The sequence below is a fragment of the Pelodiscus sinensis genome, chromosome 3, assembly GCF_052426305.1.
Source record: "Pelodiscus sinensis isolate ZL-2025 chromosome 3, ASM5242630v1, whole genome shotgun sequence".
NCBI classification, from domain to species: domain Eukaryota; kingdom Metazoa; phylum Chordata; order Testudines; family Trionychidae; genus Pelodiscus; species Pelodiscus sinensis.
In genome coordinates, this window is record NC_143054.1 from 9,066,333 (window position 1) to 9,137,470 (window position 71,138).

Below are 71,138 nucleotides of genomic sequence, written 5' to 3' on the forward strand. Positions count from 1 at the left end.
GCTTTTTTACAAACTGCTTTTTCGCAGTTCCAAACACAGAATTCTCGAAGGTTGTTGACTCGGGCAGATGTTGTTATTGTTGGCTCAGGACTCTTGATTGGTTTCGTCCTTGGGATGCCCTGTCACGTGGCCAAAGCACTATATTTGTTGATTCTCTACAGATCTCCCCACGCCGAACTGGTTCCCGATGGATCAGTAGCAGTCCAGCGTGGAGAGCTTCCAGAGGGCGATGGACACACGTTTCTGGAGGGGGATGGCGGGCCTCATGCGAGTGTCCCATCGCCGCAGAGCAGGAGCAAGCCACTTGCAGAGCTCCAGGAAGGTGTCCATCTTCATCCTGAAGTTCTGGGTCCACTCCTGTCTCCCAAGCGCTCCAGGACGATGCGGTCCCACCAGTCACTGCTGCTGTCCAGACGCCAGATGCGGTGGGGCACGCCGGCATCCGGGCGCCGCTGCGGCTCCTCCACGGCCCCCAGGGAGGCCAGGCGGAGAGGCAGGAGGCTGACGTGCACCAGGTGGTGCCAGGCAGCCTCCAGCCATTGCTGGCAGGCTTGCAGCAGCAAGTCCACAAACTGCACCAGAAAGCCTAGGGCGAGCTCTGGCTCCATGTTGCCACCTGCAGCGGCGTCCCCGAAGGGAACCACCGACACAGACGGGCGCAGAGAAAAATGCTTTGCAGTCCCTCGGCGAGGTAGACAAGCAAGCGGAAAAGCTGAGAACAAGCTGTCCAGGGGGGTCCCTTTAAGCACGAGCCTCAGATAGCCTCAGACAGCAGCCACACAAAGCAACTACTGACCTGATGCCCTGCCAGAACCGGTTTCAGCTGCCCTTAAGTGCGCCCCTGCGTCCAATCAGTGTGGACGCGCTAGTTCGAATTAGCAAAACGCTAATTCGAACTAGTTTTTAAGTCTAGATGCGCTAATTCGAATGAGCTAGTTCGAATTAGCGCTGTAGTGTAGACATACCCTATGAGATAAGGTTTTGGGGTGTTTTTGTGGGCCTCCACTTTTGTATTTGTTGTGCCAGAGCGCGGAACATTCTTGACACTTCTATGGTCACGCCTAGGAAATGATTCTGAGCAAAGAAGAAGGAAGAGAACATTACTCTGTCCCGTCATACGCTCCCCCCGCCCCACACACCACCCCAAGAAGACTCCAGTCATTTAAAAATGCAGTGTGAAATATTTTATTCAGAGAAGGGGGACAAAACTCTCTCTCCATGCTGTGAGGTGTCCCCTTGTGCATTACTTCGGCACAGAATATTTATCAAATTCGGCAGCACCCAAATCCTCCTCTGCATCCAACGGTCACATGTACTATACATAAAAGGTCGACTATGGGCAGACAAGGACCCCATCCGCCGCTACCACACCTAGGAGGTGGTACACCATGACCTGCACAAGAGAAAAAGCAATCATTTGTGGATAGCCAGCACTGCAAATGGAGTATCATCAGTGGACTAGGGACTCTTGCTTGCCTCCATGGTCAATGTTGTTAAATGTGTGGTGCCTGAACTTCAGTGGTGCAGTGAGGTGGGGTGGAGGGGCAGTTGCTCCTGGGCTCCAGACTAGGGGGGCACCCAGTTAGTCCCCCTCCACTTCCCTTGTCATCCCCAACTTGCCTGTTCCTCCTCTGCCTGCCATCACCTGGACAACTCTCCTCCATCTCTACCGGCAGGTTAGTGCTTACGGGAGCCCAGCCCCAAACTGGAGGGGGGTGTCTGAGAGAAGCCACGTTCTGTCTCTTTAAGGCAAATCTATCCTGCTCTGTTGTCTCCCCGCACTCCTGTTCTGTGCTCCTCTGAGTCACATGCTCCAGAGTGGAGCAGCTGTAAGTATGCACCTCTGGTAATCAGTTGGGCACACTGGAGAGAATCCGCTTACCACTGCCCTTGGTGCTACTGCAACAGGAAACATAAGCAATAATAATCCCTACAGGCTACTTTATCTCTCACCTGGAGCAGCATGGAAGAGAAGGAGGGTCATAATAAGGAACAGGTAGAGGCCCTTCATATCGGGAGCTCAGCTGCGATCTCAGTGTCACTGCAGAGAAGAGGTGCCACTGCAGAGGAGTGAGATGGAGGAGGAGACAGGGAGCCCCAGTATTTATAGAGCTCTGTGGACTGAGAAGCATCGACCCATGGGATTGTAGGTGCCCCAGATGCATTCTGTAGCCAGAAGGCCTTGTAAATAGCTCCATGCATCACTTGCCCTGAACAATCACCCAGAGTTTCATACGTAAGCACAGGAGCTAACAATTCTCCTCCATACAGACGGCGCGGCTACAGGAGGAGTGCTGGCCGTAGTCCAGTGGTCTTGTGATGGAACAGTTGGCTCCACTAGACAACTAGTGTGAAAGGGGTGTGAAAGTTGATAAAACAAGTGAAGGACAGAACACAATAGAAATAAAATCTTTTATAAATACCAGACCTTTCAAACACTGCCCTCTGGTTAGAATGTCTTCCCTGTGCAGTGTTAAAACTCATTTCTATTCCTAATTCCCCTCAGACCACACCGATGCCCCACCTGGTTCCTTTCTCTCCTGGATTTTCCCCTTCCTCCTATCCCTACCTCAGACCTAGCACCCTGATTGTCTGCTTCTTCCTCTCAGGCCTGATCTATACTAGACCAGGCAGGTCGGTTTAAGGTACAGGGCATCCCCACTATAAGTCGTCCCGGTATACATCCGTTCCACACTAAAGTCACTGACACTTGAAGGAACTGATGCGTTATAAGTCCTCCCATTCCCCGCTCTTAAGTCATGCCAAAAAAAAAGCTTGTGCAAATGGAAGCCAACTGCAGGAAAATATCCCCTGCTTTAAGTTTTTCTCTGTAAGTCCAAGTTTTTTTGAATGTATCTTGGACTTATAGTGAGGACAGCTTGTATACAACTCCAGCAATGCAAAATGCAAAATGCAAAATGCAAAATGCATAGCTGAAGTCAGTTTACCTCAAGCCAGGCTGTGGCAGCGTCCACCCAGAGGGAGGCCGACAGGAGGACACTACTGTCAGCTTCCCTTATTCCTTGCAGCATCAGGGGTACCAGATGCTGGCAGGGGCTGCCCTCAGTGTTCGATTTATGGGTCTACATTACACCCACTAAATCAAATGCTAAAAGATTCACCTCCAATCTTCTCACTAGTGCAGAGAGGAACTGCCCTTTTCTGAATTCTTGTTACTAGGCCTTACTTCCATCTCCTGGCCCACTAACTTCATCACCCATCCACCATGACCATCACACCAACCGGCACTGAACCCAAATGTACACATGGTACGTGTGCAAATTAGAAGTTGTTTCCTCTTAGGTACACCTCTCTGACAGGCAGAAAAAACTGGATGAATGATTGCAGCCCTGAACATACATAAAATCTTCATATAGTCATTTCCCTACTTGAATTACACTGGGGATTCACATTTCGTTCCCCTCAAAGCTTAGTCCAATCTAACTTGATTTAATCAATACTTTCTTACACTGTGGTCAAGACAAATCCTTTATACTTTGGCACCTGCTAAACTTATGGGCTACGTCTAGACTGGCATGATTTTCCACAAATGCTTTTAGCGGAAAAGTTTTCTGTTAAAAGCATTTGCGGAAAAGAGCGTCTAGATTGGCACGGACGCTTTTCTGCAAAAGCACTTTTTGCAGAAAAGCATCCGTGCCAATCTAGACGCGCTTTTGCGCAAAAAAGCCCCGATCGTCATTTTCACGATGGGGGTTTTTTGCACAAAAGAAATCTGAGCTGTCTACACTGGCCCTTTTGTGCACACACAGTGTGCTTACAGTAGAGTTAAACAGAGGCAATATGATATTTCCGCTCGGCTAAGTCTAGACTGCTTTCTTCTGCCGAAAGAAGATATGCACATTTGGAGCTAATTTGCATATCTTCTTACTATCGGGTTATTGGAAGAGGTTTTGTTGAAAAAGAAAGCAGTCTAGACATGGTTCTTTAGGAAAAAAACCCCTTTTTCAAAAGAACCCTGCATATCCCATTTTTTTAGGGAAAAGGGTGCTTCCGAGAAAGGGGTGTTTTCCTGAAAGAACCGCATTTAAACTGCTTTCTTTTTTGACAAAACCTCTTCCAATAACACAATCGGAAGAAGATATGCAAATTAGCTCTGAATTTGCATATCTTCTTTCAGCAGAAGAAAGCTGTCTAGGGGAGCTATGTCTACACTGCAGCTTCTTGTGCAAGAACAGCCAATCTTGTGCAAAAACTTGCCATCTGTTTACACTGCACGAGCGTTCTTGCGCTAGTAAATTTACAGTCTAGCGTTGTAAAACAGGGCTTATTCCAGAAGAGTCATTCCTCTCCTCACGAGGAATAAGCCCTCTTGAGCAAGAGCTCTTCCACAAGAGGGCAGTGTAGACAGGCAACATGAATTTCTTGCGCAAGAAGCCCCTATGGTTAAAATGGCCATCAGAGCTTTCTTGCTCTAAGTCGAGATAGCATGTCCACATTAAGGGAGCCTGCTTCGGACTCATTTTGAGGCTTCCTTGTAGCGTGGACATGCTATTTCGAAATAGCTATTTCAGGAGGTATTATTTTGAAATAAGTTACTTTGAAATAATTTCCTAATGTAGAGAATGCCCTTAGGTGCCACAGCACTACTCATTTTTTTAAGTGTAGATAAAGATATTTTACTTATATCAGGTCACTAGGTGGCACGGCCATGGGGCAGATGGACTCCATCTTTCAACAGCAAGCTGCACATGAACCTCACCCACACTCTCGGCCATACACATGCATGCACCCGGCTGTGGTGTCCATGAAGCTCACACTACCGGGCCCTCTCTTGTGGGGGTGAACAGTGCTCAGGCCAGCACTTCGTAAGTCTGGCAGAAGCAGTCCAGGGAAAACAAGGCGCGAGGAGGCAACGAGGGACAGCGACCAGCTTAGGTTGCTCCGGACTCGCTGGCAGGCATGTGGATTGCATTGGACAGCAACAGCCCAGGCGTGACTTGCTTTTTCCTCAATGGTCTGCAAGCCAAATTCAGGCTTGCCTCCAGCTTCCACTGCCAGGGCCCAGATGTGGAGAAACTTGGGCGCAGGACTGACACGTTGTCTGCCATAGTGGAGGCTTAACCCTCCTCACATGTCTTCAGCAAGCCCCACATCTCAACCATGGGCTCTGTCACTGCGCGTCCTTGGCCCAGAGCTGAGGAAAGCAGCAGCTCTCTGTTCCAGCTCCCTATCCCTCCAATGGAGGCTATCAACCCCTTGCAGCAGCCTCTCCCCATCTAGCCCAAGCCAGGCCCAGAGGGAGCTCACCACTGCATCATGGGACCTGTAGTTCGTCCTAGCCAGCATAGAGCACACAGAGGTCTGGCTAATCAGAATACCTCTGGAAGGATTCAGATACTCTTCTTATAGGGAGGGAGGGAGGACGGGCAGGTGGGGTGGGGTGGGGTGGGGTGGGGTGGGGTGAGGGACTACAGATGTAACATATTTCCTTCTCCAGCTGGGGAGGTACACCTATCAGAAAGGCAGCATGGCCCTGTGACTAGGGCATGTAACTAGGATCCAAGAGAAAATGGGTTCTGTTCCTGATTCGGCTGCTGAGTGACCTTACAGAGGTGCTTCTGGTTCACTTATGAGGATAATAAAATCTTTGAGCAGGGGCCTGTCTCCTGCCACGTCTTTGACCTTCCTTCAGTAGATGCCCTGGGTTGGAGGTTGGGGAGGGAGGGTAGCAGTGCTTTGGAGCTGTCTGGCTTAAACAAATGGCATCTTGTCCCCCCCCCCCAAGGAGGAACCCAAGAAAAAGGCACGTGCGGACGTTGAAGAGGTTTTTGGAGGGTTTTTTTGAAAGAAGAGGTCTCCAGGAAAAAGCACAGGTGCCCTAGTGGCTACTCCATCCATAGTAATTGCAACTTAAATGTGAGATAGCATCCGAACAATGTGGACGCTATCTTTCAAAAAAGCAGATTGATTTTTCAATGCACTTTGGCTGTGTAGACGCTCTCTTTCGAAATAAGTTTTTCTGGAAGATCTCTTCTGGAAAGGCTTCTTTTGAAGAAAGCCTGCAGTCTAGACGTAGCCCCCATCATGACAGAATTGGGAACAGGACCCAAGAGACCTGATTTTCAAATTGAGGGTCATGTCTTGAATTTTGTTCTTTGATCAGAATGAAGAGTTCCCAAAAGCCTGACAGAGCAACAATCCTTCATGGGCATTATTCAGCACGTGTTCTAGAAGAACTAGAACCTTAGGCTACATCTACACTGGCAGCTTCTTGTGGAAGAACAGCCATTCTTCCACAAAAACTTGCCGGCTGTCTACACGGCACGAGCGTTCTTCCAGAAGTAAATTTACAGTATAGTGTTGTAAACAGGGCTTCTTCCGGAAGAGTTAGTCCTCTCCCTACAAGGAATAAGCCCTCTTGTACACGAGCTCTTCCAGAAGAGGGCAGTGTAGACAGGCAACATGTATTTCTTGCGCAAGAATCCCCTATGGTTAAAATTGCCATCAGAGCTTTCTTGCGCAAGAGAGCGTCTACATGTCCATGGATGCTCTTGCGCAAAAGCACATCTCTTGTGCAAAAGCCCATGCCAGTGTCGATGCGCTCTTGTGGAAGAGTTTTTGCACAAGAACTCTGCCGCAAAAGAGTTATTGCGTAAGAAGCTACCAGAGTAGACGTAGCCTCTGAGAGCACTAGGAATCATGCAGAGAAGATTATAGGAGACCAGCACAATTGATCAAACACATGATTGGTTATGAGTTATAAGTGAGGTCTTAAAAGAGAGTAAAAGAACCTGAGTTTCCTCCCTGTCAATAGGCCCCTGCTCGGCCAATCAGCATTGAGACTGTGAGTGCTGGGAGGAGGGATAGCTCAGTGGTTTGAGCATTGGCCTGCTAAACCCACAGCTGTGAGTTCAATCCTTGTGGAGGCAGTTTGGGGCAAAAATTCATCAGGGATGATACGTGGTCCTGCTGTGAAGGCAGGGGACTGGGCTCAATGACCTTTCAAGGTCCCTTCCAGTTCTAGGAGATAGGCAATCTTCATAAATTTATTCGGTGAAATCAGACCCCTTACTGGAATTGCAGCCTTTCCAGTGTGGAGTAGAGCAAATAGAATTCCCTGTATTTTATATCCAACTCTCCTGTTACTATAACCTCAGTACAGCATTTGCCTTTTTCACAACGCTCCATTGTTGCCCAATATTCAGTTTGGGGCCCACTGTAAACCTCGGGTCCTTTCCTGCCAAAGCAGCTCTTCCCCATTTTGTATTTGTGCTTGATTCTTCCCTTATCGGTGCCTTTCTTTGAACTTGTCTTTGGCAAATTCTCCAGTGTGTCACAATCATTCTGAATTCACTCGACCTTAGGCTGATGTCTTTTTTTAATTTTTGGTGTACTAGACACTAGTTTGTCACATGCCAAAATTATGCTGCTGACCCAGTCAAAGGATAAGGAGAGACAGCTTGCCTAATTACTTGAGACAAACTTCTAGGACAGATGGAGTGGTTCCAATTTCCAATGGGAGAAAAAAAAAACAATGTAAGAAAAGATAAGGTGGGCCATGAACAATGTGCTTTGTGTACTTTGCAGTGATCAAACCAGTGGGTCAGAACAACATTAAAAGGTGTTGACGAGTGAATATCATGAGTAGTTAGGAATGGATCAGCTCATGCATTAATCAATGGGCAGTTCTCTGGGGCATCTTGTTTGACTAGTTGCTCACCATGTGGATAATAGGCCCACAATCTGGCTTTTAGGGCTGCCCTCGGGCATTCCTCTAGCCAGGCTGTCAGCAAGGGGGTCTGGACGAAGCTGTAGGCATAGTCCTCATGGTTAAGAAGCACACTGCATCATGGGAAATACAAGTCCTTCAGCCTGCTCCCATTGACACGGGTGTCCCCCTGTTTACTCTTTTAGTGTTACTCTCTGTCTGATTGTGGGTTGCTTCACTGACACTGTCAGGAAAGGAGTCAGTGAATTCTCTTCAGGAAGTGAGCTTTTGCCCGGAGTAAACCAACAAATGGTCTTAGAATATTTGGCCCCAGTTCTGATGCTGGTGTATATTGGTGTAACACCACTGACTGAGTTTGCACCAGCTGAGTTCCTTGCCCCTTATTTTTGTGCTAAGAAGGACTTCTGTCCATGGGACCTGTGGGTCGAGCAATTGGCTGTGGTTTTCCTTCCATGAAACCTAAAGAACTTCAGTCCATTGTCTGCTGAGATGCGCTGATCTTCAACATGGTTTCTGGGGCAAGAATAAGTTCTACATTCAACAGCTAAAGCCTTAGCTGAGTCCCTTTCCCTATGCACCTCATTTATGTACAACGCTGACAAGCAGAACTGACTCTCAGACCTCTGGAGCTTAGTGCATGAGCCTCTCCAGCTTGAACTAAAAGGGAGCTCTCTCTCCATATTAACTGTCCCACCAACCACTCAAGGCTGACAGTGGTATGACTGACTTTGTGACCCACGTAGCTAGCTAGTGGTTCGGTGAATATAGAGAGCTGAACAATGGAGACACAGATAAACGAGTGTCTACTGTATATTGTAGCTAGGGAAACAAAAGTTCAACATTTCATTGTGGAAAAATGCAGATTTTTGTGTGTCTTTCTAAATTGGAGAATGTTCTTTTTATCACAGAAAACAAGGATCTCTGCTGAGCTGTTCTTGGCCCTACACTATTTAACGTTCTTATCGGTGAGCTGGAAGAAAACGTAAAGTCATTACTGATAACGTTTGAAAATGACACAAAATTTAGGGGAGTGGGAAATAATGAAGAAAACAGGTCTCTGATAGGGAGTGATGTGGCTTGCTAGGTCAGCTAGGCACAAGCAAACAATATGTGTTGTAATATGTCCGAATGTATATGTGTAACTAACAGATTTACCTAGTGTTGCTCAGGTATCAGGCCCCATGAGCGCGGGATGGTGGGAAAGTGGGGTGGGAGTAGGGGGGTGGGAGGGAATCCTCAGGCCCTGAGAGGAGTGGTGCCGGAGAGGAGAGGGCATCTGCAGGCCCTGTGAGAAGTTGTGGGTGGGGAGGGGAAGGGAATCCCCAGGCCCTGGGTGAAGTGGTGTTATCTGCTTAAACGAAGCACACGAGATCTTTCAGAGGGGAAAAGGCAGTACGCCGCATTTATTGAGAATACAACAGTTGCATGTGCTATTCAATAATTCACACACAAACACCATACACACACACAGTCCCGCCAGACGATGTCATAGTTACCAGTCCAGATTCTGTATCAGTCCAGTGGCCAGCTAGATTGAACACAGAGGGCCTTTGTCGATCAATCGATCCAATGCTTTTCTGGAGTTGGTGGCAAGACGAACCCAAAGTTCCAAAGCTTTTATAATCCTTTCTCTGTTGAAATCAATGGATTCCACTCTGTCAGCTTGTGACTGGAATGTTATCTTATTGATGTCAGTCATTCCCAAACATCTCTTGGAGGCTCATCCTGCAATCAATTGTCTTGAAGGCTCATCAATGTGCCACTCTGCCAATAGTCCAATCACTCCTTATTATGGGTATGCATTTTTGACGCCGGGTCGTCTGTACTCTGGTCTTCGCCTACACTCAACCTCCCTCTTTGGCCATCTGGTTCTGAGCAATAACTTTTGCACCTTATCTCAGCACATTCATTCCCTTTTCACACACATAAGCAATGTTACAAGGGCTTTCAAGGTTAGGCGGCACAGCGTCAACATCTGCATTGGCAAGACAAAGAGACATTGTAAATCAAGCAATTAAGGCCTCAGCCTTCAACATCCTGTTAGTCTCATTAACACTGACACAATATCAAAGCTATCTTTTTACTTAGGCCCATTTACTAAACTCACTAAACTTTAGGACAAAGAAATAGCCATTTAACTAAAGGGACAGAGGCAGCAACATGGGGTGGCAGGTGGAGCCGGTCCACGAGAGAACCTGGTTTAAAAATCGTCTCCCCGTGCAGACCGGCTCCGACCTGCCACCCCATGCTCCTGCCTCTGCTACAGAGGCAGCAAGAAGTATGTGTGTGTGGTCACTTGGATTAACCAATAAGCCCAGGTTTACCAATTAATTGTTTAAACGACTATACACTAACATCCCTAGTGTGTACTCGTATCCATGTGTGCACAAAGGTATCTCTTGCACTGAGCTTCTGCAATAGCCAGAAAGTGAGGAAATCTGTGTGGGACACAGCAGTAGTGTTACCACCTCATTGTTGCATAGGAAGAATTTTCACTATTATTTCTCAAGCAGGTTGCAGTGTCCGTGGCTACACTGGTGCAAATTGCCATTTAGCATATTCAAATGACTTGAAAGAAGAGTTGTAGGGGCACAGTCACACAGAACTGAGCCAGGGGCCAATGGTTAGCTTAATTTGAATGGAAGATGCCAGCTGAGGCCCACAAACAACCCCCTTGCCCCTTAGGGTCCCTGTAGTGCCAAAAGTGAGAAGTAAGTGAGAAAAGGCAGCTCAGGTTGGGCCAGGGATGAACCGTGTGTGGCAGAGCTCATAGCATCTCCAGTCTGGCTTTGCTGCTCCTGAGACACCCCAATTGACCCTCTTGCGGCACGCAAGGATGGCTGAGGGAGAGGTGTGTTCTTTAATTCTCGCCGAGGCAGCTCTTCCCTGAGCACCTGGTAAAACCATGCTCCTGGGAGTTCGCCCACGACAGGTTCATTAGTTACCTGGTGTGCTTTTCAGCTTGCAGCACTCTAAGCTTCAGGACTATCCAGGGCTTCAGGTAACTTCCAGTGCAGGGGGGCAAGTGAGTTGTCAGAAACAGCCAGAGGATACAGCAATTGGGAATTGTGGGAACAGCAATGGAGAATTAGCCAGGCTCAAACTCAGGTATCTGCACCTTGGCAACCATGCCGCTGCACAGCAGGTGGGGAGGGCAGGTAGGTGGGGTAGGTTGCAGCCCAACCTGGATGCCTTCCCACATCTGCCAGACAAGCATTCCAGCTCAGGGTCTACTTTCTGGAAGGGTGCAATTAAGGGCCTTGAGTGCTGACAACAGGGAGGTTGGGTGTGTCTACACACCTCAGCACCTGGAGAACCTGCAGAATAGACACCCTCTGTGTGTGGATGTCACATTACTGGATTTTAAGGGGAGCAGCCAGATCACTGCTGCACCCAATAAGGGGGTATTTGCCCCAAAGTGAATACAAAGGGGGCCATGTGAGGTGTCACACGAAAGCTTCTGTTCTACTGATTCTGTATCTGCTATTCATGTCATTGTATAATATCTGTATGTGGAGTTATAAACACTCTGTGTGGATGCTCGAAAATTCTCGGTCTGTGGCTGAACAATGGACAAGGAATGCTCAAACAATGGCGATGCTAATTAGCAAGGGGACAATGAATCTCTAGGTGCCAATACACACCTCAGGAATGTGACTGATACCTGCAGAGCAGCATGGATAGGTTGAGAAGATGCCAGAGGAGGTATATAAGTGCCATGTGGCATCCTCCATCTTGTCTTCAGTTTTGCTCCTGTTCCCAGATGCAGTCTTGCAGGGAACAACGAGCCGGAAACAACTGTGGACCCATCCTGACATAGGATGTACACCAGAGACTTTTAAGATAGCAGTTTATAATATCTCTGCTAAGAGCCTGCACTGAGAACTGGGGGATTCGATGGTTGTAATGTATTATCCTTTAACAACCTTACTCTCATGCTTTTCTTTCTTTTAGTAATAAACCTTTAGATTTTAGATTCTAAAGGATTGGCTCAGCGTGATCTTGCAGGTAAGATTCAGAGTGTAAATTGACCTGTGGGAACTGTGACAGAGAGAGTCTGCAGAACTGGAATTCATCTACAGATTTGACACCTTCACCCTGGGTTTGAACAAAGTCGTTAACAGGTGGGCATATTACAAAGCCAATTTCTCCTGCCTTTAACATCTGCATTTCCACATCAAAAGCTAAGTATAGGACACATCCAGCTTGCTTAATTAACCTCATTAACACAGCCACATTAACGTGATTCTGTCTGCGTGAACAGAGTGTTGTGAGCAAGACAAGAGAATTTGTCATGCTGCTGTATTCTATGCAGATTAGGTCTCAACTGGAGTATTGTGTACATTTTAGGAAAGATATGGAGTAACTGGAGAAGGTCCAGAGAAGAGTAACAAAAATGATTAAAGGTCTAGAAAACATGAGCTATGAGGGAAGACTGAAAGAACTGGGCTTGTTTAGTTTGGAAATGAGAAGCCTGAGAGGGGACGTGAGAGCAGTTTTCAAGAATTTAAAAGAGTGTTACAAGGAGGAGGGATAAAAATTGTTCTCCTTGGCCTCTGAAGACAGGACAAGAAGCAATGGGCTTAAACTGCAGCAAGGGAGGTTTAGGTTGGACATTAGGAAAAACTTCCTGTCGGGGTGGTTAAACACTGGAATAAATTGCCCAGGGAGGTTGTGGAATCTCCATCACTGGAGATATTTAAGAGCAGGTTAGATAGACATTTGTCAGGGATGACCTAGATCATGGGTTCCCAAACTGGGGGGTGTGCTCCCCTGGGGGGGCATGAAGGAATTCCAGGGAGGGGGGTGGAAGGCAACCCATCCCCCCATCCCCCGGCAATCCCCTTGCTATTTTTGTTTCTCGGCCCTGGTCAGTTCCTATTCTTTTTTCTTTTTTTGCTCAACAAGTTTTGTTGCTGAGGGTGGGGAGGGGGCGTGAGGGTTTCTCAAAAAATCAAAAAGGGGGCGTGATGCCGAAAAGTTTGGGAACCACTGATCTAGATGGTGCTTGGTCCTGCTGTGGGGACAGGGGACTGGACTCAAGGCCCTCTAAAGGTCCCTTCCATGTTCAGTGATCTATGATACTATGAGGTGCTACCTTTGACGAGTACTTCTTCTGTTGTTATATATGTATAAATCTTGGTTTCTGTTATGTAGGCACCTAACTTTAGTGCATAAAGCCCTGTTTAAAACTCTCCTTTGCCATGAGACCTACAGAGACCTTGTTTGCCTGTATTCATCTCTTGTCTTATGTTTAGGGCATGTCTACACTACAGCCAGAGGTCGGCTTAAGGTATGCAATTCCGGCTTTCTAAATAATGTAGCTGTAGTTGACCTACCTTAAATTGAGCTTTGGCACTGTCCTCACAGTGGGAGGTTGATGGCAGAAATGCTTCTGTTAACTCTCCTTAGTCCTCGCACCGGTAAGGAGTACTGGTGCAGATGAGGGCACTCTTAGTGTTCGATTTAGTGGGTCTATACGAGACTCGCTAAATCGAATGCTGAAAGATCAATTGCCCCAGTGTTGATTTCCTAGAAGTATAGAAGTACCCTCTGATTGTAAGCTCTTTGGGACAGGGCTGCCTTTGTTTTCTGTGTCTTTACAGTGCTCAGGTGAGTGGGATCCTACTCAGTGTTTCCTGTAAGATATGCACTTGTGCTCAGGAAAGATTCACATGCAGCCCAGATGATTAGCAGGGTGCACACGACCTGGTATTTTGTTTCCATTGGTGGTGCACATTCACCCATACCTCGGTGCACATAAAAATGTAATCCACACATGGATGGAAAGGATTAGAGGGAACATTGCTCCTGGTCTATGATTAGGGTTCCCAGGAGCTTCTATAACACAAATAATCACATGCTTATTAAAGGCAGGGGAATCAGAGGTTGGTTTGAAAATCAGCTTGCATGATCTTCTTAGGGATCTGGGTTTCTCATGCATTCACTTGGTAACAAGAGAAATGATAGGAGACCCAAAGAAATAAAACATACTTTCTTAATGGATGTAGTGATTAGCCACTGGAACAATTTACCAAGGGCCATGGTGGATTTCCTGTCTGAGCCAATCTCTGAATCAAGATCTTTTATGAAAATTCTGCCCTAGGAATTATTCTGGGGGAAGTTCTCCAGCCTGTTATACAGGAGGTCAGACCAGAAGATCATAAAGATCCATTCTGGCATTGGAATTGCTGAAAAGGAAGGATAAAGATTCCTCTAACTGTTCGGCACCCACCTACGTGCCTGGGGAGAGGGGAACCCAGTTATATGGAGGCGACTGCTGACCCAGCCACTCTTGGACAAGCTATTGTATTAACTTGTATATGAAAAAGCAGATCATCTTAAAAGTGCTACAGGAGAAGGAATGAAATACTGCCTAGAAGAGTGCACTTTACAATTACGTCTAAATTACATTTTTTTCAAAAGAGGATATGCAAATTCTGCGTGAATTTGCATATCTTCTTCCAAGCTCACTTTTGAAAGAGGATCTTTTGAAAGTGAAAGTAGTTTGGCTGCAGTTTTTTCCGGAAAAAAAACCTTTTTCGAAAAAACCGCATAAACCTCATTTTTTAAGGAAGAGCAGTTTTTTCAAAAAAGGGTTTTTTTCGCCCCAAAAAACCCCGTCCAGACTACTGACAGAATTTGCATATCCTCTTTTGAAAATAAAACGTAGTCCAGACATCGCTTAAATGAAAGCGGGGGAATGGTCCCGCTATTGTGGAGAGCTTTCCTGGCTTATATACCACCCCGGTGAAATCGACCAGTGAAATGATCTGAGTCCCCGCTCCCACTTTTTTTACCCAAAGGTCTCCTTGAACCTTAGGGCTCCCCTTCCACTCTCTTAGAGTAGCCCAGTCCTCAAAATCCCAGCAAGGCTGGGCCCAGGTTTTCTGGGGCTTAATCCTCGACCTTGGGGTCACTTGGGGCAGGGGCTAGGGTGTCCCCACTCTGGGGTGTTCTCTTCACACTGGATGCTTTCTTGACCCAGTGATCATTACATACAGTTCAAAGCAAATACAATTTATTAAACAGCAACTGATTAAAAAGAAAAGAATAAGGAAAAACAAGAAAGTTTAAATGAGAACACGCAGTCCTGCTCTGTAGCACGGGGACATAACAAACAGCAGACTGCAGAGTGTAAGGACAGTTCACAGTCTGTTCTTTATAGGCCCCGGGGCTCTTTCTCTGGCCCTGGCTGTGCTGCAGGGGGGGCTGCAGGTGGGACACGCTTGCTCTGGCAGTGAATACATGCCTTCAGGCTCTAGGTAGCAGGACCCCTCTCCCAGCTGGAGTTACAATCCCTCTCCAAGTCTGGCCTGCAGGGCCTCTTGGCTGGTGGTGTCTCCCTGCCCAGAGCCTCTCCCCTCACTTTGCTGGTCCCAGCTGATCACCACACTCAGCTGCAGACTGTGTTGCATTGCCAGACTCCAGCTCCTTGTGTTGCTTCTCTGACCCCTTTGGCTTTCTGGTCATTGGGCCCTGGTCAGCCTCGCATTGAAGGCCTGGTGGGAGGGGTTGAGGTGCCCAGTGTAGGGCTTCATGAGCCAGGGCTGTAGATGGTAGGCCGCATCCCCCCCAGGCAGACGGGCATGTCCACGTCCCCGACCCTGATGTGGCGGTCAGGGAAGAAGGTCCCGGCCTGCAGCCTCTGGCACACGGAGGAGTTCCGGTACACCCTGGTGTCGTGTGCCTTGCTGGACCAGCCCACATTAATGTCCGTGAACTGGCCCCAGTGGTCAGAAACGGCCTGCAGGAGCACAGAGAAGTACCCCTTGTGGTTCACGTACTGGGAGGCCTGGTGTTTTATTGCAAGATTACAACTATCATTATACCCTCTAAACTCCGCAGAAGTCCACATCCTGCTTTTTTACAAACTGCTTTTTCGCAGTTCCAAACACAGAATTCTCGAAGGTTGTTGACTCAGGCAGATGTTGTTATTGTTGGCTCAGGACTCTTGATTGGTTTCGTCCTTGGGATGCCCTGTCACGTGGCCAAAGCACTATATTTGTTGATTCTCTACAGATCTCCCCACGCCGAACTGGTTCCCGATGGATCAGTAGCAGTTCAGCGTGGAGAGCTTCCAGAGGGCGATGGACACACGTTTCTGGAGGGGGATGGCGGACCTCATGCGAGTGTCCCATCGCCGCAGAGCAGGAGCAAGCACCTTGAAGAGCTCCAGGAAGGTGTCCATCTTCATCCTGAAGTTCTGGGTCCACTCCTGTCTCCCAAGCGCTCCAGGACGATGCGGTCCCACCAGTCACTGCTGCTGTCCAGACGCCAGATGTGGCTGGGCACGCCGGCATCCGGGCGCCGCTGCGGCTCCTCCACCGCACCCAGGGAGGCCAGGCGGAGAGGCAGGGGGCTGACGTGCACCAGGTGGTGCCAGGCAGCCTCCAGCCATTGCTGGCAGGCTTGCAGCAGCAAGTCCACAAACTGCACCAGAAAGCCTAGGGCGAGCTCTGGCTCCATGTTGCCACCTGCAGCGGCGTCCCCGAAGGGAACCACCGACACAGACGGGCGCAGAGAAAAATGCTTTTCTGTCCCTCGACGAGGTAGACAAGCAAGCGGAAAAGCTGAGAACAAGCTGTCCAGGGGGGGTCACTTTAAGCACGAGCCTCAGATAGCCTCAGACAGCAGCCACACAAAGCAACTACTGACCTGATGCCCTGCCAGAACCGGTTTCAGCTGCCCTTAAGTGCGCCCCTGCGTCCAATCAGTGTGGACGCGCTAGTTCGAATTAGCAAAACGCTAATTCGAACTAGTTTTTAAGTCTAGATGCGCTAATTCGAATGAGCTAGTTCGAATTAGCGCTGTAGTGTAGACATACCCTATGAGATAAGGTTTTGGGGTGTTTTTGTGGGCCTCCACTTTTGTATTTGTTGTGCCAGAGCGCGGAACAGTCTTGACACTTCTATGGCCACGCCTAGGAAATGATTCTGAGCAAAGAAGAAGGAAGAGAACATTACTCTGTCCTGTCATACGCTCCCCCCGCCCCACACACCACCCCAAGAAGACTCCAGTCATTTAAAAATGCAGTGTGAAATATTTTATTCAGAGAAGGGGGACAAAACTCTCTCTCCATGCTGTGAGGTGTCCCCTTGTGCATTACTTCGGCACAGAATATTTATCCAATTCGGCAGCACCCAAATCCTCCGCTGCATCCAACGGTCACATGTACTATACATAAAAGGTCGACTATGGGCAGACAAGGACCCCATCCGCCGCTACCACACCTAGAAGATGGTGTATCATCACCTGCACAAGAGAAAAAGCAATGATTGGTGGATAGCCAGCACTGCAAATAGAGTATCATCAGTGGACTAGGGACTCTTGCTTGCCTCCATGGTCAATGTTGTTAAATGTGTGGTGCCTGAACTTCAGTGGTGCAGTGAGGTGGGGTGGAGGGGCAGTTGCTCCTGGGCTCCAGACTAGGGGGGCACCCAGTTAGTCCCCCTCCACTTCCCTTGTCATCCCCAACTTGCCTGTTCCTCCTCTGCCTGCCATCACCTGGACAACTCTCCTTCATCTCTACGGGCAGGTTAGTGCTTACGGGAGCCCAGCCCCAAACTGGAGGGGGGTGTCTGAGAGAAGCCACGTTCTGTCTCTTTAAGGGAAATCTATCCTGCTCTGTTGTCTCCCCGCACTCCTGTTCTGTGCTCCTCTGAGTCACATGCTTCAGAGTGGAGCAGCTGTAAGTATGCACCTCTGGTAATCAGTTGGGCGCACTGGAGAGAATCCGCTTACCACTGCCCTTGGTGCTACTGCAACAGGAAACATAAGCAATAATAATCCCTACAGGCTACTTTATCTCTCACCTGGAGCAGCATGGAAGAGAAGGAGGGTCATAATAAGGAACAGGTAGAGGCCCTTCATATCGGGAGCTCAGCTGCGATCTCAGTGTCACTGCAGAGAAGAGGTGCCACTGCAGAGGAGTGAGATGGAGGAGGAGACAGGGAGCCCCAGTATTTATAGAGCTCTGTGGACTGAGAAGCATCGACCCATGGGATTGTAGGTGCCCCAGATGCATTCTGTAGCCAGAAGGCCTTGTAAATAGCTCCATGCATCACTTGCCCTGAACAATCACCCAGAGTTTCATACGTAAGCACAGGAGCTAACAATTCTCCTCCATACAGACGGCGCGGCTACAGGAGGAGTGCTGGCCGTAGTCCAGTGGTCTTGTGATGGAACAGTTGGCTCCACTAGACAACTAGTGTGAAAGGGGTGTGAAAGTTGATAAAACAAGTGAAGGACAGAACACAATAGAAATAAAATCTTTTATAAATACCAGCCCTTTCAAACACTGCCCTCTGGTTAGAATGTCTTCCCTGTGCAGTGTTAAATCTCATTTCTATTCCTAATTCCCCTCAGACCACACCGATGCCCCACCTGGTTCCTTTCTCTCCTGGATTTTCCCCTTCCTCCTATCCCTACCTCAGACCTAGCACCCTGATTGTCTGCTTCTTCCTCTCAGGCCTGATCTATACTAGACCAGGCAGGTCGGTTTAAGGTACAGGGCATCTCCACTATAAGTCGTCCCGGTATACATCCGTTCCACACTAAAGTCACTGACACTTGAAGGAACTGATGCGTTATAAGTCCTCCCATTCCCCGCTCTTAAGTCATGCCAAAAAAAAGCTTGTGCAAATGGAAGCCAACTGCAGGAAAATATCCCCTGCTTTAAGTTTTTCTCTGTAAGTCCAAGTTTTTTTGAATGTATCTTGGACTTATAGTGAGGACAGCTTGTATACAACTCCAGCAATGCAAAATGCAAAATGCAAAATGCAAAATGCATAGCTGAAGTCAGTTTACCTCAAGCCAGGCTGTGGCAGCGTCCACCCAGAGGGAGGCCGACAGGAGGACACTACTGTCAGCTTCCCTTATTCCTTGCAGCATCAGGGGTACCAGATGCTGGCAGGGGCTGCCCTCAGTGTTCGATTTATGGGTCTACATTACACCCACTAAATCAAATGCTAAAAGATTCACCTCCAATCTTCTCACTAGTGCAGAGAGGAACTGCCCTTTTCTGAATTCTTGTTACTAGGCCTTACTTCCATCTCCTGGCCCACTAACTTCATCACCCATCCACCATGACCATCACACCAACCGGCACTGAACCCAAATGTACACATGGTACGTGTGCAAATTAGAAGTTGTTTCCTCTTAGGTACACCTCTCTGACAGGCAGAAAAAACTGGATGAATGATTGCAGCCCTGAACATACATAAAATCTTCATATAGTCATTTCCCTACTTGAATTACACTGGGGATTCACATTTCGTTCCCCTCAAAGCTTAGTCCAATCTAACTTGATTTAATCAATACTTTCTTACACTGTGGTCAAGACAAATCCTTTATACTTTGGCACCTGCTAAACTTATGGGCTACGTCTAGACTGGCCTGATTTTCCACAAATGCTTTTAGCGGAAAAGTTTTCTGTTAAAAGCATTTGCGGAAAAGAGCGTCTAGATTGGCACGGACGCTTTTCTGCAAAAGCACTTTTTGCAGAAAAGCATCCGTGCCAATCTAGACGCGCTTTTGCGCAAAAAAGCCCCGATCGTCATTTTCACGATGGGGGTTTTTTGCACAAAAGAAATCTGAGCTGTCTACACTGGCCCTTTTGTGCACACACAGTGTGCTTACAGTAGAGTTAAACAGAGGCAATATGATATTTCCGCTCGGCTAAGTCTAGACTGCTTTCTTCTGCCGAAAGAAGATATGCACATTTGGAGCTAATTTGCATATCTTCTTACTATCGGGTTATTGGAAGAGGTTTTGTTGAAAAAGAAAGCAGTCTAGACATGGTTCTTTAGGAAAAAAACCCCTTTTTCAAAAGAACCCTGCATATCCCATTTTTTTAGGGAAAAGGGTGCTTCCGAGAAAGGGGTGTTTTCCTGAAAGAACCGCATTTAAACTGCTTTCTTTTTTGACAAAACCTCTTCCAATAACACAATCGGAAGAAGATATGCAAATTAGCTCTGAATTTGCATATCTTCTTTCAGCAGAAGAAAGCTGTCTAGGGGAGCTATGTCTACACTGCAGCTTCTTGTGCAAGAACAGCCAATCTTGTGCAAAAACTTGCCATCTGTTTACACTGCACGAGCGTTCTTGCGCTAGTAAATTTACAGTCTAGCGTTGTAAAACAGGGCTTATTCCAGAAGAGTCATTCCTCTCCTCACGAGGAATAAGCCCTCTTGAGCAAGAGCTCTTCCACAAGAGGGCAGTGTAGACAGGCAACATGAATTTCTTGCGCAAGAAGCCCCTATGGTTAAAATGGCCATCAGAGCTTTCTTGCTCTAAGTCGAGATAGCATGTCCACATTAAGGGAGCCTGCTTCGGACTCATTTTGAGGCTTCCTTGTAGCGTGGACATGCTATTTCGAAATAGCTATTTCAGGAGGTATTATTTTGAAATAAGTTACTTTGAAATAATTTCCTAATGTAGAGAATGCCCTTAGGTGCCACAGCACTACTCATTTTTTTAAGTGTAGATAAAGATATTTTACTTATATCAGGTCACTAGGTGGCACGGCCATGGGGCAGATGGACTCCATCTTTCAACAGCAAGCTGCACATGAACCTCACCCACACTCTCGGCCATACACATGCATGCACCCGGCTGTGGTGTCCATGAAGCTCACACTACCGGGCCCTCTCTTGTGGGGGTGAACAGTGCTCAGGCCAGCACTTCGTAAGTCTGGCAGAAGCAGTCCAGGGAAAACAAGGCGCGAGGAGGCAACGAGGGACAGCGACCAGCTTAGGTTGCTCCGGACTCGCTGGCAGGCATGTGGATTGCATTGGACAGCAACAGCCCAGGCGTGACTTGCTTTTTCCTCAATGGTCTGCAAGCCAAATTCAGGCTTGCCTCCAGCTTCCACTGCCAGGGCCCAGATGTGGAGAAACTTGGGCGCAGGACTGACACGTTGTCTGCCATAGTGGAGGCTTAACCCTCCTCACATGTCTTCAGCAAGCCCCACATCTCAACCATGGGCTCTGTCACTGCGCGTCCTTGGCCCAGAGCTGAGGAAAGCAGCAGCTCTCTGTTCCAGCTCCCTATCCCTCCAATGGAGGCTATCAACCCCTTGCAGCAGCCTCTCCCCATCTAGCCCAAGCCAGGCCCAGAGGGAGCTCACCACTGCATCATGGGACCTGTAGTTCGTCCTAGCCAGCATAGAGCACACAGAGGTCTGGCTAATCAGAATACCTCTGGAAGGATTCAGATACTCTTCTTATAGGGAGGGAGGGAGGGAGGACGGGCAGGTGGGGTGGGGTGGGGTGGGGTGGGGTGGGGTGAGGGACTACAGATGTAACATATTTCCTTCTCCAGCTGGGGAGGTACACCTATCAGAAAGGCAGCATGGCCCTGTGACTAGGGCATGTAACTAGGATCCAAGAGAAAATGGGTTCTGTTCCTGATTCGGCTGCTGAGTGACCTTACAGAGGTGCTTCTGGTTCACTTATGAGGATAATAAAATCTTTGAGCAGGGGCCTGTCTCCTGCCACGTCTTTGACCTTCCTTCAGTAGATGCCCTGGGTTGGAGGTTGGGGAGGGAGGGTAGCAGTGCTTTGGAGCTGTCTGGCTTAAACAAATGGCATCTTGTCCCCCCCCCCCCCCAAGGAGGAACCCAAGAAAAAGGCACGTGCGGACGTTGAAGAGGTTTTTGGAGGGTTTTTTTGAAAGAAGAGGTCTCCAGGAAAAAGCACAGGTGCCCTAGTGGCTACTCCATCCATAGTAATTGCAACTTAAATGTGAGATAGCATCCGAACAATGTGGACGCTATCTTTCAAAAAAGCAGATTGATTTTTCAATGCACTTTGGCTGTGTAGACGCTCTCTTTCGAAATAAGTTTTTCTGGAAGATCTCTTCTGGAAAGGCTTCTTTTGAAGAAAGCCTGCAGTCTAGACGTAGCCCCCATCATGACAGAATTGGGAACAGGACCCAAGAGACCTGATTTTCAAATTGAGGGTCATGTCTTGAATTTTGTTCTTTGATCAGAATGAAGAGTTCCCAAAAGCCTGACAGAGCAACAATCCTTCATGGGCATTATTCAGCACGTGTTCTAGAAGAACTAGAACCTTAGGCTACATCTACACTGGCAGCTTCTTGTGGAAGAACAGCCATTCTTCCACAAAAACTTGCCGGCTGTCTACACGGCACGAGCGTTCTTCCAGAAGTAAATTTACAGTATAGTGTTGTAAACAGGGCTTCTTCCGGAAGAGTTAGTCCTCTCCCTACAAGGAATAAGCCCTCTTGTACACGAGCTCTTCCAGAAGAGGGCAGTGTAGACAGGCAACATGTATTTCTTGCGCAAGAATCCCCTATGGTTAAAATTGCCATCAGAGCTTTCTTGCGCAAGAGAGCGTCTACATGTCCATGGATGCTCTTGCGCAAAAGCACATCTCTTGTGCAAAAGCCCATGCCAGTGTCGATGCGCTCTTGTGGAAGAGTTTTTGCACAAGAACTCTGCCGCAAAAGAGTTATTGCGTAAGAAGCTACCAGAGTAGACGTAGCCTCTGAGAGCACTAGGAATCATGCAGAGAAGATTATAGGAGACCAGCACAATTGATCAAACACATGATTGGTTATGAGTTATAAGTGAGGTCTTAAAAGAGAGTAAAAGAACCTGAGTTTCCTCCCTGTCAATAGGCCCCTGCTCGGCCAATCAGCATTGAGACTGTGAGTGCTGGGAGGAGGGATAGCTCAGTGGTTTGAGCATTGGCCTGCTAAACCCACAGTTGTGAGTTCAATCCTTGTGGAGGCAGTTTGGGGCAAAAATTCATCAGGGATGATACATGGTCCTACTGTGAAGGCAGGGGACTGGGCTCAATGACCTTTCAAGGTCCCTTCCAGTTCTAGGAGATAGGCAATCTTCATAAATTTATTCGGTGAAATCAGACCCCTTACTGGAATTGCAGCCTTTCCAGTGTGGAGTAGAGCAAATAGAATTCCCTGTATTTTATATCCAACTCTCCTGTTACTATAACCTCAGTACAGCATTTGCCTTTTTCACAACGCTCCATTGTTGCCCAATATTCAGTTTGGGGCCCACTGTAAACCTCGGGTCCTTTCCTGCCAAAGCAGCTCTTCCCCATTTTGTATTTGTGCTTGATTCTTCCCTTATCGGTGCCTTTCTTTGAACTTGTCTTTGGCAAATTCTCCAGTGTGTCACAATCATTCTGAATTCACTCGACCTTAGGCTGATGTCTTTTTTTAATTTTTGGTGTACTAGACACTAGTTTGTCACATGCCAAAATTATGCTGCTGACCCAGTCAAAGGATAAGGAGAGACAGCTTGCCTAATTACTTGAGACAAACTTCTAGGACAGATGGAGTGGTTCCAATTTCCAATGGGAGAAAAAAAAAACAATGTAAGAAAAGATAAGGTGGGCCATGAACAATGTGCTTTGTGTACTTTGCAGTGATCAAACCAGTGGGTCAGAACAACATTAAAAGGTGTTGACGAGTGAATATCATGAGTAGTTAGGAATGGATCAGCTCATGCATTAATCAATGGGCAGTTCTCTGGGGCATCTTGTTTGACTAGTTGCTCACCATGTGGATAATAGGCCCACAATCTGGCTTTTAGGGCTGCCCTCGGGCATTCCTCTAGCCAGGCTGTCAGCAAGGGGGTCTGGACGAAGCTGTAGGCATAGTCCTCATGGTTAAGAAGCACACTGCATCATGGGAAATACAAGTCCTTCAGCCTGCTCCCATTGACACGGGTGTCCCCCTGTTTACTCTTTTAGTGTTACTCTCTGTCTGATTGTGGGTTGCTTCACTGACACTGTCAGGAAAGGAGTCAGTGAATTCTCTTCAGGAAGTGAGCTTTTGCCCGGAGTAAACCAACAAATGGTCTTAGAATATTTGGCCCCAGTTCTGATGCTGGTGTATATTGGTGTAACACCACTGACTGAGTTTGCACCAGCTGAGTTCCTTGCCCCTTATTTTTGTGCTAAGAAGGACTTCTGTCCATGGGACCTGTGGGTCGAGCAATTGGCTGTGGTTTTCCTTCCATGAAACCTAAAGAACTTCAGTCCATTGTCTGCTGAGATGCGCTGATCTTCAACATGGTTTCTGGGGCAAGAATAAGTTCTACATTCAACAGCTAAAGCCTTAGCTGAGTCCCTTTCCCTATGCACCTCATTTATGTACAACGCTGACAAGCAGAACTGACTCTCAGACCTCTGGAGCTTAGTGCATGAGCCTCTCCAGCTTGAACTAAAAGGGAGCTCTCTCTCCATATTAACTGTCCCACCAACCACTCAAGGCTGACAGTGGTATGACTGACTTTGTGACCCACGTAGCTAGCTAGTGGTTCGGTGAATATAGAGAGCTGAACAATGGAGACACAGATAAACGAGTGTCTACTGTATATTGTAGCTAGGGAAACAAAAGTTCAACATTTCATTGTGGAAAAATGCAGATTTTTGTGTGTCTTTCTAAATTGGAGAATGTTCTTTTTATCACAGAAAACAAGGATCTCTGCTGAGCTGTTCTTGGCCCTACACTATTTAACGTTCTTATCGGTGAGCTGGAAGAAAACGTAAAGTCATTACTGATAACGTTTGAAAATGACACAAAATTTAGGGGAGTGGGAAATAATGAAGAAAACAGGTCTCTGATAGGGAGTGATGTGGCTTGCTAGGTCAGCTAGGCACAAGCAAACAATATGTGTTGTAATATGTCCGAATGTATATGTGTAACTAACAGATTTACCTAGTGTTGCTCAAGTATCAGGCCCCATGAGCACGGGATGGTGGGAAAGTGGGGTGGGAGTAGGGGGGTGGGAGGGAATCCTCAGGCCCTGAGAGGAGTGGTGCCGGAGAGGAGAGGGCATCTGCAGGCCCTGTGAGAAGTTGTGGGTGGGGAGGGGAAGGGAATCCCCAGGCCCTGGGTGAAGTGGTGTTATCTGCTTAAACGAAGCACACGAGATCTTTCAGAGGGGAAAAGGCAGTACGCCGCATTTATTGAGAATACAACAGTTGCATGTGCTATTCAATAATTCACACACAAACACCATACACACACACAGTCCCGCCAGACGATGTCATAGTTACCAGTCCAGATTCTGTATCAGTCCAGTGGCCAGCTAGATTGAACACAGAGGGCCTTTGTCGATCAATCGATCCAATGCTTTTCTGGAGTTGGTGGCAAGACGAACCCAAAGTTCCAAAGCTTTTATAATCCTTTCTCTGTTGAAATCAATGGATTCCACTCTGTCAGCTTGTGACTGGAATGTTATCTTATTGATGTCAGTCATTCCCAAACATCTCTTGGAGGCTCATCCTGCAATCAATTGTCTTGAAGGCTCATCAATGTGCCACTCTGCCAATAGTCCAATCACTCCTTATTATGGGTATGCATTTTTGACGCCGGGTCGTCTGTACTCTGGTCTTCGCCTACACTCAACCTCCCTCTTTGGCCATCTGGTTCTGAGCAATAACTTTTGCACCTTATCTCAGCACATTCATTCCCTTTTCACACACATAAGCAATGTTACAAGGGCTTTCAAGGTTAGGCGGCACAGCGTCAACATCTGCATTGGCAAGACAAAGAGACATTGTAAATCAAGCAATTAAGGCCTCAGCCTTCAACATCCTGTTAGTCTCATTAACACTGACACAATATCAAAGCTATCTTTTTACTTAGGCCCATTTACTAAACTCACTAAACTTTAGGACAAAGAAATAGCCATTTAACTAAAGGGACAGAGGCAGCAACATGGGGTGGCAGGTGGAGCCGGTCCACGAGAGAACCTGGTTTAAAAATCGTCTCCCCGTGCAGACCGGCTCCGACCTGCCACCCCATGCTCCTGCCTCTGCTACAGAGGCAGCAAGAAGTATGTGTGTGTGGTCACTTGGATTAACCAATAAGCCCAGGTTTACCAATTAATTGTTTAAACGACTATACACTAACATCCCTAGTGTGTACTCGTATCCATGTGTGCACAAAGGTATCTCTTGCACTGAGCTTCTGCAATAGCCAGAAAGTGAGGAAATCTGTGTGGGACACAGCAGTAGTGTTACCACCTCATTGTTGCATAGGAAGAATTTTCACTATTATTTCTCAAGCAGGTTGCAGTGTCCGTGGCTACACTGGTGCAAATTGCCATTTAGCATATTCAAATGACTTGAAAGAAGAGTTGTAGGGGCACAGTCACACAGAACTGAGCCAGGGGCCAATGGTTAGCTTAATTTGAATGGAAGATGCCAGCTGAGGCCCACAAACAACCCCCTTGCCCCTTAGGGTCCCTGTAGTGCCAAAAGTGAGAAGTAAGTGAGAAAAGGCAGCTCAGGTTGGGCCAGGGATGAACCGTGTGTGGCAGAGCTCATAGCATCTCCAGTCTGGCTTTGCTGCTCCTGAGACACCCCAATTGACCCTCTTGCAGCACGCAAGGATGGCTGAGGGAGAGGTGTGTTCTTTAATTCTCGCCGAGGCAGCTCTTCCCTGAGCACCTGGTAAAACCATGCTCCTGGGAGTTCGCCCACGACAGGTTCATTAGTTACCTGGTGTGCTTTTCAGCTTGCAGCACTCTAAGCTTCAGGACTATCCAGGGCTTCAGGTAGCTTCCAGTGCAGGGGGGCAAGTGAGTTGTCAGAAACAGCCAGAGGATACAGCAATTGGGAATTGTGGGAACAGCAATGGAGAATTAGCCAGGCTCAAACTCAGGTATCTGCACCTTGGCAACCATGCCGCTGCACAGCAGGTGGGGAGGGCAGGTAGGTGGGGTAGGTTGCAGCCCAACCTGGATGCCTTCCCACATCTGCCAGACAAGCATTCCAGCTCAGGGTCTACTTTCTGGAAGGGTGCAATTAAGGGCCTTGAGTGCTGACAACAGGGAGGTTGGGTGTGTCTACACACCTCAGCACCTGGAGAACCTGCAGAATAGACACCCTCTGTGTGTGGATGTCACATTACTGGATTTTAAGGGGAGCAGCCAGATCACTGCTGCACCCAATAAGGGGGTATTTGCCCCAAAGTGAATACAAAGGGGGCCATGTGAGGTGTCACACGAAAGCTTCTGTTCTACTGATTCTGTATCTGCTATTCATGTCATTGTATAATATCTGTATGTGGAGTTATAAACACTCTGTGTGGATGCTGGAAAATTCTCGGTCTGTGGCTGAACAATGGACAAGGAATGCTCAAACAATGGCGATGCTCATTAGCAAGGGGACAATGAATCTCTAGGTGCCAATACACACCTCAGGAATGTGACTGATACCTGCAGAGCAGCATGGATAGGTTGAGAAGATGCCAGAGGAGGTATATAAGTGCCATGTGGCATCCTCCATCTTGTCTTCAGTTTTGCTCCTGTTCCCAGATGCAGTCTTGCAGGGAACAACGAGCCGGAAACAACTGTGGACCCATCCTGACATAGGATGTACACCAGAGACTTTTAAGATAGCAGTTTATAATATCTCTGCTAAGAGCCTGCACTGAGAACTGGGGGATTCGATGGTTGTAATGTATTATCCTTTAACAACCTTACTCTCATGCTTTTCTTTCTTTTAGTAATAAACCTTTAGATTTTAGATTCTAAAGGATTGGCTCAGCGTGATCTTGCAGGTAAGATTCAGAGTGTAAATTGACCTGTGGGAACTGTGACAGAGAGAGTCTGCAGAACTGGAATTCATCTACAGATTTGACACCTTCACCCTGGGTTTGAACAAAGTCGTTAACAGGTGGGCATATTACAAAGCCAATTTCTCCTGCCTTTAACATCTGCATTTCCACATCAAAAGCTAAGTATAGGACACATCCAGCTTGCTTAATTAACCTCATTAACACAGCCACATTAACGTGATTCTGTCTGCGTGAACAGAGTGTTGTGAGCAAGACAAGAGAATTTGTCATGCTGCTGTATTCTATGCAGATTAGGTCTCAACTGGAGTATTGTGTACATTTTAGGAAAGATATGGAGTAACTGGAGAAGGTCCAGAGAAGAGTAACAAAAATGATTAAAGGTCTAGAAAACATGAGCTATGAGGGAAGACTGAAAGAACTGGGCTTGTTTAGTTTGGAAATGAGAAGCCTGAGAGGGGACGTGAGAGCAGTTTTCAAGAATTTAAAAGAGTGTTACAAGGAGGAGGGATAAAAATTGTTCTCCTTGGCCTCTGAAGACAGGACAAGAAGCAATGGGCTTAAACTGCAGCAAGGGAGGTTTAGGTTGGACATTAGGAAAAACTTCCTGTCGGGGTGGTTAAACACTGGAATAAATTGCCCAGGGAGGTTGTGGAATCTCCATCACTGGAGATATTTAAGAGCAGGTTAGATAGACATTTGTCAGGGATGACCTAGATCATGGGTTCCCAAACTGGGGGGTGTGCTCCCCTGGGGGGGCATGAAGGAATTCCAGGGAGGGGGGTGGAAGGCAACCCATCCCCCCCATCCCCCGGCAATCCCCTTGCTATTTTTGTTTCTCGGCCCTGGTCAGTTCCTATTCTTTTTTCTTTTTTTGCTCAACAAGTTTTGTTGCTGAGGGTGGGGAGGGGGCGTGAGGGTTTCTCAAAAAATCAAAAAGGGGGCGTGATGCCGAAAAGTTTGGGAACCACTGATCTAGATGGTGCTTGGTCCTGCTGTGGGGACAGGGGACTGGACTCAAGGCCCTCTAAAGGTCCCTTCCATGTTCAGTGATCTATGATACTATGAGGTGCTACATTTGACGAGTACTTCTTCTGTTGTTATATATGTATAAATCTTGGTTTCTGTTATGTAGGCACCTAACTTTAGTGCATAAAGCCCTGTTTAAAACTCTCCTTTGCCATGAGACCTACAGAGACCTTGTTTGCCTGTATTCATCTCTTGTCTTATGTTTAGGGCATGTCTACACTACAGCCAGAGGTCGGCTTAAGGTATGCAATTCCGGCTTTCTAAATAATGTAGCTGTAGTTGACCTACCTTAAATTGAGCTTTGGCACTGTCCTCACAGTGGGAGGTTGATGGCAGAAATGCTTCTGTTAACTCTCCTTAGTCCTCGCACCGGTAAGGAGTACTGGTGCAGATGAGGGCACTCTTAGTGTTCGATTTAGTGGGTCTATACGAGACTCGCTAAATCGAATGCTGAAAGATCAATTGCCCCAGTGTTGATTTCCTAGAAGTATAGAAGTACCCTCTGATTGTAAGCTCTTTGGGACAGGGCTGCCTTTGTTTTCTGTGTCTTTACAGTGCTCAGGTGAGTGGGATCCTACTCAGTGTTTCCTGTAAGATATGCACTTGTGCTCAGGAAAGATTCACATGCAGCCCAGATGATTAGCAGGGTGCACACGACCTGGTATTTTGTTTCCATTGGTGGTGCACATTCACCCATACCTCGGTGCACATAAAAATGTAATCCACACATGGATGGAAAGGATTAGAGGGAACATTGCTCCTGGTCTATGATTAGGGTTCCCAGGAGCTTCTATAACACAAATAATCACATGCTTATTAAAGGCAGGGGAATCAGAGGTTGGTTTGAAAATCAGCTTGCATGATCTTCTTAGGGATCTGGGTTTCTCATGCATTCACTTGGTAACAAGAGAAATGATAGGAGACCCAAAGAAATAAAACATACTTTCTTAATGGATGTAGTGATTAGCCACTGGAACAATTTACCAAGGGCCATGGTGGATTTCCTGTCTGAGCCAATCTCTGAATCAAGATCTTTTATGAAAATTCTGCCCTAGGAATTATTCTGGGGGAAGTTCTCCAGCCTGTTATACAGGAGGTCAGACCAGAAGATCATAAAGATCCATTCTGGCATTGGAATTGCTGAAAAGGAAGGATAAAGATTCCTCTAACTGTTCGGCACCCACCTACGTGCCTGGGGAGAGGGGAACCCAGTTATATGGAGGCGACTGCTGACCCAGCCACTCTTGGACAAGCTATTGTATTAACTTGTATATGAAAAAGCAGATCATCTTAAAAGTGCTACAGGAGAAGGAATGAAATACTGCCTAGAAGAGTGCACTTTACAATTACGTCTAAATTACATTTTTTTCAAAAGAGGATATGCAAATTCTGCGTGAATTTGCATATCTTCTTCCAAGCTCACTTTTGAAAGAGGATCTTTTGAAAGTGAAAGTAGTTTGGCTGCAGTTTTTTCCGGAAAAAAAACCTTTTTCGAAAAAACCGCATAAACCTCATTTTTTAAGGAAGAGCAGTTTTTTCAAAAAAGGGTTTTTTTCGCCCCAAAAAACCCCGTCCAGACTACTGACAGAATTTGCATATCCTCTTTTGAAAATAAAACGTAGTCCAGACATCGCTTAAATGAAAGCGGGGGAATGGTCCCGCTATTGTGGAGAGCTTTCCTGGCTTATATACCACCCCGGTGAAATCGACCAGTGAAATGATCTGAGTCCCCGCTCCCACTTTTTTTACCCAAAGGTCTCCTTGAACCTTAGGGCTCCCCTTCCACTCTCTTAGAGTAGCCCAGTCCTCAAAATCCCAGCAAGGCTGGGCCCAGGTTTTCTGGGGCTTAATCCTCGACCTTGGGGTCACTTGGGGCAGGGGCTAGGGTGTCCCCACTCTGGGGTGTTCTCTTCACACTGGATGCTTTCTTGACCCAGTGATCATTACATACAGTTCAAAGCAAATACAATTTATTAAACAGCAACTGATTAAAAAGAAAAGAATAAGGAAAAAATGAGAGAGGTTAAATGAGAACACGCAGTCCTGCTCTGTAGCACGGGGACATAACAAACAGCAGACTGCAGAGTGTAAGGACAGTTCACAGTCTGTTCTTTATAGGCCCCGGGGCTCTTTCTCTGGCCCTGGCTGTGCTGCAGGGGGGGCTGCAGGTGGGACACGCTTGCTCTGGCAGTGAATACATGCCTTCAGGCTCTAGGTAGCAGGACCCCTCTCCCAGCTGGAGTTACAATCCCTCTCCAAGTCTGGCCTGCAGGGCCTCTTGGCTGGTGGTGTCTCCCTGCCCAGAGCCTCTCCCCTCACTTTGCTGGTCCCAGCTGATCACCACACTCAGCTGCAGACTGTGTTGCATTGCCAGACTCCAGCTCCTTGTGTTGCTTCTCTGACCCCTTTGGCTTTCTGGTCATTGGGCCCTGGTCAGCCTCGCATTGAAGGCCTGGTGGGAGGGGTTGAGGAGCCCCGTGTAGGGCTTCATGAGCCAGGGCTGTAGAGGGTAGGCCGCATCCCCCCCAGGCAGACGGGCATGTCCACGTCCCCGACCCTGATGTGGCGGTCAGGGAAGAAGGTCCCGGCCTGCAGCCTCTGGCACACAGAGGAGTTCCGGTACACCCTGGCGTCATGTGCCTTGCCGGACCAGCCCACATCAATGTACGTGAACTGGCCCCAGTGGTCAGAAACGGCCTGCAGAAGCACAGAGAAGTACCCCTTGTGGTTCACGTACTGGGAGGCCTGGTGTTTTATTGCAAGATTACAACTATCTTTATACCCTCTAAACTCCCCAGAAGTCCACATCCTGCTTTTTTACAAACTGCTTTTTCGCAGTTCCAAACACAGAATTCTCGAAGGTTGTTGACTCGGGCAGATGTTGTTATTGTTGGCTCAGGACTCTTGATTGGTTTCGTCCTTGGGATGCCCTGTCACGTGGCCAAAGCACTATATTTGTTGATTCTCTACAGATCTCCCCACGCCGAACTGGTTCCCGATGGATCAGTAGCAGTCCAGCGTGGAGAGCTTCCAGAGGGCGATGGACACACGTTTCTGGAGGGGGATGGCGGGCCTCATGCGAGTGTCCCATCGCCGCAGAGCAGGAGCAAGCCACTTGCAGAGCTCCAGGAAGGTGTCCATCTTCATCCTGAAGTTCTGGGTCCACTCCTGTCTCCCAAGCGCTCCAGGACGATGCGGTCCCACCAGTCACTGCTGCTGTCCAGACGCCAGATGCGGTGGGGCACGCCGGCATCCGGGCGCCGCTGCGGCTCCTCCACGGCCCCCAGGGAGGCCAGGCGGAGAGGCAGGAGGCTGACGTGCACCAGGTGGTGCCAGGCAGCCTCCAGCCATTGCTGGCAGGCTTGCAGCAGCAAGTCCACAAACTGCACCAGAAAGCCTAGGGCGAGCTCTGGCTCCATGTTGCCACCTGCAGCGGCGTCCCCGAAGGGAACCACCGACACAGACGGGCGCAGAGAAAAATGCTTTGCAGTCCCTCGGCGAGGTAGACAAGCAAGCGGAAAAGCTGAGAACAAGCTGTCCAGGGGGGTCCCTTTAAGCACGAGCCTCAGATAGCCTCAGACAGCAGCCACACAAAGCAACTACTGACCTGATGCCCTGCCAGAACCGGTTTCAGCTGCCCTTAAGTGCGCCCCTGCGTCCAATCAGTGTGGACGCGCTAGTTCGAATTAGCAAAACGCTAATTCGAACTAGTTTTTAAGTCTAGATGCGCTAATTCGAATGAGCTAGTTCGAATTAGCGCTGTAGTGTAGACATACCCTATGAGATAAGGTTTTGGGGTGTTTTTGTGGGCCTCCACTTTTGTATTTGTTGTGCCAGAGCGCGGAACATTCTTGACACTTCTATGGTCACGCCTAGGAAATGATTCTGAGCAAAGAAGAAGGAAGAGAACATTACTCTGTCCCGTCATACGCTCCCCCCGCCCCACACACCACCCCAAGAAGACTCCAGTCATTTAAAAATGCAGTGTGAAATATTTTATTCAGAGAAGGGGGACAAAACTCTCTCTCCATGCTGTGAGGTGTCCCCTTGTGCATTACTTCGGCACAGAATATTTATCAAATTCGGCAGCACCCAAATCCTCCTCTGCATCCAACGGTCACATGTACTATACATAAAAGGTCGACTATGGGCAGACAAGGACCCCATCCGCCGCTACCACACCTAGGAGGTGGTACACCATGACCTGCACAAGAGAAAAAGCAATCATTTGTGGATAGCCAGCACTGCAAATGGAGTATCATCAGTGGACTAGGGACTCTTGCTTGCCTCCATGGTCAATGTTGTTAAATGTGTGGTGCCTGAACTTCAGTGGTGCAGTGAGGTGGGGTGGAGGGGCAGTTGCTCCTGGGCTCCAGACTAGGGGGGCACCCAGTTAGTCCCCCTCCACTTCCCTTGTCATCCCCAACTTGCCTGTTCCTCCTCTGCCTGCCATCACCTGGACAACTCTCCTCCATCTCTACCGGCAGGTTAGTGCTTACGGGAGCCCAGCCCCAAACTGGAGGGGGGTGTCTGAGAGAAGCCACGTTCTGTCTCTTTAAGGCAAATCTATCCTGCTCTGTTGTCTCCCCGCACTCCTGTTCTGTGCTCCTCTGAGTCACATGCTCCAGAGTGGAGCAGCTGTAAGTATGCACCTCTGGTAATCAGTTGGGCACACTGGAGAGAATCCGCTTACCACTGCCCTTGGTGCTACTGCAACAGGAAACATAAGCAATAATAATCCCTACAGGCTACTTTATCTCTCACCTGGAGCAGCATGGAAGAGAAGGAGGGTCATAATAAGGAACAGGTAGAGGCCCTTCATATCGGGAGCTCAGCTGCGATCTCAGTGTCACTGCAGAGAAGAGGTGCCACTGCAGAGGAGTGAGATGGAGGAGGAGACAGGGAGCCCCAGTATTTATAGAGCTCTGTGGACTGAGAAGCATCGACCCATGGGATTGTAGGTGCCCCAGATGCATTCTGTAGCCAGAAGGCCTTGTAAATAGCTCCATGCATCACTTGCCCTGAACAATCACCCAGAGTTTCATACGTAAGCACAGGAGCTAACAATTCTCCTCCATACAGACGGCGCGGCTACAGGAGGAGTGCTGGCCGTAGTCCAGTGGTCTTGTGATGGAACAGTTGGCTCCACTAGACAACTAGTGTGAAAGGGGTGTGAAAGTTGATAAAACAAGTGAAGGACAGAACACAATAGAAATAAAATCTTTTATAAATACCAGACCTTTCAAACACTGCCCTCTGGTTAGAATGTCTTCCCTGTGCAGTGTTAAAACTCATTTCTATTCCTAATTCCCCTCAGACCACACCGATGCCCCACCTGGTTCCTTTCTCTCCTGGATTTTCCCCTTCCTCCTATCCCTACCTCAGACCTAGCACCCTGATTGTCTGCTTCTTCCTCTCAGGCCTGATCTATACTAGACCAGGCAGGTCGGTTTAAGGTACAGGGCATCCCCACTATAAGTCGTCCCGGTATACATCCGTTCCACACTAAAGTCACTGACACTTGAAGGAACTGATGCGTTATAAGTCCTCCCATTCCCCGCTCTTAAGTCATGCCAAAAAAAAAGCTTGTGCAAATGGAAGCCAACTGCAGGAAAATATCCCCTGCTTTAAGTTTTTCTCTGTAAGTCCAAGTTTTTTTGAATGTATCTTGGACTTATAGTGAGGACAGCTTGTATACAACTCCAGCAATGCAAAATGCAAAATGCAAAATGCAAAATGCATAGCTGAAGTCAGTTTACCTCAAGCCAGGCTGTGGCAGCGTCCACCCAGAGGGAGGCCGACAGGAGGACACTACTGTCAGCTTCCCTTATTCCTTGCAGCATCAGGGGTACCAGATGCTGGCAGGGGCTGCCCTCAGTGTTCGATTTATGGGTCTACATTACACCCACTAAATCAAATGCTAAAAGATTCACCTCCAATCTTCTCACTAGTGCAGAGAGGAACTGCCCTTTTCTGAATTCTTGTTACTAGGCCTTACTTCCATCTCCTGGCCCACTAACTTCATCACCCATCCACCATGACCATCACACCAACCGGCACTGAACCCAAATGTACACATGGTACGTGTGCAAATTAGAAGTTGTTTCCTCTTAGGTACACCTCTCTGACAGGCAGAAAAAACTGGATGAATGATTGCAGCCCTGAACATACATAAAATCTTCATATAGTCATTTCCCTACTTGAATTACACTGGGGATTCACATTTCGTTCCCCTCAAAGCTTAGTCCAATCTAACTTGATTTAATCAATACTTTCTTACACTGTGGTCAAGACAAATCCTTTATACTTTGGCACCTGCTAAACTTATGGGCTACGTCTAGACTGGCATGATTTTCCACAAATGCTTTTAGCGGAAAAGTTTTCTGTTAAAAGCATTTGCGGAAAAGAGCGTCTAGATTGGCACGGACGCTTTTCTGCAAAAGCACTTTTTGCAGAAAAGCATCCGTGCCAATCTAGACGCGCTTTTGCGCAAAAAAGCCCCGATCGTCATTTTCACGATGGGGGTTTTTTGCACAAAAGAAATCTGAGCTGTCTACACTGGCCCTTTTGTGCACACACAGTGTGCTTACAGTAGAGTTAAACAGAGGCAATATGATATTTCCGCTCGGCTAAGTCTAGACTGCTTTCTTCTGCCGAAAGAAGATATGCACATTTGGAGCTAATTTGCATATCTTCTTACTATCGGGTTATTGGAAGAGGTTTTGTTGAAAAAGAAAGCAGTCTAGACATGGTTCTTTAGGAAAAAAACCCCTTTTTCAAAAGAACCCTGCATATCCCATTTTTTTAGGGAAAAGGGTGCTTCCGAGAAAGGGGTGTTTTCCTGAAAGAACCGCATTTAAACTGCTTTCTTTTTTGACAAAACCTCTTCCAATAACACAATCGGAAGAAGATATGCAAATTAGCTCTGAATTTGCATATCTTCTTTCAGCAGAAGAAAGCTGTCTAGGGGAGCTATGTCTACACTGCAGCTTCTTGTGCAAGAACAGCCAATCTTGTGCAAAAACTTGCCATCTGTTTACACTGCACGAGCGTTCTTGCGCTAGTAAATTTACAGTCTAGCGTTGTAAAACAGGGCTTATTCCAGAAGAGTCATTCCTCTCCTCACGAGGAATAAGCCCTCTTGAGCAAGAGCTCTTCCACAAGAGGGCAGTGTAGACAGGCAACATGAATTTCTTGCGCAAGAAGCCCCTATGGTTAAAATGGCCATCAGAGCTTTCTTGCTCTAAGTCGAGATAGCATGTCCACATTAAGGGAGCCTGCTTCGGACTCATTTTGAGGCTTCCTTGTAGCGTGGACATGCTATTTCGAAATAGCTATTTCAGGAGGTATTATTTTGAAATAAGTTACTTTGAAATAATTTCCTAATGTAGAGAATGCCCTTAGGTGCCACAGCACTACTCATTTTTTTAAGTGTAGATAAAGATATTTTACTTATATCAGGTCACTAGGTGGCACGGCCATGGGGCAGATGGACTCCATCTTTCAACAGCAAGCTGCACATGAACCTCACCCACACTCTCGGCCATACACATGCATGCACCCGGCTGTGGTGTCCATGAAGCTCACACTACCGGGCCCTCTCTTGTGGGGGTGAACAGTGCTCAGGCCAGCACTTCGTAAGTCTGGCAGAAGCAGTCCAGGGAAAACAAGGCGCGAGGAGGCAACGAGGGACAGCGACCAGCTTAGGTTGCTCCGGACTCGCTGGCAGGCATGTGGATTGCATTGGACAGCAACAGCCCAGGCGTGACTTGCTTTTTCCTCAATGGTCTGCAAGCCAAATTCAGGCTTGCCTCCAGCTTCCACTGCCAGGGCCCAGATGTGGAGAAACTTGGGCGCAGGACTGACACGTTGTCTGCCATAGTGGAGGCTTAACCCTCCTCACATGTCTTCAGCAAGCCCCACATCTCAACCATGGGCTCTGTCACTGCGCGTCCTTGGCCCAGAGCTGAGGAAAGCAGCAGCTCTCTGTTCCAGCTCCCTATCCCTCCAATGGAGGCTATCAACCCCTTGCAGCAGCCTCTCCCCATCTAGCCCAAGCCAGGCCCAGAGGGAGCTCACCACTGCATCATGGGACCTGTAGTTCGTCCTAGCCAGCATAGAGCACACAGAGGTCTGGCTAATCAGAATACCTCTGGAAGGATTCAGATACTCTTCTTATAGGGAGGGAGGGAGGACGGGCAGGTGGGGTGGGGTGGGGTGGGGTGGGGTGGGGTGAGGGACTACAGATGTAACATATTTCCTTCTCCAGCTGGGGAGGTACACCTATCAGAAAGGCAGCATGGCCCTGTGACTAGGGCATGTAACTAGGATCCAAGAGAAAATGGGTTCTGTTCCTGATTCGGCTGCTGAGTGACCTTACAGAGGTGCTTCTGGTTCACTTATGAGGATAATAAAATCTTTGAGCAGGGGCCTGTCTCCTGCCACGTCTTTGACCTTCCTTCAGTAGATGCCCTGGGTTGGAGGTTGGGGAGGGAGGGTAGCAGTGCTTTGGAGCTGTCTGGCTTAAACAAATGGCATCTTGTCCCCCCCCCCCAAGGAGGAACCCAAGAAAAAGGCACGTGCGGACGTTGAAGAGGTTTTTGGAGGGTTTTTTTGAAAGAAGAGGTCTCCAGGAAAAAGCACAGGTGCCCTAGTGGCTACTCCATCCATAGTAATTGCAACTTAAATGTGAGATAGCATCCGAACAATGTGGACGCTATCTTTCAAAAAAGCAGATTGATTTTTCAATGCACTTTGGCTGTGTAGACGCTCTCTTTCGAAATAAGTTTTTCTGGAAGATCTCTTCTGGAAAGGCTTCTTTTGAAGAAAGCCTGCAGTCTAGACGTAGCCCCCATCATGACAGAATTGGGAACAGGACCCAAGAGACCTGATTTTCAAATTGAGGGTCATGTCTTGAATTTTGTTCTTTGATCAGAATGAAGAGTTCCCAAAAGCCTGACAGAGCAACAATCCTTCATGGGCATTATTCAGCACGTGTTCTAGAAGAACTAGAACCTTAGGCTACATCTACACTGGCAGCTTCTTGTGGAAGAACAGCCATTCTTCCACAAAAACTTGCCGGCTGTCTACACGGCACGAGCGTTCTTCCAGAAGTAAATTTACAGTATAGTGTTGTAAACAGGGCTTCTTCCGGAAGAGTTAGTCCTCTCCCTACAAGGAATAAGCCCTCTTGTACACGAGCTCTTCCAGAAGAGGGCAGTGTAGACAGGCAACATGTATTTCTTGCGCAAGAATCCCCTATGGTTAAAATTGCCATCAGAGCTTTCTTGCGCAAGAGAGCGTCTACATGTCCATGGATGCTCTTGCGCAAAAGCACATCTCTTGTGCAAAAGCCCATGCCAGTGTCGATGCGCTCTTGTGGAAGAGTTTTTGCACAAGAACTCTGCCGCAAAAGAGTTATTGCGTAAGAAGCTACCAGAGTAGACGTAGCCTCTGAGAGCACTAGGAATCATGCAGAGAAGATTATAGGAGACCAGCACAATTGATCAAACACATGATTGGTTATGAGTTATAAGTGAGGTCTTAAAAGAGAGTAAAAGAACCTGAGTTTCCTCCCTGTCAATAGGCCCCTGCTCGGCCAATCAGCATTGAGACTGTGAGTGCTGGGAGGAGGGATAGCTCAGTGGTTTGAGCATTGGCCTGCTAAACCCACAGCTGTGAGTTCAATCCTTGTGGAGGCAGTTTGGGGCAAAAATTCATCAGGGATGATACGTGGTCCTGCTGTGAAGGCAGGGGACTGGGCTCAATGACCTTTCAAGGTCCCTTCCAGTTCTAGGAGATAGGCAATCTTCATAAATTTATTCGGTGAAATCAGACCCCTTACTGGAATTGCAGCCTTTCCAGTGTGGAGTAGAGCAAATAGAATTCCCTGTATTTTATATCCAACTCTCCTGTTACTATAACCTCAGTACAGCATTTGCCTTTTTCACAACGCTCCATTGTTGCCCAATATTCAGTTTGGGGCCCACTGTAAACCTCGGGTCCTTTCCTGCCAAAGCAGCTCTTCCCCATTTTGTATTTGTGCTTGATTCTTCCCTTATCGGTGCCTTTCTTTGAACTTGTCTTTGGCAAATTCTCCAGTGTGTCACAATCATTCTGAATTCACTCGACCTTAGGCTGATGTCTTTTTTTAATTTTTGGTGTACTAGACACTAGTTTGTCACATGCCAAAATTATGCTGCTGACCCAGTCAAAGGATAAGGAGAGACAGCTTGCCTAATTACTTGAGACAAACTTCTAGGACAGATGGAGTGGTTCCAATTTCCAATGGGAGAAAAAAAAAACAATGTAAGAAAAGATAAGGTGGGCCATGAACAATGTGCTTTGTGTACTTTGCAGTGATCAAACCAGTGGGTCAGAACAACATTAAAAGGTGTTGACGAGTGAATATCATGAGTAGTTAGGAATGGATCAGCTCATGCATTAATCAATGGGCAGTTCTCTGGGGCATCTTGTTTGACTAGTTGCTCACCATGTGGATAATAGGCCCACAATCTGGCTTTTAGGGCTGCCCTCGGGCATTCCTCTAGCCAGGCTGTCAGCAAGGGGGTCTGGACGAAGCTGTAGGCATAGTCCTCATGGTTAAGAAGCACACTGCATCATGGGAAATACAAGTCCTTCAGCCTGCTCCCATTGACACGGGTGTCCCCCTGTTTACTCTTTTAGTGTTACTCTCTGTCTGATTGTGGGTTGCTTCACTGACACTGTCAGGAAAGGAGTCAGTGAATTCTCTTCAGGAAGTGAGCTTTTGCCCGGAGTAAACCAACAAATGGTCTTAGAATATTTGGCCCCAGTTCTGATGCTGGTGTATATTGGTGTAACACCACTGACTGAGTTTGCACCAGCTGAGTTCCTTGCCCCTTATTTTTGTGCTAAGAAGGACTTCTGTCCATGGGACCTGTGGGTCGAGCAATTGGCTGTGGTTTTCCTTCCATGAAACCTAAAGAACTTCAGTCCATTGTCTGCTGAGATGCGCTGATCTTCAACATGGTTTCTGGGGCAAGAATAAGTTCTACATTCAACAGCTAAAGCCTTAGCTGAGTCCCTTTCCCTATGCACCTCATTTATGTACAACGCTGACAAGCAGAACTGACTCTCAGACCTCTGGAGCTTAGTGCATGAGCCTCTCCAGCTTGAACTAAAAGGGAGCTCTCTCTCCATATTAACTGTCCCACCAACCACTCAAGGCTGACAGTGGTATGACTGACTTTGTGACCCACGTAGCTAGCTAGTGGTTCGGTGAATATAGAGAGCTGAACAATGGAGACACAGATAAACGAGTGTCTACTGTATATTGTAGCTAGGGAAACAAAAGTTCAACATTTCATTGTGGAAAAATGCAGATTTTTGTGTGTCTTTCTAAATTGGAGAATGTTCTTTTTATCACAGAAAACAAGGATCTCTGCTGAGCTGTTCTTGGCCCTACACTATTTAACGTTCTTATCGGTGAGCTGGAAGAAAACGTAAAGTCATTACTGATAACGTTTGAAAATGACACAAAATTTAGGGGAGTGGGAAATAATGAAGAAAACAGGTCTCTGATAGGGAGTGATGTGGCTTGCTAGGTCAGCTAGGCACAAGCAAACAATATGTGTTGTAATATGTCCGAATGTATATGTGTAACTAACAGATTTACCTAGTGTTGCTCAGGTATCAGGCCCCATGAGCGCGGGATGGTGGGAAAGTGGGGTGGGAGTAGGGGGGTGGGAGGGAATCCTCAGGCCCTGAGAGGAGTGGTGCCGGAGAGGAGAGGGCATCTGCAGGCCCTGTGAGAAGTTGTGGGTGGGGAGGGGAAGGGAATCCCCAGGCCCTGGGTGAAGTGGTGTTATCTGCTTAAACGAAGCACACGAGATCTTTCAGAGGGGAAAAGGCAGTACGCCGCATTTATTGAGAATACAACAGTTGCATGTGCTATTCAATAATTCACACACAAACACCATACACACACACAGTCCCGCCAGACGATGTCATAGTTACCAGTCCAGATTCTGTATCAGTCCAGTGGCCAGCTAGATTGAACACAGAGGGCCTTTGTCGATCAATCGATCCAATGCTTTTCTGGAGTTGGTGGCAAGACGAACCCAAAGTTCCAAAGCTTTTATAATCCTTTCTCTGTTGAAATCAATGGATTCCACTCTGTCAGCTTGTGACTGGAATGTTATCTTATTGATGTCAGTCATTCCCAAACATCTCTTGGAGGCTCATCCTGCAATCAATTGTCTTGAAGGCTCATCAATGTGCCACTCTGCCAATAGTCCAATCACTCCTTATTATGGGTATGCATTTTTGACGCCGGGTCGTCTGTACTCTGGTCTTCGCCTACACTCAACCTCCCTCTTTGGCCATCTGGTTCTGAGCAATAACTTTTGCACCTTATCTCAGCACATTCATTCCCTTTTCACACACATAAGCAATGTTACAAGGGCTTTCAAGGTTAGGCGGCACAGCGTCAACATCTGCATTGGCAAGACAAAGAGACATTGTAAATCAAGCAATTAAGGCCTCAGCCTTCAACATCCTGTTAGTCTCATTAACACTGACACAATATCAAAGCTATCTTTTTACTTAGGCCCATTTACTAAACTCACTAAACTTTAGGACAAAGAAATAGCCATTTAACTAAAGGGACAGAGGCAGCAACATGGGGTGGCAGGTGGAGCCGGTCCACGAGAGAACCTGGTTTAAAAATCGTCTCCCCGTGCAGACCGGCTCCGACCTGCCACCCCATGCTCCTGCCTCTGCTACAGAGGCAGCAAGAAGTATGTGTGTGTGGTCACTTGGATTAACCAATAAGCCCAGGTTTACCAATTAATTGTTTAAACGACTATACACTAACATCCCTAGTGTGTACTCGTATCCATGTGTGCACAAAGGTATCTCTTGCACTGAGCTTCTGCAATAGCCAGAAAGTGAGGAAATCTGTGTGGGACACAGCAGTAGTGTTACCACCTCATTGTTGCATAGGAAGAATTTTCACTATTATTTCTCAAGCAGGTTGCAGTGTCCGTGGCTACACTGGTGCAAATTGCCATTTAGCATATTCAAATGACTTGAAAGAAGAGTTGTAGGGGCACAGTCACACAGAACTGAGCCAGGGGCCAATGGTTAGCTTAATTTGAATGGAAGATGCCAGCTGAGGCCCACAAACAACCCCCTTGCCCCTTAGGGTCCCTGTAGTGCCAAAAGTGAGAAGTAAGTGAGAAAAGGCAGCTCAGGTTGGGCCAGGGATGAACCGTGTGTGGCAGAGCTCATAGCATCTCCAGTCTGGCTTTGCTGCTCCTGAGACACCCCAATTGACCCTCTTGCGGCACGCAAGGATGGCTGAGGGAGAGGTGTGTTCTTTAATTCTCGCCGAGGCAGCTCTTCCCTGAGCACCTGGTAAAACCATGCTCCTGGGAGTTCGCCCACGACAGGTTCATTAGTTACCTGGTGTGCTTTTCAGCTTGCAGCACTCTAAGCTTCAGGACTATCCAGGGCTTCAGGTAACTTCCAGTGCAGGGGGGCAAGTGAGTTGTCAGAAACAGCCAGAGGATACAGCAATTGGGAATTGTGGGAACAGCAATGGAGAATTAGCCAGGCTCAAACTCAGGTATCTGCACCTTGGCAACCATGCCGCTGCACAGCAGGTGGGGAGGGCAGGTAGGTGGGGTAGGTTGCAGCCCAACCTGGATGCCTTCCCACATCTGCCAGACAAGCATTCCAGCTCAGGGTCTACTTTCTGGAAGGGTGCAATTAAGGGCCTTGAGTGCTGACAACAGGGAGGTTGGGTGTGTCTACACACCTCAGCACCTGGAGAACCTGCAGAATAGACACCCTCTGTGTGTGGATGTCACATTACTGGATTTTAAGGGGAGCAGCCAGATCACTGCTGCACCCAATAAGGGGGTATTTGCCCCAAAGTGAATACAAAGGGGGCCATGTGAGGTGTCACACGAAAGCTTCTGTTCTACTGATTCTGTATCTGCTATTCATGTCATTGTATAATATCTGTATGTGGAGTTATAAACACTCTGTGTGGATGCTCGAAAATTCTCGGTCTGTGGCTGAACAATGGACAAGGAATGCTCAAACAATGGCGATGCTAATTAGCAAGGGGACAATGAATCTCTAGGTGCCAATACACACCTCAGGAATGTGACTGATACCTGCAGAGCAGCATGGATAGGTTGAGAAGATGCCAGAGGAGGTATATAAGTGCCATGTGGCATCCTCCATCTTGTCTTCAGTTTTGCTCCTGTTCCCAGATGCAGTCTTGCAGGGAACAACGAGCCGGAAACAACTGTGGACCCATCCTGACATAGGATGTACACCAGAGACTTTTAAGATAGCAGTTTATAATATCTCTGCTAAGAGCCTGCACTGAGAACTGGGGGATTCGATGGTTGTAATGTATTATCCTTTAACAACCTTACTCTCATGCTTTTCTTTCTTTTAGTAATAAACCTTTAGATTTTAGATTCTAAAGGATTGGCTCAGCGTGATCTTGCAGGTAAGATTCAGAGTGTAAATTGACCTGTGGGAACTGTGACAGAGAGAGTCTGCAGAACTGGAATTCATCTACAGATTTGACACCTTCACCCTGGGTTTGAACAAAGTCGTTAACAGGTGGGCATATTACAAAGCCAATTTCTCCTGCCTTTAACATCTGCATTTCCACATCAAAAGCTAAGTATAGGACACATCCAGCTTGCTTAATTAACCTCATTAACACAGCCACATTAACGTGATTCTGTCTGCGTGAACAGAGTGTTGTGAGCAAGACAAGAGAATTTGTCATGCTGCTGTATTCTATGCAGATTAGGTCTCAACTGGAGTATTGTGTACATTTTAGGAAAGATATGGAGTAACTGGAGAAGGTCCAGAGAAGAGTAACAAAAATGATTAAAGGTCTAGAAAACATGAGCTATGAGGGAAGACTGAAAGAACTGGGCTTGTTTAGTTTGGAAATGAGAAGCCTGAGAGGGGACGTGAGAGCAGTTTTCAAGAATTTAAAAGAGTGTTACAAGGAGGAGGGATAAAAATTGTTCTCCTTGGCCTCTGAAGACAGGACAAGAAGCAATGGGCTTAAACTGCAGCAAGGGAGGTTTAGGTTGGACATTAGGAAAAACTTCCTGTCGGGGTGGTTAAACACTGGAATAAATTGCCCAGGGAGGTTGTGGAATCTCCATCACTGGAGATATTTAAGAGCAGGTTAGATAGACATTTGTCAGGGATGACCTAGATCATGGGTTCCCAAACTGGGGGGTGTGCTCCCCTGGGGGGGCATGAAGGAATTCCAGGGAGGGGGGTGGAAGGCAACCCATCCCCCCCATCCCCCGGCAATCCCCTTGCTATTTTTGTTTCTCGGCCCTGGTCAGTTCCTATTCTTTTTTCTTTTTTTGCTCAACAAGTTTTGTTGCTGAGGGTGGGGAGGGGGCGTGAGGGTTTCTCAAAAAATCAAAAAGGGGGCGTGATGCCGAAAAGTTTGGGAACCACTGATCTAGATGGTGCTTGGTCCTGCTGTGGGGACAGGGGACTGGACTCAAGGCCCTCTAAAGGTCCCTTCCATGTTCAGTGATCTATGATACTATGAGGTGCTACCTTTGACGAGTACTTCTTCTGTTGTTATATATGTATAAATCTTGGTTTCTGTTATGTAGGCACCTAACTTTAGTGCATAAAGCCCTGTTTAAAACTCTCCTTTGCCATGAGACCTACAGAGACCTTGTTTGCCTGTATTCATCTCTTGTCTTATGTTTAGGGCATGTCTACACTACAGCCAGAGGTCGGCTTAAGGTATGCAATTCCGGCTTTCTAAATAATGTAGCTGTAGTTGACCTACCTTAAATTGAGCTTTGGCACTGTCCTCACAGTGGGAGGTTGATGGCAGAAATGCTTCTGTTAACTCTCCTTAGTCCTCGCACCGGTAAGGAGTACTGGTGCAGATGAGGGCACTCTTAGTGTTCGATTTAGTGGGTCTATACGAGACTCGCTAAATCGAATGCTGAAAGATCAATTGCCCCAGTGTTGATTTCCTAGAAGTATAGAAGTACCCTCTGATTGTAAGCTCTTTGGGACAGGGCTGCCTTTGTTTTCTGTGTCTTTACAGTGCTCAGGTGAGTGGGATCCTACTCAGTGTTTCCTGTAAGATATGCACTTGTGCTCAGGAAAGATTCACATGCAGCCCAGATGATTAGCAGGGTGCACACGACCTGGTATTTTGTTTCCATTGGTGGTGCACATTCACCCATACCTCGGTGCACATAAAAATGTAATCCACACATGGATGGAAAGGATTAGAGGGAACATTGCTCCTGGTCTATGATTAGGGTTCCCAGGAGCTTCTATAACACAAATAATCACATGCTTATTAAAGGCAGGGGAATCAGAGGTTGGTTTGAAAATCAGCTTGCATGATCTTCTTAGGGATCTGGGTTTCTCATGCATTCACTTGGTAACAAGAGAAATGATAGGAGACCCAAAGAAATAAAACATACTTTCTTAATGGATGTAGTGATTAGCCACTGGAACAATTTACCAAGGGCCATGGTGGATTTCCTGTCTGAGCCAATCTCTGAATCAAGATCTTTTATGAAAATTCTGCCCTAGGAATTATTCTGGGGGAAGTTCTCCAGCCTGTTATACAGGAGGTCAGACCAGAAGATCATAAAGATCCATTCTGGCATTGGAATTGCTGAAAAGGAAGGATAAAGATTCCTCTAACTGTTCGGCACCCACCTACGTGCCTGGGGAGAGGGGAACCCAGTTATATGGAGGCGACTGCTGACCCAGCCACTCTTGGACAAGCTATTGTATTAACTTGTATATGAAAAAGCAGATCATCTTAAAAGTGCTACAGGAGAAGGAATGAAATACTGCCTAGAAGAGTGCACTTTACAATTACGTCTAAATTACATTTTTTTCAAAAGAGGATATGCAAATTCTGCGTGAATTTGCATATCTTCTTCCAAGCTCACTTTTGAAAGAGGATCTTTTGAAAGTGAAAGTAGTTTGGCTGCAGTTTTTTCCGGAAAAAAAACCTTTTTCGAAAAAACCGCATAAACCTCATTTTTTAAGGAAGAGCAGTTTTTTCAAAAAAGGGTTTTTTTCGCCCCAAAAAACCCCGTCCAGACTACTGACAGAATTTGCATATCCTCTTTTGAAAATAAAACGTAGTCCAGACATCGCTTAAATGAAAGCGGGGGAATGGTCCCGCTATTGTGGAGAGCTTTCCTGGCTTATATACCACCCCGGTGAAATCGACCAGTGAAATGATCTGAGTCCCCGCTCCCACTTTTTTTACCCAAAGGTCTCCTTGAACCTTAGGGCTCCCCTTCCACTCTCTTAGAGTAGCCCAGTCCTCAAAATCCCAGCAAGGCTGGGCCCAGGTTTTCTGGGGCTTAATCCTCGACCTTGGGGTCACTTGGGGCAGGGGCTAGGGTGTCCCCACTCTGGGGTGTTCTCTTCACACTGGATGCTTTCTTGACCCAGTGATCATTACATACAGTTCAAAGCAAATACAATTTATTAAACAGCAACTGATTAAAAAGAAAAGAATAAGGAAAAACAAGAAAGTTTAAATGAGAACACGCAGTCCTGCTCTGTAGCACGGGGACATAACAAACAGCAGACTGCAGAGTGTAAGGACAGTTCACAGTCTGTTCTTTATAGGCCCCGGGGCTCTTTCTCTGGCCCTGGCTGTGCTGCAGGGGGGGCTGCAGGTGGGACACGCTTGCTCTGGCAGTGAATACATGCCTTCAGGCTCTAGGTAGCAGGACCCCTCTCCCAGCTGGAGTTACAATCCCTCTCCAAGTCTGGCCTGCAGGGCCTCTTGGCTGGTGGTGTCTCCCTGCCCAGAGCCTCTCCCCTCACTTTGCTGGTCCCAGCTGATCACCACACTCAGCTGCAGACTGTGTTGCATTGCCAGACTCCAGCTCCTTGTGTTGCTTCTCTGACCCCTTTGGCTTTCTGGTCATTGGGCCCTGGTCAGCCTCGCATTGAAGGCCTGGTGGGAGGGGTTGAGGTGCCCAGTGTAGGGCTTCATGAGCCAGGGCTGTAGATGGTAGGCCGCATCCCCCCCAGGCAGACGGGCATGTCCACGTCCCCGACCCTGATGTGGCGGTCAGGGAAGAAGGTCCCGGCCTGCAGCCTCTGGCACACGGAGGAGTTCCGGTACACCCTGGTGTCGTGTGCCTTGCTGGACCAGCCCACATTAATGTCCGTGAACTGGCCCCAGTGGTCAGAAACGGCCTGCAGGAGCACAGAGAAGTACCCCTTGTGGTTCACGTACTGGGAGGCCTGGTGTTTTATTGCAAGATTACAACTATCATTATACCCTCTAAACTCCGCAGAAGTCCACATCCTGCTTTTTTACAAACTGCTTTTTCGCAGTTCCAAACACAGAATTCTCGAAGGTTGTTGACTCAGGCAGATGTTGTTATTGTTGGCTCAGGACTCTTGATTGGTTTCGTCCTTGGGATGCCCTGTCACGTGGCCAAAGCACTATATTTGTTGATTCTCTACAGATCTCCCCACGCCGAACTGGTTCCCGATGGATCAGTAGCAGTTCAGCGTGGAGAGCTTCCAGAGGGCGATGGACACACGTTTCTGGAGGGGGATGGCGGACCTCATGCGAGTGTCCCATCGCCGCAGAGCAGGAGCAAGCACCTTGAAGAGCTCCAGGAAGGTGTCCATCTTCATCCTGAAGTTCTGGGTCCACTCCTGTCTCCCAAGCGCTCCAGGACGATGCGGTCCCACCAGTCACTGCTGCTGTCCAGACGCCAGATGTGGCTGGGCACGCCGGCATCCGGGCGCCGCTGCGGCTCCTCCACCGCACCCAGGGAGGCCAGGCGGAGAGGCAGGGGGCTGACGTGCACCAGGTGGTGCCAGGCAGCCTCCAGCCATTGCTGGCAGGCTTGCAGCAGCAAGTCCACAAACTGCACCAGAAAGCCTAGGGCGAGCTCTGGCTCCATGTTGCCACCTGCAGCGGCGTCCCCGAAGGGAACCACCGACACAGACGGGCGCAGAGAAAAATGCTTTTCTGTCCCTCGACGAGGTAGACAAGCAAGCGGAAAAGCTGAGAACAAGCTGTCCAGGGGGGGTCACTTTAAGCACGAGCCTCAGATAGCCTCAGACAGCAGCCACACAAAGCAACTACTGACCTGATGCCCTGCCAGAACCGGTTTCAGCTGCCCTTAAGTGCGCCCCTGCGTCCAATCAGTGTGGACGCGCTAGTTCGAATTAGCAAAACGCTAATTCGAACTAGTTTTTAAGTCTAGATGCGCTAATTCGAATGAGCTAGTTCGAATTAGCGCTGTAGTGTAGACATACCCTATGAGATAAGGTTTTGGGGTGTTTTTGTGGGCCTCCACTTTTGTATTTGTTGTGCCAGAGCGCGGAACAGTCTTGACACTTCTATGGCCACGCCTAGGAAATGATTCTGAGCAAAGAAGAAGGAAGAGAACATTACTCTGTCCTGTCATACGCTCCCCCCGCCCCACACACCACCCCAAGAAGACTCCAGTCATTTAAAAATGCAGTGTGAAATATTTTATTCAGAGAAGGGGGACAAAACTCTCTCTCCATGCTGTGAGGTGTCCCCTTGTGCATTACTTCGGCACAGAATATTTATCCAATTCGGCAGCACCCAAATCCTCCGCTGCATCCAACGGTCACATGTACTATACATAAAAGGTCGACTATGGGCAGACAAGGACCCCATCCGCCGCTACCACACCTAGAAGATGGTGTATCATCACCTGCACAAGAGAAAAAGCAATGATTGGTGGATAGCCAGCACTGCAAATAGAGTATCATCAGTGGACTAGGGACTCTTGCTTGCCTCCATGGTCAATGTTGTTAAATGTGTGGTGCCTGAACTTCAGTGGTGCAGTGAGGTGGGGTGGAGGGGCAGTTGCTCCTGGGCTCCAGACTAGGGGGGCACCCAGTTAGTCCCCCTCCACTTCCCTTGTCATCCCCAACTTGCCTGTTCCTCCTCTGCCTGCCATCACCTGGACAACTCTCCTTCATCTCTACGGGCAGGTTAGTGCTTACGGGAGCCCAGCCCCAAACTGGAGGGGGGTGTCTGAGAGAAGCCACGTTCTGTCTCTTTAAGGGAAATCTATCCTGCTCTGTTGTCTCCCCGCACTCCTGTTCTGTGCTCCTCTGAGTCACATGCTTCAGAGTGGAGCAGCTGTAAGTATGCACCTCTGGTAATCAGTTGGGCGCACTGGAGAGAATCCGCTTACCACTGCCCTTGGTGCTACTGCAACAGGAAACATAAGCAATAATAATCCCTACAGGCTACTTTATCTCTCACCTGGAGCAGCATGGAAGAGAAGGAGGGTCATAATAAGGAACAGGTAGAGGCCCTTCATATCGGGAGCTCAGCTGCGATCTCAGTGTCACTGCAGAGAAGAGGTGCCACTGCAGAGGAGTGAGATGGAGGAGGAGACAGGGAGCCCCAGTATTTATAGAGCTCTGTGGACTGAGAAGCATCGACCCATGGGATTGTAGGTGCCCCAGATGCATTCTGTAGCCAGAAGGCCTTGTAAATAGCTCCATGCATCACTTGCCCTGAACAATCACCCAGAGTTTCATACGTAAGCACAGGAGCTAACAATTCTCCTCCATACAGACGGCGCGGCTACAGGAGGAGTGCTGGCCATAGTCCAGTGGTCTTGTGATGGAACAGTTGGCTCCACTAGACAACTAGTGTGAAAGGGGTGTGAAAGTTGATAAAACAAGTGAAGGACAGAACACAATAGAAATAAAATCTTTTATAAATACCAGACCTTTCAAACACTGCCCTCTGGTTAGAATGTCTTCCCTGTGCAGTGTTAAAACTCATTTCTATTCCTAATTCCCCTCAGACCACACCGATGCCCCACCTGGTTCCTTTCTCTCCTGGATTTTCCCCTTCCTCCTATCCCTACCTCAGACCTAGCACCCTGATTGTCTGCTTCTTCCTCTCAGGCCTGATCTATACTAGACCAGGCAGGTCGGTTTAAGGTACAGGGCATCCCCACTATAAGTCGTCCCGGTATACATCCGTTCCACACTAAAGTCACTGACACTTGAAGGAACTGATGCGTTATAAGTCCTCCCATTCCCCGCTCTTAAGTCATGCCAAAAAAAAAGCTTGTGCAAATGGAAGCCAACTGCAGGAAAATATCCCCTGCTTTAAGTTTTTCTCTGTAAGTCCAAGTTTTTTTGAATGTATCTTGGACTTATAGTGAGGACAGCTTGTATACAACTCCAGCAATGCAAAATGCAAAATGCAAAATGCAAAATGCATAGCTGAAGTCAGTTTACCTCAAGCCAGGCTGTGGCAGCGTCCACCCAGAGGGAGGCCAACAGGAGGACACTACTGTCAGCTTCCCTTATTCCTTGCAGCATCAGGGGTACCAGATGCTGGCAGGGGCTGCCCTCAGTGTTCGATTTATGGGTCTACATTACACCCACTAAATCAAATGCTAAAAGATTCACCTCCAATCTTCTCACTAGTGCAGAGAGGAACTGCCCTTTTCTGAATTCTTGTTACTAGGCCTTACTTCCATCTCCTGGCCCACTAACTTCATCACCCATCCACCATGACCATCACACCAACCGGCACTGAACCCAAATGTACACATGGTACGTGTGCAAATTAGAAGTTGTTTCCTCTTAGGTACACCTCTCTGACAGGCAGAAAAAACTGGATGAATGATTGCAGCCCTGAACATACATAAAATCTTCATATAGTCATTTCCCTACTTGAATTACACTGGGGATTCACATTTCGTTCCCCTCAAAGCTTAGTCCAATCTAACTTGATTTAATCAATACTTTCTTACACTGTGGTCAAGACAAATCCTTTATACTTTGGCACCTGCTAAACTTATGGGCTACGTCTAGACTGGCATGATTTTCCACAAATGCTTTTAGCGGAAAAGTTTTCTGTTAAAAGCATTTGCGGAAAAGAGCGTCTAGATTGGCACGGACGCTTTTCTGCAAAAGCACTTTTTGCAGAAAAGCATCCGTGCCAATCTAGACGCGCTTTTGCGCAAAAAAGCCCCGATCGTCATTTTCACGATGGGGGTTTTTTGCACAAAAGAAATCTGAGCTGTCTACACTGGCCCTTTTGTGCACACACAGTGTGCTTACAGTAGAGTTAAACAGAGGCAATATGATATTTCCGCTCGGCTAAGTCTAGACTGCTTTCTTCTGCCGAAAGAAGATATGCACATTTGGAGCTAATTTGCATATCTTCTTACTATCGGGTTATTGGAAGAGGTTTTGTTGAAAAAGAAAGCAGTCTAGACATGGTTCTTTAGGAAAAAAACCCCTTTTTCAAAAGAACCCTGCATATCCCATTTTTTTAGGGAAAAGGGTGCTTCCGAGAAAGGGGTGTTTTCCTGAAAGAACCGCATTTAAACTGCTTTCTTTTTTGACAAAACCTCTTCCAATAACACAATCGGAAGAAGATATGCAAATTAGCTCTGAATTTGCATATCTTCTTTCAGCAGAAGAAAGCTGTCTAGGGGAGCTATGTCTACACTGCAGCTTCTTGTGCAAGAACAGCCAATCTTGTGCAAAAACTTGCCATCTGTTTACACTGCACGAGCGTTCTTGCGCTAGTAAATTTACAGTCTAGCGTTGTAAAACAGGGCTTATTCCAGAAGAGTCATTCCTCTCCTCACGAGGAATAAGCCCTCTTGAGCAAGAGCTCTTCCACAAGAGGGCAGTGTAGACAGGCAACATGAATTTCTTGCGCAAGAAGCCCCTATGGTTAAAATGGCCATCAGAGCTTTCTTGCTCTAAGTCGAGATAGCATGTCCACATTAAGGGAGCCTGCTTCGGACTCATTTTGAGGCTTCCTTGTAGCGTGGACATGCTATTTCGAAATAGCTATTTCAGGAGGTATTATTTTGAAATAAGTTACTTTGAAATAATTTCCTAATGTAGAGAATGCCCTTAGGTGCCACAGCACTACTCATTTTTTTAAGTGTAGATAAAGATATTTTACTTATATCAGGTCACTAGGTGGCACGGCCATGGGGCAGATGGACTCCATCTTTCAACAGCAAGCTGCACATGAACCTCACCCACACTCTCGGCCATACACATGCATGCACCCGGCTGTGGTGTCCATGAAGCTCACACTACCGGGCCCTCTCTTGTGGGGGTGAACAGTGCTCAGGCCAGCACTTCGTAAGTCTGGCAGAAGCAGTCCAGGGAAAACAAGGCGCGAGGAGGCAACGAGGGACAGCGACCAGCTTAGGTTGCTCCGGACTCGCTGGCAGGCATGTGGATTGCATTGGACAGCAACAGCCCAGGCGTGACTTGCTTTTTCCTCAATGGTCTGCAAGCCAAATTCAGGCTTGCCTCCAGCTTCCACTGCCAGGGCCCAGATGTGGAGAAACTTGGGCGCAGGACTGACACGTTGTCTGCCATAGTGGAGGCTTAACCCTCCTCACATGTCTTCAGCAAGCCCCACATCTCAACCATGGGCTCTGTCACTGCGCGTCCTTGGCCCAGAGCTGAGGAAAGCAGCAGCTCTCTGTTCCAGCTCCCTATCCCTCCAATGGAGGCTATCAACCCCTTGCAGCAGCCTCTCCCCATCTAGCCCAAGCCAGGCCCAGAGGGAGCTCACCACTGCATCATGGGACCTGTAGTTCGTCCTAGCCAGCATAGAGCACACAGAGGTCTGGCTAATCAGAATACCTCTGGAAGGATTCAGATACTCTTCTTATAGGGAGGGAGGGAGGACGGGCAGGTGGGGTGGGGTGGGGTGGGGTGGGGTGGGGTGGGGTGGGGTGAGGGACTACAGATGTAACATATTTCCTTCTCCAGCTGGGGAGGTACACCTATCAGAAAGGCAGCATGGCCCTGTGACTAGGGCATGTAACTAGGATCCAAGAGAAAATGGGTTCTGTTCCTGATTCGGCTGCTGAGTGACCTTACAGAGGTGCTTCTGGTTCACTTATGAGGATAATAAAATCTTTGAGCAGGGGCCTGTCTCCTGCCACGTCTTTGACCTTCCTTCAGTAGATGCCCTGGGTTGGAGGTTGGGGAGGGAGGGTAGCAGTGCTTTGGAGCTGTCTGGCTTAAACAAATGGCATCTTGTCCCCCCCCCCCAAGGAGGAACCCAAGAAAAAGGCACGTGCGGACGTTGAAGAGGTTTTTGGAGGGTTTTTTTGAAAGAAGAGGTCTCCAGGAAAAAGCACAGGTGCCCTAGTGGCTACTCCATCCATAGTAATTGCAACTTAAATGTGAGATAGCATCCGAACAATGTGGACGCTATCTTTCAAAAAAGCAGATTGATTTTTCAATGCACTTTGGCTGTGTAGACGCTCTCTTTCGAAATAAGTTTTTCTGGAAGATCTCTTCTGGAAAGGCTTCTTTTGAAGAAAGCCTGCAGTCTAGACGTAGCCCCCATCATGACAGAATTGGGAACAGGACCCAAGAGACCTGATTTTCAAATTGAGGGTCATGTCTTGAATTTTGTTCTTTGATCAGAATGAAGAGTTCCCAAAAGCCTGACAGAGCAACAATCCTTCATGGGCATTATTCAGCACGTGTTCTAGAAGAACTAGAACCTTAGGCTACATCTACACTGGCAGCTTCTTGTGGAAGAACAGCCATTCTTCCACAAAAACTTGCCGGCTGTCTACACGGCACGAGCGTTCTTCCAGAAGTAAATTTACAGTATAGTGTTGTAAACAGGGCTTCTTCCGGAAGAGTTAGTCCTCTCCCTACAAGGAATAAGCCCTCTTGTACACGAGCTCTTCCAGAAGAGGGCAGTGTAGACAGGCAACATGTATTTCTTGCGCAAGAATCCCCTATGGTTAAAATTGCCATCAGAGCTTTCTTGCGCAAGAGAGCGTCTACATGTCCATGGATGCTCTTGCGCAAAAGCACATCTCTTGTGCAAAAGCCCATGCCAGTGTCGATGCGCTCTTGTGGAAGAGTTTTTGCACAAGAACTCTGCCGCAAAAGAGTTATTGCGTAAGAAGCTACCAGAGTAGACGTAGCCTCTGAGAGCACTAGGAATCATGCAGAGAAGATTATAGGAGACCAGCACAATTGATCAAACACATGATTGGTTATGAGTTATAAGTGAGGTCTTAAAAGAGAGTAAAAGAACCTGAGTTTCCTCCCTGTCAATAGGCCCCTGCTCGGCCAATCAGCATTGAGACTGTGAGTGCTGGGAGGAGGGATAGCTCAGTGGTTTGAGCATTGGCCTGCTAAACCCACAGCTGTGAGTTCAATCCTTGTGGAGGCAGTTTGGGGCAAAAATTCATCAGGGATGATACATGGTCCTGCTGTGAAGGCAGGGGACTGGGCTCAATGACCTTTCAAGGTCCCTTCCAGTTCTAGGAGATAGGCAATCTTCATAAATTTATTCGGTGAAATCAGACCCCTTACTGGAATTGCAGCCTTTCCAGTGTGGAGTAGAGCAAATAGAATTCCCTGTATTTTATATCCAACTCTCCTGTTACTATAACCTCAGTACAGCATTTGCCTTTTTCACAACGCTCCATTGTTGCCCAATATTCAGTTTGGGGCCCACTGTAAACCTCGGGTCCTTTCCTGCCAAAGCAGCTCTTCCCCATTTTGTATTTGTGCTTGATTCTTCCCTTATCGGTGCCTTTCTTTGAACTTGTCTTTGGCAAATTCTCCAGTGTGTCACAATCATTCTGAATTCACTCGACCTTAGGCTGATGTCTTTTTTTAATTTTTGGTGTACTAGACACTAGTTTGTCACATGCCAAAATTATGCTGCTGACCCAGTCAAAGGATAAGGAGAGACAGCTTGCCTAATTACTTGAGACAAACTTCTAGGACAGATGGAGTGGTTCCAATTTCCAATGGGAGAAAAAAAAAACAATGTAAGAAAAGATAAGGTGGGCCATGAACAATGTGCTTTGTGTACTTTGCAGTGATCAAACCAGTGGGTCAGAACAACATTAAAAGGTGTTGACGAGTGAATATCATGAGTAGTTAGGAATGGATCAGCTCATGCATTAATCAATGGGCAGTTCTCTGGGGCATCTTGTTTGACTAGTTGCTCACCATGTGGATAATAGGCCCACAATCTGGCTTTTAGGGCTGCCCTCGGGCATTCCTCTAGCCAGGCTGTCAGCAAGGGGGTCTGGACGAAGCTGTAGGCATAGTCCTCATGGTTAAGAAGCACACTGCATCATGGGAAATACAAGTCCTTCAGCCTGCTCCCATTGACACGGGTGTCCCCCTGTTTACTCTTTTAGTGTTACTCTCTGTCTGATTGTGGGTTGCTTCACTGACACTGTCAGGAAAGGAGTCAGTGAATTCTCTTCAGGAAGTGAGCTTTTGCCCGGAGTAAACCAACAAATGGTCTTAGAATATTTGGCCCCAGTTCTGATGCTGGTGTATATTGGTGTAACACCACTGACTGAGTTTGCACCAGCTGAGTTCCTTGCCCCTTATTTTTGTGCTAAGAAGGACTTCTGTCCATGGGACCTGTGGGTCGAGCAATTGGCTGTGGTTTTCCTTCCATGAAACCTAAAGAACTTCAGTCCATTGTCTGCTGAGATGCGCTGATCTTCAACATGGTTTCTGGGGCAAGAATAAGTTCTACATTCAACAGCTAAAGCCTTAGCTGAGTCCCTTTCCCTATGCACCTCATTTATGTACAACGCTGACAAGCAGAACTGACTCTCAGACCTCTGGAGCTTAGTGCATGAGCCTCTCCAGCTTGAACTAAAAGGGAGCTCTCTCTCCATATTAACTGTCCCACCAACCACTCAAGGCTGACAGTGGTATGACTGACTTTGTGACCCACGTAGCTAGCTAGTGGTTCGGTGAATATAGAGAGCTGAACAATGGAGACACAGATAAACGAGTGTCTACTGTATATTGTAGCTAGGGAAACAAAAGTTCAACATTTCATTGTGGAAAAATGCAGATTTTTGTGTGTCTTTCTAAATTGGAGAATGTTCTTTTTATCACAGAAAACAAGGATCTCTGCTGAGCTGTTCTTGGCCCTACACTATTTAACGTTCTTATCGGTGAGCTGGAAGAAAACGTAAAGTCATTACTGATAACGTTTGAAAATGACACAAAATTTAGGGGAGTGGGAAATAATGAAGAAAACAGGTCTCTGATAGGGAGTGATGTGGCTTGCTAGGTCAGCTAGGCACAAGCAAACAATATGTGTTGTAATATGTCCGAATGTATATGTGTAACTAACAGATTTACCTAGTGTTGCTCAGGTATCAGGCCCCATGAGCGCGGGATGGTGGGAAAGTGGGGTGGGAGTAGGGGGTGGGAGGGAATCCTCAGGCCCTGAGAGGAGTGGTGCCGGAGAGGAGAGGGCATCTGCAGGCCCTGTGAGAAGTTGTGGGTGGGGAGGGGAAGGGAATCCCCAGGCCCTGGGTGAAGTGGTGTTATCTGCTTAAACGAAGCACACGAGATCTTTCAGAGGGGAAAAGGCAGTACGCCGCATTTATTGAGAATACAACAGTTGCATGTGCTATTCAATAATTCACACACAAACACCATACACACACACAGTCCCGCCAGACGATGTCATAGTTACCAGTCCAGATTCTGTATCAGTCCAGTGGCCAGCTAGATTGAACACAGAGGGCCTTTGTCGATCAATCGATCCAATGCTTTTCTGGAGTTGGTGGCAAGACGAACCCAAAGTTCCAAAGCTTTTATAATCCTTTCTCTGTTGAAATCAATGGATTCCACTCTGTCAGCTTGTGACTGGAATGTTATCTTATTGATGTCAGTCATTCCCAAACATCTCTTGGAGGCTCATCCTGCAATCAATTGTCTTGAAGGCTCATCAATGTGCCACTCTGCCAATAGTCCAATCACTCCTTATTATGGGTATGCATTTTTGACGCCGGGTCGTCTGTACTCTGGTCTTCGCCTACACTCAACCTCCCTCTTTGGCCATCTGGTTCTGAGCAATAACTTTTGCACCTTATCTCAGCACATTCATTCCCTTTTCACACACATAAGCAATGTTACAAGGGCTTTCAAGGTTAGGCGGCACAGCGTCAACATCTGCATTGGCAAGACAAAGAGACATTGTAAATCAAGCAATTAAGGCCTCAGCCTTCAACATCCTGTTAGTCTCATTAACACTGACACAATATCAAAGCTATCTTTTTACTTAGGCCCATTTACTAAACTCACTAAACTTTAGGACAAAGAAATAGCCATTTAACTAAAGGGACAGAGGCAGCAACATGGGGTGGCAGGTGGAGCCGGTCCACGAGAGAACCTGGTTTAAAAATCGTCTCCCCGTGCAGACCGGCTCCGACCTGCCACCCCATGCTCCTGCCTCTGCTACAGAGGCAGCAAGAAGTATGTGTGTGTGGTCACTTGGATTAACCAATAAGCCCAGGTTTACCAATTAATTGTTTAAACGACTATACACTAACATCCCTAGTGTGTACTCGTATCCATGTGTGCACAAAGGTATCTCTTGCACTGAGCTTCTGCAATAGCCAGAAAGTGAGGAAATCTGTGTGGGACACAGCAGTAGTGTTACCACCTCATTGTTGCATAGGAAGAATTTTCACTATTATTTCTCAAGCAGGTTGCAGTGTCCGTGGCTACACTGGTGCAAATTGCCATTTAGCATATTCAAATGACTTGAAAGAAGAGTTGTAGGGGCACAGTCACACAGAACTGAGCCAGGGGCCAATGGTTAGCTTAATTTGAATGGAAGATGCCAGCTGAGGCCCACAAACAACCCCCTTGCCCCTTAGGGTCCCTGTAGTGCCAAAAGTGAGAAGTAAGTGAGAAAAGGCAGCTCAGGTTGGGCCAGGGATGAACCGTGTGTGGCAGAGCTCATAGCATCTCCAGTCTGGCTTTGCTGCTCCTGAGACACCCCAATTGACCCTCTTGCGGCACGCAAGGATGGCTGAGGGAGAGGTGTGTTCTTTAATTCTCGCCGAGGCAGCTCTTCCCTGAGCACCTGGTAAAACCATGCTCCTGGGAGTTCGCCCACGACAGGTTCATTAGTTACCTGGTGTGCTTTTCAGCTTGCAGCACTCTAAGCTTCAGGACTATCCAGGGCTTCAGGTAACTTCCAGTGCAGGGGGGCAAGTGAGTTGTCAGAAACAGCCAGAGGATACAGCAATTGGGAATTGTGGGAACAGCAATGGAGAATTAGCCAGGCTCAAACTCAGGTATCTGCACCTTGGCAACCATGCCGCTGCACAGCAGGTGGGGAGGGCAGGTAGGTGGGGTAGGTTGCAGCCCAACCTGGATGCCTTCCCACATCTGCCAGACAAGCATTCCAGCTCAGGGTCTACTTTCTGGAAGGGTGCAATTAAGGGCCTTGAGTGCTGACAACAGAGAGGTTGGGTGTGTCTACACACCTCAGCACCTGGAGAACCTGCAGAATAGACACCCTCTGTGTGTGGATGTCACATTACTGGATTTTAAGGGGAGCAGCCAGATCACTGCTGCACCCAATAAGGGGGTATTTGCCCCAAAGTGAATACAAAGGGGGCCATGTGAGGTGTCACACGAAAGCTTCTGTTCTACTGATTCTGTATCTGCTATTCATGTCATTGTATAATATCTGTATGTGGAGTTATAAACACTCTGTGTGGATGCTGGAAAATTCTCGGTCTGTGGCTGAACAATGGACAAGGAATGCTCAAACAATGGCGATGCTCATTAGCAAGGGGACAATGAATCTCTAGGTGCCAATACACACCTCAGGAATGTGACTGATACCTGCAGAGCAGCATGGATAGGTTGAGAAGATGCCAGAGGAGGTATATAAGTGCCATGTGGCATCCTCCATCTTGTCTTCAGTTTTGCTCCTGTTCCCAGATGCAGTCTTGCAGGGAACAACGAGCCGGAAACAACTGTGGACCCATCCTGACATAGGATGTACACCAGAGACTTTTAAGATAGCAGTTTATAATATCTCTGCTAAGAGCCTGCACTGAGAACTGGGGGATTCGATGGTTGTAATGTATTATCCTTTAACAACCTTACTCTCATGCTTTTCTTTCTTTTAGTAATAAACCTTTAGATTTTAGATTCTAAAGGATTGGCTCAGCGTGATCTTGCAGGTAAGATTCAGAGTGTAAATTGACCTGTGGGAACTGTGACAGAGAGAGTCTGCAGAACTGGAATTCATCTACAGATTTGACACCTTCACCCTGGGTTTGAACAAAGTCGTTAACAGGTGGGCATATTACAAAGCCAATTTCTCCTGCCTTTAACATCTGCATTTCCACATCAAAAGCTAAGTATAGGACACATCCAGCTTGCTTAATTAACCTCATTAACACAGCCACATTAACGTGATTCTGTCTGCGTGAACAGAGTGTTGTGAGCAAGACAAGAGAATTTGTCATGCTGCTGTATTCTATGCAGATTAGGTCTCAACTGGAGTATTGTGTACATTTTAGGAAAGATATGGAGTAACTGGAGAAGGTCCAGAGAAGAGTAACAAAAATGATTAAAGGTCTAGAAAACATGAGCTATGAGGGAAGACTGAAAGAACTGGGCTTGTTTAGTTTGGAAATGAGAAGCCTGAGAGGGGACGTGAGAGCAGTTTTCAAGAATTTAAAAGAGTGTTACAAGGAGGAGGGATAAAAATTGTTCTCCTTGGCCTCTGAAGACAGGACAAGAAGCAATGGGCTTAAACTGCAGCAAGGGAGGTTTAGGTTGGACATTAGGAAAAACTTCCTGTCGGGGTGGTTAAACACTGGAATAAATTGCCCAGGGAGGTTGTGGAATCTCCATCACTGGAGATATTTAAGAGCAGGTTAGATAGACATTTGTCAGGGATGACCTAGATCATGGGTTCCCAAACTGGGGGGTGTGCTCCCCTGGGGGGGCATGAAGGAATTCCAGGGAGGGGGGTGGAAGGCAACCCATCCCCCCCATCCCCCGGCAATCCCCTTGCTATTTTTGTTTCTCGGCCCTGGTCAGTTCCTATTCTTTTTTCTTTTTTTGCTCAACAAGTTTTGTTGCTGAGGGTGGGGAGGGGGCGTGAGGGTTTCTCAAAAAATCAAAAAGGGGGCGTGATGCCGAAAAGTTTGGGAACCACTGATCTAGATGGTGCTTGGTCCTGCTGTGGGGACAGGGGACTGGACTCAAGGCCCTCTAAAGGTCCCTTCCATGTTCAGTGATCTATGATACTATGAGGTGCTACCTTTGACGAGTACTTCTTCTGTTGTTATATATGTATAAATCTTGGTTTCTGTTATGTAGGCACCTAACTTTAGTGCATAAAGCCCTGTTTAAAACTCTCCTTTGCCATGAGACCTACAGAGACCTTGTTTGCCTGTATTCATCTCTTGTCTTATGTTTAGGGCATGTCTACACTACAGCCAGAGGTCGGCTTAAGGTATGCAATTCCGGCTTTCTAAATAATGTAGCTGTAGTTGACCTACCTTAAATTGAGCTTTGGCACTGTCCTCACAGTGGGAGGTTGATGGCAGAAATGCTTCTGTTAACTCTCCTTACTCCTCGCACCGGTAAGGAGTACTGGTGCAGATGAGGGCACTCTTAGTGTTCGATTTAGTGGGTCTATACGAGACTCGCTAAATCGAATGCTGAAAGATCAATTGCCCCAGTGTTGATTTCCTAGAAGTATAGAAGTACCCTCTGATTGTAAGCTCTTTGGGACAGGGCTGCCTTTGTTTTCTGTGTCTTTACAGTGCTCAGGTGAGTGGGATCCTACTCAGTGTTTCCTGTAAGATATGCACTTGTGCTCAGGAAAGATTCACATGCAGCCCAGATGATTAGCAGGGTGCACACGACCTGGTATTTTGTTTCCATTGGTGGTGCACATTCACCCATACCTCGGTGCACATAAAAATGTAATCCACACATGGATGGAAAGGATTAGAGGGAACATTGCTCCTGGTCTATGATTAGGGTTCCCAGGAGCTTCTATAACACAAATAATCACATGCTTATTAAAGGCAGGGGAATCAGAGGTTGGTTTGAAAATCAGCTTGCATGATCTTCTTAGGGATCTGGGTTTCTCATGCATTCACTTGGTAACAAGAGAAATGATAGGAGACCCAAAGAAATAAAACATACTTTCTTAATGGATGTAGTGATTAGCCACTGGAACAATTTACCAAGGGCCATGGTGGATTTCCTGTCTGAGCCAATCTCTGAATCAAGATCTTTTATGAAAATTCTGCCCTAGGAATTATTCTGGGGGAAGTTCTCCAGCCTGTTATACAGGAGGTCAGACCAGAAGATCATAAAGATCCATTCTGGCATTGGAATTGCTGAAAAGGAAGGATAAAGATTCCTCTAACTGTTCGGCACCCACCTACGTGCCTGGGGAGAGGGGAACCCAGTTATATGGAGGCGACTGCTGACCCAGCCACTCTTGGACAAGCTATTGTATTAACTTGTATATGAAAAAGCAGATCATCTTAAAAGTGCTACAGGAGAAGGAATGAAATACTGCCTAGAAGAGTGCACTTTACAATTACGTCTAAATTACATTTTTTTCAAAAGAGGATATGCAAATTCTGCGTGAATTTGCATATCTTCTTCCAAGCTCACTTTTGAAAGAGGATCTTTTGAAAGTGAAAGTAGTTTGGCTGCAGTTTTTTCCGGAAAAAAAACCTTTTTCGAAAAAACCGCATAAACCTCATTTTTTAAGGAAGAGCAGTTTTTTCAAAAAAGGGTTTTTTTCGCCCCAAAAAACCCCGTCCAGACTACTGACAGAATTTGCATATCCTCTTTTGAAAATAAAACGTAGTCCAGACATCGCTTAAATGAAAGCGGGGGAATGGTCCCGCTATTGTGGAGAGCTTTCCTGGCTTATATACCACCCCGGTGAAATCGACCAGTGAAATGATCTGAGTCCCCGCTCCCACTTTTTTTACCCAAAGGTCTCCTTGAACCTTAGGGCTCCCCTTCCACTCTCTTAGAGTAGCCCAGTCCTCAAAATCCCAGCAAGGCTGGGCCCAGGTTTTCTGGGGCTTAATCCTCGACCTTGGGGTCACTTGGGGCAGGGGCTAGGGTGTCCCCACTCCGGGGTGCTCTCTTCACACTGGATGCTTTCTTGACCCAGTGATCATTACATACAGTTCAAAGCAAATACAATTTATTAAACAGCAACTGATTAAAAAGAAAAGAATAAGGAAAAACAAGAAAGTTTAAATGAGAACACGCAGTCCTGCTCTGTAGCACGGGGACATAACAAACAGCAGACTGCAGAGTGTAAGGACAGTTCACAGTCTGTTCTTTATAGGCCCCGGGGCTCTTTCTCTGGCCCTGGCTGTGCTGCAGGGGGGGCTGCAGGTGGGACACGCTTGCTCTGGCAGTGACTACACGCCTTCAGGCTCTAGGTAGCAGGACCCCTCTCCCAGCTGGAGTTACAATCCCTCTCCAAGTCTGGCCTGCAGGGCCTCTTGGCTGGTGGTGTCTCCCTGCCCAGAGCCTCTCCCCTCACTTTGCTGGTCCCAGCTGATCACCACACTCAGCTGCAGACTGTGTTGCATTGCCAGACTCCAGCTCCTTGTGTTGCTTCTCTGACCCCTTTGGCTTTCTGGTCACTGGGCCCTGGTCAGCCTCGCATTGAAGGCCTGGTGGGAGGGGTTGAGGTGCCCCGTGTAGGGCTTCATGAGCCAGGGCTGTAGAGGGTAGGCCGCATCCCCCCCAGGCAGACGGGCATGTCCACATCCCCGACCCTGATGTGGCGGTCAGGGAAGAAGGTCCCGGCCTGCAGCCTCTGGCACACGGAGGAGTTCCGGTACACCCTGGCGTCGTGTGCCTTGCCGGACCAGCCCACATCAATGTACGTGAACTGGCCCCAGTGGTCAGAAACGGCCTGCAGGAGCACAGAGAAGTACCCCTTGTGGTTCACGTACTGGGAGGCCTGGTGTTTTATTGCAAGATTACAACTATCTTTATACCCTCTAAACTCCCCAGAAGTCCACATCCTGCTTTTTTACAAACTGCTTTTTCGCAGTTCCAAACACACAATTCTAGAAGGTTGTTGACTCAGGCAGATGTTGTTATTGTTGGCTCAGGACTCTTGATTGGTTTTGTCCTTGGGATGCCCTGTCACGTGGCCAAAGCACTATATTTGTTGATTCTCTACAGATCTCCCCACGCCGAACTGGTTCCCGATGGATCAGTAGCAGTCCAGCGTGGAGAGCTTCCAGAGGGCGATGGACACACGTTTCTGGAGGGGGATGGCGGGCCTCATGTGAGTGTCCCAGCGCTGCAGAGCAGGAGCAAGCCATTTGCAGAGCTCCAGGAAGGTGTCCATCTTCATCTTGAAGTTCTGGGTCCACTCCTGTCTCCCAAGCGCTCCAGGACGATGCGGTCCCACCAGTCGCTGCTGCTGTCCAGACGCCAGATGTGGCTGGGCACGCTGGCATCCGGGCGCCGCTGCGGCTCCTCCTCGGCCCCCAGGGAGGCCAGGCGGAGAGGTAGGGGGCTGACGTGCACCAGGTGGTGCCAGGCAGCCTCCAGCCATTGCTGGCAGGCTTGCAGCAGCAAGTCCACAAACTGCACCAGAAAGCCTAGGGCGAGCTCTGGCTCTATGTTGCCACCTGCAGCGGCGTCCCCGAAGGGAACCACCGACACAGACGGGCGCAGAGAAAAATGCTTTGCAGTCCCTCGGCGAGGTAGGCAAGCAAGCGGAAAAGCTGAGAACAAGCTGTCCGGGGGGGGTCCCTTTAAGCACGAGCCTCAGATAGCCTCAGACAGCAGCCACACAAAGCAACTACTGACCTGATGCCCTGCCGGAACCGGTTTCAGCTGCCCTTAAGTGCGCCCCTGCGTCCAATCAGTGTGGACGCGCTAGTTCGAATTAGCAAAACGCTAATTCAAACTAGTTTTTAAGTCTAGATGCGCTAATTCGAATGAGCTAGTTCGAATTAGCGCTGTAGTGTAGACATACCCTATGAGATAAGGTTTTGGGGTGTTTTTGTGGGCCTCCACTTTTGTATTTGTTGTGCCAGAGCGTGGAACAGTCTTGACACTTCTATGGTCACGCCTAGGAAATGATTCTGAGCAAAGAAGAAGGAAGAGAACATTACTCTGTCCCGTCATACGCTCCCACCGCCCCACACACCACCCCAAGAAGACTCCAGTCATTTAAAAATGCAGTGTGAAATATTTTATTCAGAGAAGGGGGACAAAACTCTCTCTCCATGCTGTGAGGTGTCCCCTTGTGCATTACTTCGGCACAGAATATTTATCAAATTCGGCAGCACCCATATCCTTCGCTGCATCCAATGTACAATCGTACTGTACATAAAAGGTCGAGTACGGGCAGACAAGGACCCCATTCGCCGCTACCACACCTAGAAGGTGGTGTACCATCACCTGCACAAGAGAAAAAGCAATGATTGGTGGATAGCCAGCACTGCAAATGGAGTATCATCAGTGGACTAGGAACTCTTGCTTGCCTCCATGGTCAATGTTGTTAAATGTGTGGTGCCTAAACTTCAGTGGTGCAGTGAGGTGGAGTGGAGGGGCAGTTGCTCCTGGGCTCCATACTAGCGGGGCACCAAGTTAGTTCCCCTCCACTTCCCTTGTCATCCCCAACTTGCCTGTTCCTCCTCTGCCTGCCATCACCTGGACAACTCTCCTCCATCTCTACCGGCAGGTTAGTGCTTACGGGAGCCCAGCCCCAAACTGGAGGGGGTGGGGGAAGACATGGTACAAGCTCCCCTCCCCCTTTCAGGGTTGGACACAGATGTGCCCCAGGTTCAGTCTGGAGTGCTTCCGTGCAGCGGTGGGGCACAAATTTGGCCTTTCCCCCCAGGCGCTTAACACCCATGCTACACCTCTGCTAAATTTTCACTCTTAAGCCTTGATAGAGTCAGAAAGAAGAGAAGCAGGCTTTGAGGGGCCAGGGCTCTCCCCTGGCCACTGACTCCACTCTTGGGTGTTCAGCACATCTTTGACGTTCACGTTCCAGTTCTGAAACAGGGAGGAAGGTGGATGCGAGCATGAAGCCCAGAAGTGGGGGATGCTCCATTGGGAAGAAAATCAGCTTGTCGGCACATAAAGAGGAACAGGGTGACACATACATTCATTCAGCACCAAGGGAAGATGGTTCACATTACAAAACATTGGTTACCAGACTGTTTCGTAACGAACAATGAGTGCTGGGAGAGACAGCACACCCAGAACCACTCTGTACACTTAGGCTCCTGGCTACATACACAACACTTGAAGGACTCTAATGACACAGCTGCAGCCTTGTCGCGGAGCCCATGGATATGTCGGTGTAGAGAATGGATAAGCTGATGGAATGGTTTCTCCCAGTGGTGTAACACCTCTCCAAGAGGTGTTAGCTAGGTCAGTAGAGGGATTCTTCCATTGACCGAGCTCTGTTTAGAGCAGGGGAGAAGTTGGCTTAACTTCCTCACTCAGGGTACCTTTACACTGCGGAGCTATTACGTGATACTTCTGGTATCTCGAAATAGCTATTCCACATCTTTTGAGCAAACCCATTATTGTAAAAAATCTGACGTCCCTGTAAGCCTCGTTCCATGACGAGTAAGGAACATTTTGGAATAGAGCTGTATTTCGAAATTAACTCGAAATAAGCTACATAATTTGTGTTGCTCAGATCGGGTAGCTTATTTCAAGCTATGGGTGCTGTGAAGACGCACTGTCAGGGATGTGGATTTCTCACAACCCTGCGCGATGAAGCTGAGTTGGACTAACTTTTGTAGTGTAGACAAAGCATGAGGCAAAGTATTAGATTGGCTTGTGTACAGAAACCAGACTCATCAAAAAAAGGGATAAAGAATAAGTCAGAAAATATCTTATTGCTTCTATATAAAGCCATGGTACACCCACATCTTGAATACTGTGTATAGATGTGGTCGCCTCATCTCAAAAAAGATATATTGGCATTGGAAAAGGTTCAGAAAAGGGCAACAAAAATTATTATGGGTTTGGAACGGGTCCTACGTGAAGAGAGATTAAAAAGACTTGGATTTTGCAGCTTAGAAAAGAGAAGACCAACGGGGGTCTATAAAATCATGACTGGTATGGAAAAAGTGATTAAGGAAAAGTTATTTACATATTCTCACACTATAAGAACTAGGGATCACCAACTGAAATTAATATGCAGCAGATTTAAAACAAACAAAAGGATGTTTTTCTTCCCTCAGCACACAGTCAATCTGCGGAACTCCTTGCCAGAGGATGTGGTGAAGGCTAGGACTTTAACAGGATTCAAAAAAGAGACAGATAGATTCATGGAGGTTAGGTCCATCAATGGCTATTAGCCAGAATGGGTAGGAATTGTGTCCCTAGCCTCTGTTTGTCATGGAAATGGGTGACAGGAGAGGGATCACGTGAGGATTACCTGTTGTGATCCCTCCCTTTGGAGCATCTGGTATTGGCCGAGTGGAGTGAAGGGTTCTCAGGGAACCCTTAGTCTCACTTCACAGAACCCTGGGGTTCCACAGAGCACCAGTTGGGAAACACTGCCATACAGCATAGAACAGTGTATATTTGATCCTTATCTTACAGTATATTTGGCAAACTCCTTGGCTAAAGTAACCCAGTGTAGCTCCCCTGTATAAAATGAGCCGAGAATCGGGTTCTAAATTGTGGGACTTGAAGCATCAATCAACTCGTGAGCCACTTCACAAATTTTGGTAGGTGGTCATGGGCCGGTTCAGGGCCTGCCAGGAAGGGCAGAGCCTTGAGTGGAAGGGGTAGAGCTGGGATGACAGAGAGAGAGAAGGTGTGTGTGCAAGAGAGAGACTATGTGTCACAAAGTTTGTCTATCGCACACAGATCAAGTGTGTGTGGCACAAAGATGTGAGAGTGTATGCGGTAGTGATGGTGTGTGTGGAACAGAGACTGGGAGGACATGTGTGGGAGGCACAGAAATAGTGTGGCATAGACTCTGTGTGTGTATGTGACAGTGACGTAAAGAGTGTGTGTGATGGCGAGGTGTCTGAGAGAAACCACGTTCTGTCTCTTTAAGGGAAATCTAACCTGCTCTGTTGTCTCCCCACACTCCTGTTCTGTGCTCCTCTGAGTCACATGCTTCAGAGTGGAGCAGCTGTAAGTATGCACCTCTGGTAATCAGTTGGGCACACTGGAGAGAATCCACTTACCACTGCCCTTGGTGCTACTGCAACAGGAAACATAAGCAATAATAATCCCTACAGGCTACTTTGTCTCTCACCTGGAGCAGCATGGAAGAGAAGGAGGGTCATAATAAGGAACACGTAGAGGCCCTTCATATCGGGAGCTCAGCTGCGATCTCAGTGTCACTGCAGAGAAGAGGCGCCACTGCAGAGGAGTGAGATGGAGGAGGAGACAGGGAGCCCCAGTATTTATAGAGCTCTGTGGACTGAGAAGCATCGACCCATGGGATTGTAGGTGCCCCAGATGCATTCTGTAGCCAGAAGGCCTTGTAAATAGCTCCATGCATCACTTGCCCTGAACAATCACCCAGAGTTTCATACGTAAGCACAGGAGCTAACAATTCTCCTCCATACAGACGGCGCGGCTACAGGAGGAGTGCTGGCCGTAGTACAGTGGTCTTGTGATGGAACAGTTGGCTCCACTAGACAACTAGTGTGAAAGGGGTGTGAAAGTTGATAAAACAAGTGAAGGACAGAACACAATAGAAATAAAATCTTTTAGTAAATACCAGACCTTTCAAACACTGCCCTCTGGTTAGAATGTCTTCCCTGTGCAGTGTTAAATCTCATTTCTATTCCTAATTCCTCTCAGACCACACCGATGCCCCACCTGGTTCCTTTCTCTCCTGGATTTTCCCCTTCCTCCTATCCCTACCTCAGACCTAGCACCCTGATTGTCTGCTTCTTCCTCTCAGGCCTGATCTATACTAGACCAGGCAGGTCGGTTTAAGGTACAGGGCATCCCCACTATAAGTCGCCCCGGTATACATCCGTTCCACACTAAAGTCACTGACACTTGCAAAATACAAAATGCATAGCTGAAGTCAGTTTACCTCAAGCCAGGCTGTGGCAGCGTCCACCCAGAGGGAGGCTGTAGCGGGTTTTAAGGGTGCGAGCCCCACACCCCAGATCCCCCGGGCTGGGCCGGCGGGGTGGGGTGGGGCTCCGCGAACCCACCGCCTTCCGAACGCCCAGTTACCCTGCCCTCCGGGGTTCACGGGCGAGTCCGGGCCCGGGTGCGATCACCCCTCGCCCCGAGTAGGGCCGAGGGGGCTCGGCGGACCCGGGCCTGTAACTTCCCAGGCGGCCCCCGGCCGAGGGTCCGACCGGGGCTCTTGAGCCGTCCCTCTAGTCTTTGCCCCCTTGTCTTGCTGCCCCTCTCCGCAGGGAAGGGGAGGGGTGGTGTGTGCGACCGTCGCCGCCTTGTGGACCTACACTGAGGTCGGGGCGTGGGGGAGTGGGGGACCCGGGCCCGCCCTCACCACCGGGTCCCAGCCCGAGGCCCTAAGTGGGATGGGTGCTTTAAAGCGCTCCCCCCACGGCAGGCGGGGCAGCCGCTCGAAACTCGCCTGCCCACGGGTGCCAGGACGGCCCCGCCTCGGACTCCTTCCACTCCCGCTGCGCCGGTCCCCCGGGCCGGTGCAGAGTCAAATCACTTACCCCGTCGCAAATGCCGGGCTCGTCCCAGGGCAAGTCTCCAGTTGCCGGGGTCGTCCCCTTTTGTCGCCTGGAAGGCCGGGTGCTTGGGATGCCGGGAAGCCAGGGTGGCTGCCCGCTCGCTTCCCCCTGCCTGGGCGTCTCGGCACCCCTGTTATGGGCGCAGACGGGTGACGTCAGGGGCGTCAGCCCCGCCCCCTCCAGAGGGTTCCCGCGCAGCTCTCGCCGAAGCGCGCCCGCAGCTTCCGCCCTGGGCGCAAACTGGGGCGCCCTCGCCAGACGTCTCCCGGGCTCCCGGGGCTTCCCCCGTTTCCTCTGGCGCGCGCCCGCCCCCGCCTTTGGCCGCGGCGGAGCCGCGCCGAGCGGCTTCTGGCCGTCCCTGGCCGCCGCTTTCCGCTGGGGAGGGGGGGCCTCCCCCGCTCCTAGTGCGGACCCTGCTGGGTCCGTCACAGAGGCCGACAGGAGGACACTCCTGTCAGCTTCCCTTCCTCCTTGCAGCGTCAGGGGTACCAGATGCTGGCAGGGGCTGCCCTCAGTGTTCGATTTATGGGTCTACATTACACCCACTAAATCAAATGCTAAAAGATTCACCTCCAATCTTCTCACTAGTGCAGAGAGGAACTGCCCTTTTCTGAATTCTTGTTACTAGGCCTTACTTCAATCTCCTGGCCCACTAACTTCATCACCCATCCACCATGACCATCACACCAACCGGCACTGAACCCAAATGTACACATGGTACGTGTGCAAATTAGAAGTTGTTTCCTCTTAGGTACACCTCTCTGACAGGCAGAAAAAACTGGATGAATGATTGCAGCCCTGAACATACATAAAATCTTCATATAGTCATTTCCCTACTTGAATTACACTGGGGATTCACATTTCATTCCCCTCAAAGCTTAGTCCAATCTAACTTGATTTAATCAATACTTTCTTACACTGTGGTCAAGACAAAGCCTTTATACTTTGACACCTGCTAAACTTATGGGCTACGTCTAGACTGGCATGATTTTCCACAAATGCTTTTAGCGGAAAAGTTTTCTGTTAAAAGCATTTGCGGAAAAGCACTTTTTGCGGGAAAACATCCGTGCCAATCTAGACGCGCTTTTGCGCAAAAAAGCCCCGATCGTCATTTTCACGATGGGGGTTTTTTGCACAAAAGAAATCTGAGCTGTCTACACTGGCCCTTTTGTGCACACACAGTGTGCTTACAGTAGAGTTAAACAGAGGCAATATGATATTTCCGCTCGGCTAAGTCTAGACTGCTTTCTTCTGCCGAAAGAAGATATGCACATTTGGAGCTAATTTGCATATCTTCTTACTATCGGGTTATTGGAAGAGGTTTTGTTGAAAAAGAAAGCAGTCTAGACATGGTTCTTTAGGAAAAAACCCCCCCTTTTTCAAAAGAACCCTTCATATCCCATTTTTTTAGGGAAAAGGGTGCTTCCGAAAAAGGGGTGTTTTCCTGAAAGAACCGCATTTAAACTGCTTTCTTTTTTGACAAAACCTCTTCTGATGACACAATCGGAAGAAGATATGCAAATTAGCTCTGAATTTGCATATCTTCTTTCAGCAGAAGAAAGCTGTCTAGGGGAGCTATGTCTACACTGCAGCTTCTTGTGCAAGAACAGCCAATCTTGTGAAAAACTTGCCGTCTGTTTACACTGCACGAGCGTTCTTGCGCTAGTAAATTTACAGTCTAGCGTTGTAAAACAGGGCTTATTCCAGAAGAGTCATTCCTCTCCTCATGAGGAATAAGCCCTCTTGAGCAAGAGCTCTTCCACAAGAGGGCAGTGTAGACAGGCAACATGAATTTCTTGCGCAAGAAGCCCCTATGGTTAAAATGGCCATCAGAGCTTTCTTGCTCTAAGTCGAGATAGCATGTCCACATTAAGGGAGCCTGCTTCAGACGTATTTTGAGGCTTCCTTGTAGCGTGGACATGCTATTTCGAAATAGCTATTTCGGGAGTTATTATTTTGAAATAAGTTACTTTGAAATAATTTCCTAATGTAGAGAATGCCCTTAGGTGCCACAGGACTACTCATTTTTTTAAGTGTAGATAATGATACTTTACTTATATCAGGTCACTAGGTGGCACAGCCACGGGGCAGATGGACTCCACCTTTCAACAGCAAGCTGCACATGAACCTCACCCACACTCTCGGCCATACACATGCATGCACCCGGCTGTGGTGTCCATGAAGCTCACACTACTGGGCCCTCTCTTGTGGGGGTGAACAGTGCTCAGGCCAGCACTTCGTAAGTCTGGCAGAAGCAGTCCAGGGAAAACAAGGCGCGAGGAGGCAACGAGGGACAGCGACCAGCTTAGGTTGCTCCGGACTCGCTGGCAGGCATGTGGATTGCATTGGACAGCAACAGCCCAGGCGTGACTTGCTTTTCCCTCAATGGTCTGCAAGCCAAATTCAGGCTTGCCTCCAGCTTCCACTGCCAGGGCCCAGATGTGGAGAAACTTGGGCGCAGGACTGACACGTTGTCTGCCATAGTGGAGGCTTAACCCTCCTCACATGTCTTCAGCAAGCCCCACATCTCAACCATGGGCTCTGTCACTGCGCGTCCTTGGCCCAGAGCTGAGGAAAGCAGCAGCTCTCTGTTCCAGCTCCCTATCCCTCCAATGGAGGCTATCAACCCCTTGCAGCAGTCTCTCCCCATCTAGCCCAAGCCAGGCCCAGAGGGAGCTCACCACTGCATCATGGGACCTGTAGTTCGTCCTAGCCAGCATAGAGCACACAGAGGTCTGGCTAATCAGAATACCTCTGGAAGGATTCAGATACTCTTCTTATAGGGAGGGAGGGAGGGAGGACGGGCAGGTGGGCTGGGGTGGGGTGGGCTGGGGTGAGGGACTACAGATGTAACATATTTCCTTCTCCAGCTGGGGAGGTACACCTATCAGAAAGGCAGCATGGCCCTGTGACTAGGGCATGTAACTAGGATCCAAGAGAAAATGGGTTCTGTTCCTGATTCGGCTGCTGAGTGACCTTACAGAGGTGCTTCTGGTTCACTTATGAGGATAATAAAATCTTTGAGCAGGGGCCTGTCTCCTGTCATGTCTTTGACCTTCCTTCAGTAGATGCCCTGGGTTGCAGGTTGGGGAGGGAGGATAGCAGTGCTTTGGAGCTGTCTGGCTTAAACAAATGGCATCTTGTTTTCCCCCCCCCAAGGAGGACCCCAAGAAAAAGGCATGTGCGGACGGGGAAGAGGTTTTTGAAGGGTTTTTTTTGAAAGAAGAGGCCTCCAGGAAAAAGCACAGATGCCCTAGTGGCTA

At 48.0% G+C, this 71,138-nt stretch overlaps 5 long non-coding RNA genes across 5 annotated transcripts; all 5 read right to left on the bottom strand.

Moving 5' to 3' along the window:
* Positions 1-1,169: 1,169 nt before the first annotated feature.
* On the bottom strand, positions 1,170-2,419 carry LOC149524605 (uncharacterized). Its single transcript, XR_016349031.1, has 2 exons — positions 1,954-2,419; positions 1,170-1,393 (listed from the first exon to the last, which is right to left on the bottom strand). It is a non-coding gene; the product is annotated as an uncharacterized LOC149524605 (long non-coding RNA).
* Positions 2,420-16,721: 14,302 nt separating this feature from the next.
* On the bottom strand, positions 16,722-18,120 carry LOC149524606 (uncharacterized). Its single transcript, XR_016349032.1, has 2 exons — positions 17,506-18,120; positions 16,722-16,945 (listed from the first exon to the last, which is right to left on the bottom strand). It is a non-coding gene; the product is annotated as an uncharacterized LOC149524606 (long non-coding RNA).
* Positions 18,121-32,280: 14,160 nt separating this feature from the next.
* On the bottom strand, positions 32,281-33,530 carry LOC149524607 (uncharacterized). The gene is made up of 2 exons (XR_016349033.1): positions 33,065-33,530; positions 32,281-32,504 (listed from the first exon to the last, which is right to left on the bottom strand). It is a non-coding gene; the product is annotated as an uncharacterized LOC149524607 (long non-coding RNA).
* Positions 33,531-47,833: 14,303 nt separating this feature from the next.
* LOC142827732 (uncharacterized) lies at positions 47,834-48,956 on the bottom strand. Its single transcript, XR_012902436.2, has 2 exons — positions 48,618-48,956; positions 47,834-48,057 (listed from the first exon to the last, which is right to left on the bottom strand). It is a non-coding gene; the product is annotated as an uncharacterized LOC142827732 (long non-coding RNA).
* Positions 48,957-63,395: 14,439 nt separating this feature from the next.
* On the bottom strand, positions 63,396-66,800 carry LOC142827547 (uncharacterized). Its single transcript, XR_012902215.2, has 2 exons — positions 66,456-66,800; positions 63,396-63,619 (listed from the first exon to the last, which is right to left on the bottom strand). It is a non-coding gene; the product is annotated as an uncharacterized LOC142827547 (long non-coding RNA).
* Between the last annotated feature and the right edge of the window lie 4,338 nt (positions 66,801-71,138).